Here is a 55,208-nt window from a genome sequence, read left to right on the forward strand (position 1 = left end):
CTCTCAGTTAATTCTTATCATAAACTTGCAGGACAGTATTTCTAATTTTGTTGGTAATGCTAAGACCAACACTTTGAATCATTTCTGCCAGGTAGCAGATTTTTCAGGAACCCACTTTATAAACTATAATTAGTCTTCTATAAGGGGAAAATTATTTCCTTTATTTCCTTTCTAAATGTTATAGCTTTCATCATATTTTTGTTATACATTACTATCTACATATTTCTATTTAAAGTTAGCCCAAGGAAATCCACATCTTTTCAGCCTATGAACTCTTCTATTTAAGATAAATAGAAGAAAATAAGAAATTTTCTAAAATGAAGGTAATAAGCATCAGGAAGAAGTAAGAAAGGTCCCTAGAAAGTAGAAATAATGCATAAAAGAGTTAAATTCCAAGTATTATCTCAGTAAGCAATACGAAGATATAAGTGGAAGTCTGGATATCGAAACACAGAATTACATAGAGAACTTATATAAAAATCAAATGGCCATCATTTCTATAATAGAGGCTCAAGGGAACAAGTAACACTTGAAATTTCAAAATCAGTGATGGCATAGACAGGAATGAGCAGTGCCTTATTAAAGATGGTCTTCTTATAATATACAAAGCATGTCCCCAACTGTTTCCTACCAGTGTCCTGAATATTGGTAAAAAAAAAAAAAAAAGGTAAAAAACAAAAACAAAAAAACCTTCACACCTAGATGAAAACAAATGATCTGAAACTGGTTGCTGATTTGTTACAAAAAAAATTCTAGTTACTGTTTTAATTATTCTCCTCTAAAAAGAGAACCAGAGGCAAAGAAAATCTGCTAGCACTGCAAAGAATCATGAATTTTAGTTAGATATGGAGATGAGTGCCTTGAGTGAGAAGGTTGCTCAATTTGGGATTACATATTGGGAAATCTTTTCTGCATGTTTCTAGACATAGGCGGGATTATAAATTGTATATGTTGCTGTGAGGAAGGGAACAGACAAGATTTCTCAAGACCCTGTCAAGCCTGGTGATCTTTGGAAATGAAAGCCTAATTAAGAGGCTCCCTAGGGACAGGTCAAAGGCGTTCTTTTATCTCTACTGCCCCTATTCCAGTTCCTTGATGCTTATTCTGCTCCTTTCATTCAGCCTACTCTAAAACTGAAGAATACATATTGTGCAAGTTTCCACCTTTGCTTCCTCTACTGTAAATGCATTAGACTATTAGGGTTAAGAATTTTAAATACCTCATCCCTTATCTATGAACTGATGGGTTTTGTTTTGGAATAGAGCTTAACATTTAAAATTCTTCTATTTTTTTTCAATTGGACAACAAAACTTTTTAGACTTGGACTATAAAAGTCCTTCAAATATCTTTTAATAAATCTGATGAATAATACGTTGTCAAATTTCACTTCGGATTTATGTCTTCTTCTAGTTTCAAATACTGTGTCGCATGCAATTACTTACTTGGGTTAAACGGTTAGAATCGTATTGACAGTGTCTGACTTCTTTGAAAGCTTTAGGGCGAGTGTCTCTACAGTATCACCCAGATACGAATAGCAACTGATGTACGTTTTAAAACTTAACATAATTATTTTGCAGATTTAAAGTAATTAATGTCATTCCCTTGATAGTACGCGAGGAAGAGTAGGGCATTTTATTGTTCTTTCATATCCTCCGCTCCTCACATGAAAAATTAGTGACGTTAATTTATGTAAGTTTTAAACAACCCTGTAAAGGTGAAAATGTTCTAAGTATGACAATTCTATGTGAAAGAGTCTTCCAAAGTTTACAAGCAGGTGTGGATACTGCTGCATCCCCGACCAGCAATCTTTCCTCAGACCACTCCACAGCGCCATGTTAAAAATTTTAATTTAAAAACTTAACTTCTAAAACTCTAACATTTAACTATAAGTTTCCTCTTACCAACACTCATAAGCAACATCTAAAAATCAAGATAGGCTTCGGATGCTAACCCTCAGTAGACCACCTCCCCAATCACCATCCCAAACGCTGTACACAGCCTCGCTCAGGTCAGCAATTACCGGCTCCTGGTCCTTGGCGTGACGATATAGCTGCACCTGATTGGTGCACCGTCTTGTCAGTCATAACGAGAGGTGGTCCTCAAAGGCCCGGTCTAAATGAGACGCTGTGTTTTTTACGTCATCTGCCAGCGACGAAAGCAGGAGGGGGCGTTGTGAGCACAACTTCGTGGTGGCGGGGGTAGCCTGCGAAGGTGTCATGGCTGCTGCCGTTGAGCTTAGTCGCTCGAGCAATGGTGACAGGAGTCTGGAGCGGAGCTGCAGCCCTAATCTCTCCCAAGAGGTGCTCTGCGAATTCTTTCGCTCTCTGCATAGCCTGGTGGGACAAGTGAGTGGTGATCTGTGGGAATACGGGTATGGGAACTATCCGGCCCCTCCCCCCTTTTTTCCTCTAGCGGAGGTGGGGGGCTGCGGAGGGCTGCCGGGGGGCTGCGGAGGGCTGATGGGGATAAGGACAGACTAGCTGAGGCGGGAGGAGGAGCCCGAGCCCAGCAGTCTAAGGTCGGAGTGAGGATGGCCGTACGGGCTTAGTTCAGGATGGGTTGCAGATCAGATTTCCTTGCAACTCTTCTCCCCAAGAGTGAGAGAGCGTAGTGTAAGTGAAAAACCCGCTCCGAGAAGAACACGCTTGGAGAGAATGACGTGTAAAAAGCTTTGTGGGTTTGGAAGGTGCCTGGCGCTCACGATCCCCTTTCCTTCAGTGAATTCATTATAGAAATTGATAGGTTTGTAACGGCCTGAGAATTTTGGAAAAGCTCTCCCCGCCTTTTTTGGGTGATTTGCTTTTAGGAGTCACTTGGTTTCTTTCTTTTTTTCCCTTCTGGTTGTTGTGTGCATCTCTTACCCTTTCATATGGGGAGGAAAATAAAAGGAATTAATGTAAATACTTCTTGCATAAAGTTGGATGAGTTATCCATGGTTGATACAGTTTGCATCAGAACTGTTGTTTAATCGTCATTTAATTATTAACTAATTTAACTGGCTGATAAACAGCTTCTGCAGAAATGTCATAATAAATTGGATTTAAATAAAAGTACTCCTAATACATTCTATTCCAATCAACTCACTACTTCGTTTCATGAAGTAAAATGCAAAGCATACTATAAATGAGAAACAACTTGAAAATAAGTTTGTTTGCTTTTAAAAAGGAAATCTTTTCTCTTGTATCTTGGAATATTTTCCAGCTCTAAAAGTTGGTTATGGGGTTGGTACTAGTGCATGTAGTAGGCACAGCAGACTTTTATGTCAAAGATAATGTTAACTTCCTTTATGAAAGCAGAACATTTGTCTGATTTGTAAAAAAAGTATTTTGAAAAGCCATGGGTGGATGGAGAATAAATTTTTTAAAAGGTTATTTCAGTATTTTTATTATTTTTTTTATTTTTTTTTATTTCAGTATTTTTAAAATCCTATATGTTTGTTGTGACTTAAAAAAAGCATTACTCTAAGTTAACATTTTGTTTGGTGTAACAGAACAATTATTAATAGAATCTGCTAAAAGTTGTAACTTTTGAACTCAGTTGTTTGCCATGGACTTACTAAAATTTTTTAAAGACCTGGGGACATTAATATTTTAGTCTTATCACCCAACAGCTGTAATGGTTTAACGGTTTAAGAACGTTTTATGTCCTGGACATTGGAGTTTTAAGGTTTATTTGTATTTTAATGTCAAGATGAAAAAAGTTTATGCTCACCTATAATTTACAGAAGTTTTATTTTCAGTGGTAAGATATTTTTTAAAGTAACATTAAATAATTTAAACATTTCTTTTGAAATATATTGCATACTGAATTTTTAAAACTCATTTACAAATTTTAATACATATTTTGTGATTATGTCACCTGTCAAAAATGTTTGGAGTAAATATTTGGAAAGATTACGTGACACAGTGAAGGAGCCATCTATATAAGTGTCAAAAAATTAAATCATTGTCTCATCGATTAAATACTAACCATTTTGATGTTACTCTTTATATTTTGAGATGTATTGTTAAAAGATAAGAATGAAAGCCGTAATACTTATAAAATTGCCCCTGGAGGAAAATCACTATTTACTTTTGCAACAAGTTTACAGGATGTTTTTTTAAATGTAAGTTTCAAAAAAAAAAAAAAAAGTTTCCATACCTTTAATTTCATTCTGCATAGTATCATTATATTGTTGGCTCTCCTCAATAGGAAACATAAAATTGAATGTTAAAAAGTATCCCAGATTTCAAATTTACTGGTTTTAACCTTATTGCTTGCCTCTGCATGGCTCATTTTACCAAGTTGAAGCATTATTTATTGTTAGCTTGGATTTTCATATTAAGTTTTTACTGAAAATGCATATTTAAATAGTCCTTATTAATGTCAGACTACTACATTTTTGAGTGAATGGTTTACAATTACAAGTATAAAGGGTAAAAATGCATAGAACTCATATTACTAATAGGGAATTTGTTGAATAAATAGTTGGATATATTGGGGTAATTTTAAAGTTCATTAATATCATTATTATGTGGTTTTCTTAAAAAAACCAAGTATCTTTAATTGTGCTTGAAAGTCTTACATAATTATGTTAAATTGAAAGAATATGATCCCAACATTAAGATTTATTTTCTGTAAGTTATTATTTTCTCAAAAAATTTGATGCTTTACTTTGGTTGAGGATTTGTCTGTGTTATCCCTAAACTCTATTCATAAATTTGTTATCAACTGATTTTAACAGTCTTAGAGGACTATAGAAGTACAGTAATAGTTTACTTCCATACATAAGTTGTTGTCTAATGAAATTTTTATGGGCATTAATATAAACTAAGATTAATGCAGTATTCTTAATGTAAAACCTTAGTGATTATAAACTAATCTTTGCCAGTGCAGCCTATCCAAGACTTCCTATTTCTTTATACTCATCGGATATAGATTTTTAATGTTTCTTGTTTCATGTAAAGGGTGGTAAATTTTTGTCATATAGTATTCAGTATAGTGCCTTTTTTGGTAACTTTGGATCTCTGGTTCTTTGTACAGTGATTCATCTTTTTGTTTTATTATAATCACAACTCATAACATCTGTATTTGAACTAATGTAATACTTGCCTTTATTTTGTAGAAAACATGACTTTTAATGAATGATTTCTGAAAAAAATAAACTTAATTCTACCATGCAGTATATCTTTATAGTATGCTATAAACACATATACCTAGAAAAGTTTATGGAGGTTCACTTTTATTCACTTGGAAGCCTAGAGACGGAGGCTTTCCCTCTAAAATTTTCACTGATTTTGATATTAATTTTATATTTGGGTTCTTGGTAGTTTTCTGTATATAATTTATTCTAATAGGTCACACATAGCCAACTTATAAGAAGTTTTATATGACAAGCCCTCACAAGTATTAGAAAATACTAGTTAGCAAAAGATCTAGCCATTCCATTCAGTCTCTGACCATTTATTTCACTATTGTGGAAGACTTTGTTTTTCACTTTCAGATTTCCACAGCTAGATTACAGTTTTTTATTTAAAGTATATAAACACGTTGCCATTTATCCCTAGGCTTTATAATATGTATGAATAATGTTGATTTTTAAATTATTTTAAAATTGGTTAAAGTTGAAAACGATAAAAATGTGATTCAGAAAACATCAGAATAGTGATATATATCAGTTATGTCTTTGTGTACATATTTAACAAAAAGAAATGTTTATATCAGAACTTTCATAAATGTGCCTGCCCCTTCTGTTTAGTGTTCTGAGCTAGAAATACTTGGCCCTCATCCAAAGGTTTTAGATAATGAAGTATCAAAAAAGCCTCATCTTTCCATCTTTCGTGGATGGTTTCACCTGTAAGATGGTCCCATTACACAGACCCAAGAATAGAATTAGAATGAGATATCATTGTTTTTTTTTCTATGAAAATTACATCTTTCTTGGCCTTTTAAAATGGTAACTAGGTAGAGCATTTTAATGTATCATTAAAAATCTGATAACTTTGAGCTAAATAGGCATGTTACTCTAAAGAAATATTATTTTTGTGACATCCCATATACACAGCTTAATCGTGTAATTTTTGTGATGTTGCTGGTTTGCCCCTTTGAAGCTTAACCTCAGAGATGATGTGGTGAAAATTACAATCGATTGGAACAAGCTCCAGAGCCTCTCGGCATTCCAGCCCGCTTTGCTCTTTAGTGCACTTGAGCATCATGTTTTATATTTACAGGTAAATTTCTTGTTAAAAATGTTAAGTCAGTATTGAGAATAGAAATTAATGATAGTTAAATTATAAGCTAGAGTATTTGTCAGTTCTTACCACTGTATTAATAGTGTTATCAATAAAAGGTTACTTCAGCCACTTTAGATCCAAATCTGTTAGTTTATATAGTGATCTGGACAGTCTCAGGAATATAGTTCAATAGGCTGATGTGGCTATGAAAACTGAATGAATGCAATTCTATTCCATTCTAGACTTGCACTGAAAATTCAATACAGTTGCATCTATGGTGGGTTATAATTAAGCAATAAGACACGGCAGGTGTGTGTCATGCTATGATAATGATTCCATGCCTTGGGTGAGTTTGGAGGCTCATGGAGTGCTTTCAGTGGTTCAAGAAGTGGCATTATCCCAGCATGACACATCCTGGAGTGTCTATTGCAATTAAACAGTTTCAGCATAGTTTTTAAAAAGAAAGTAATTTCTGTGACATTAATGTCTCATCTTAGTAAGTAGCCAGTCACTATTTTATCTTTTCTTTTTCTTAACACTTTGAAATAATTCATCCTCTATATTAGAAATCAACATTGAATTATTTATAATAGTACTGCTATATTTTTTTAATATTTCAGTTCAGTAATTGAACAGTATTATGACCTTGCTGGTTTCCAATTGAACATCTCTGCAATTATAATTGTAAGTTTGCAGTTTATCTCTAATCAAAGTATAAAATACAGAGTGTCAAAAGGTAAGTGGAAGAACTATTTGGATTGGTCATTTTACTGCTATTAAGATGTTACAAGGTTTCAGAAGAGTACCTGGTATAGTAAACAACGGAAGCAAAAGTACAGGTACGAAAAAATAACTGGAACATTGACAAGTATGGGTGTGCTTTGATTAATGGAATAAACATTAATTTTCAGCCCTCTGTTCAGTGACTTTACGGGAAATTTTAATTCTGTTTCATGTTGAAATAGTTAACCCTAATATTAAAGGACAGAAATAATGAGCGACAGAACTCAGTTGAGGCCTGATTAATGGGGGAGGGAGGTGAGTAGTATAATTTACATTATACAATAGGGTTGTTTTTTGTTGTTGTTTTTTTAACCCCCTCTAGTATAGTGATAGGCATATATCTCTTTTCAGCTGTGGATCTTGGTAGTTTTTTTTTTTTAATTGTTCACTTTCTTTTTAAAAATTTAATTTCATGACCTAAGAAGATATCTTGCCATGTCAGGAAAAGCCTGAGTGTTCACTCAGCATAACACCTATATATTTCATGTCTATGCTCTCTCATTCACTTTGGCCAACTGCAGTTTCAAGTGGAGAATCTCCAGTGATACAGTGATAATGCAGGGCTTTGCTGAGTGAGAGCACTGGCTCTCATGTTAAGGAGGAAAAATACTAAGCCTTAGTGTTCTGAGGAGGCATTTGAATGACATGTTAATTAAGTGGCATTGGTGCCAGAGGCTGAGGCTTTGATTTGGCACAAAATAGAAGATGAGTGACAGAATGATTCCCTCAAAGAAAATTTTAAATTTCCTCAGGTTTTCTTTCTTTTTTTTTTAACAGATTTATACCAAATGATAATGTCACAATAGCAGAGAACAGCAAACACTTACATGTGATCAGATCTATGTATCCTGATATGCCAACATTTTATATGTAGTTAATTGATATTAAATAATATGTTTACTTAGCAGAAATTTATATAAATGTTAAATGTGTAATTAATTTTGATTAGTTTGAACCTCTGCAGATGGAATTGTGTTCTTCTCAGCCTTTTTTAGCAAAACTTCAGCCTCTGATTAAAGAGGAGAATACAACTGTTGTTGGAGAGATAGAAAAAACAGAAACGGGGAACAAGAATGAAGTAAATGCCAAATTTCCCATTAGTGACCTACAAGAGGAAGAAAAGCACAAAGATTGTGATTTAGGAGATGTGAAAAAGACACAGATCCATTTTGATCCAGAAGTAGTTCAAATAAAGGCTGGAAAAGCAGAAGTAAGAAGGTTTTATTGGGGGCGGGGGGGAAGAGTATTATTTTAAATCTTATGCTCAAATTGTTAAAACATGCGTTATTGTTTATAGATTGACAGACGAATATCTGCATTTATTGAAAGAAAGCAAGCTGAAATCAATGAAAACAACGTCAGGGAATTTTGCAATGTTATTGATTGTAATCAAGGTAACTACCTGGAAGAAGTTAGTTTTCATAGGATTTTAAGCACAGTTTTTAGAGTTGCTCTGATTTTTCATTTGTTTTTAAAAATGAGTAACATTAAATCACAATTTATTTCACAGGTTTATTTAGAAACAGGCAGCAGAAATTCTATTTAATAAGACTACATTGCAAAAATGGGCTTCAGGGTGCCTGGGTGGCTCAGTTGGTTAGGCGGCTGCCTTCAGCTCAGGTCATGATCCCGGAGTCCCGGGAACGAGTCCCGCAACGGGCTCCCTTCTCGGCAGGGAGTCTGCTTCTCCCTCTGACTCTATCCCATCTTGTGCTCTCTCGCTCGCTCTCTCAAATAAAAAAATAATAAAATAAAAAATTTCAAAAAAAAGTTTTAAAAATGGGTTTCATTTTGGTTAGCAAAAATCTAATAAATGCAGACATAAAAGGGCTAATGTTTACCACAGGTGAAGATTCTTTTTTAAAGTTTCTTTGGGAAATGAAGATGAAGTATGGGTGGCAGCATTTTTCAGTCTCACTAATAAGAAGGAACTAAGTTATATAAATTTTGAGCCTGTAAGTGTACTTTTGAAATTGTATTAATATATAAGTAAACTTAGTAAAATTAATACTCCTCAAGAGGGAGCAGTTTTCTCACTACTCCTGAGCTTTTTGAAATGTTTTCTGTCACGATAAAAGCAATCTGTCATCAAGACTGTGGTGTCTTATGCTTTTTTCCTTTCTCTCATAATGTATACATTTGCTGTTTTTCATCAGATTCTCCTTTTCCTCTTTACTTGATGCTATAGTGTATTTACAGATCTGCAGGTATGCTGCAGAATACAGAATACTGCAAAACACTGGCATAGATCTTACTCAGGCATCATAGTAATAATCAGAACAAGCAGTTCTTAGAAAAAATTATGGAGAAGAGTTCCTAATTGGAATGAACATTTTTCTTGTTGCCTCTAACATCTCTTAGCTAATTATTATGAATACAGAATTGTCAGATGAACCTAGAATTGACTCTTATATTGGTACACTGATTCTCTTAATAATGAAATAATACAGGCTCAAGTGGGTCCTAAATTCAGCCTTTTTTGCTGTTAACATTATACATGCATCTCTCTAGACTTAGTATATTTTCCTGTTAGCTTTTTAGAACAGGTACAGTAGTGGCATAATCTCAGGTACTACAATCCATCCAACTGCAAGCAACCCGTGAGAAAGGGTTTGTTGAGGGAGCAAGCACATGTGTCACTAATGTTATTCCTCTGTTCTCCCTGCTAACTCTATTATTATAAACCACCAGGGGATAGAAATTGACAAGAATTGAAATGCTCAGCAGGATTCCTTGGCCCATTCAATCCCTTGCTGGCTCAAAACAGTGCTAGCAAGAATTGCTGTGGACAGGGACTAGCACTCATACATTCACTATCTTCACACCATGCTGAATTTCTCACTGATGGGTCAGTTAATCTATATACTTGGAATATAACTCTGGAATGGATGATAGCTTCTTTTTTTAACCCTTAGCCCCATGAGATGGTAAAAAGAGAATGGAGAAGTGATGGCCCTTTAAACGTATATTGATGTGTCTCAAAAGAAAAAGGAAAGAAAAAGAAAATGATTCTGTTTAGTATCTATATATAAAAGATGAATTTGGAATTATATTCACATAATTTGATTTGCCAGCAGAACTATTAAGGAAACTTAGACTGAAAAAAATATGCATGTATTGTAATGTGTTATTGTATTCTTTTGATACCTGTCAGTCTGACTTAAGTATAAACAATAGATTTTTTTTAAAATTCCATAGGGAAAAAAAATTTTCTTTCAGTATCTCTTTTACCATCTATTTTTTATTATAAATCGGGAATTTTTCAAGAAATTTACTGCAATACATAGTTTTACTTAATGTCATTTTAAATATTTTATAATATTTGAAACTTTTATATTATGTTAGCATTATTCCAGTTTTCCCCCTGGGTTTGTAATTTATTTGTTGATACCTAATTTGGAAAAAAAAAAAAAATTATACCTTTCAACTTAGAAAAAAATTGGAACAAATTTTTACAACTTATTTTTCCTAAAATTGCATTTTTTTGAAAAGAGTGGTCTGGAAAGGGATAGATAGCTTTTGTTAGAGATTTTTTAAAATGAGCACTGGAAACCTAAATAAAGTGGAAAAGTATGTGTTATTCTTGAGGTTTCAAGATCTCTTTTGTGTGGAGTTCTGAAATAAAAATGTGTTAAATGTATAATTAATCCTTTTTATTAGATGATCCTTAGTTTGATCAATAAATAATACTAAAATGCTGAATTTTTTAAAAAAGGTTTTTCAGTAAAAGTAATGAGTTCTATTTATTTCTATGATGAAATAAAGGGAATAATGTCTCTTTGGCTTAGGATTAAAATGCTCTCTATAAACTATAAAGTATTTTCTCCAAAGACTCAGATGGTTTGGGGGGGATATTAGAATTTATTAAAAATTAAATTATGCCATTTAATGCTAAGGACTTTTCTATATACAAATCTGAAAATTAGATAAGATTAAAGATTATAAATTTTAGAGGGGAAAGTTCGCTATATTTTATCCTGTATGAGATGGTGATTTAATTACTATTATTTAAAATAATTCTCTTAGTAGTATGTTAATATGAATTATTGGAAATTTATCAAAATCTCATACATTTAAAGTTAAGAATATACTTAAACTTACACTCATCTAAATTCTCCTTAGAAAACAGTTGTGCAAGAACTGATGCCGTTTTTACTCCTTACCCGGGATTTAAAAGTCATGTAAAAGGTAAGTATCCACTACATATCTTCATCATTGTCAGAAGCTTATTCTAGATTATAAGCAAAATGAAGTAGAAATCACTTCCTATCTAAATTTTGTTTATTTTAAAACAAAATAAAAAGTCTTGCCTTCGTACTTGGCTTGATGGTCAGATGGATTTTATAAAAAGAATATGAAGTACTGTTAGGGAGATAGAATTTCTGACTTTTAAGCCTATTAAATTTATATTTCAGAAGTTTCTTAATTTAGTTTCTAGAGTTGTGAATACATATGGACCACAGACTAGACCTGAAGGAATTCAAGGGTCAGGTCATAAACCTAACAGCTTGCTCCGAGATTGTGGTAATCAGGCTGTCGAAGAACGACTACAAAATATTGAGGCTCACTTGAGATTGCAGACAGGTAAGCGGAATGCTGGGCGGTGCCCCATAAATGTACCTTTGTCAGTAGTTAAACTCCAATTTATTTAGTTACAAAATTTTCATTGAGCATCTGCCATGTACAAAACATTGTTCTGGTTGGTACAAAAATGAATAAGCATAGTCCCTACTCTCAAAGAATCCACAGTTCATGTGTTTATGCTCTTCTTCCTCCTCTTACACTTCTCACCAGCTTGAGACTGTTAGTAGAATGGGAATAGATTCCAAATAGGTCCTGACATTCTCAGTTTATTAAGTCACAGCTGAAAATTAATGTAATCTTTTTCCTGCCACCAATTTCATAACTTAACCACGACTGTGTCTCATTCTTCTCACCCACTGTGCTAGGTACAAAGTATTGCTAAGTGTGATCTTAGTCCTCAAGGATCTTTCAGTCAGAATAAGCATATAAATCCGTAAATGCCACAGGGGAAGTGAACTAACATTTATCGAATAATACTAAGTGCCAGTCACTCTCAAAGTATTGATACATGTCAACTAACTTAATACTTAACAGTACCCTCAGTACCCTTGTGAGTTGTTGGTGCTGTTACTGTCAGATACAGAAACTGAGTTCAGAGAGCTCAAGCAACATGCCCAAGGTAGTAATGACAAGTAGAAATCAAACCTCAGTCTTAACTGGCTGCAAAGCCTGAGTCTCCCTCCCCATTTAGTCACCAGATCCTGTTGATTCTGTCTTCTAAATATCTCCCAGATCTACCTATTTCTTTCTACTTCCACAGCTACTACTCCAGTTGAAGTCACTGTGTTCACTGCCTTGGACTGATGGAAGGATATCAGCTGGTTGCTTTGCCCCTAGATTTCTTCCTCGAGACCAATTCTGTACCAGTGGCCAAATTGCTTTTCCTGAAGTTCTGATCTTACTGATCTTGCTATTCCCCAGCTAAAAATTCTTTCATGGTTTCCTGTTACCCTTATGTGCATACCAAACTTAGTATTTATTCATTTATTCCACAAATAGGTATTAAGTTCCTACTATAAGCCAGGTGCTATTCTAGGCACTGAGAATGCACGTGAACAAAAATTCTAGTATATAAATTATATGCTACACAAGAAGAACTACGGATAAAAAGCAGCTTGACCAAGAGAAGAGAAAGGAGCTTGGGATGGGAGGGGATTTTAATTTTAAGTAGCATGATCTACATCTATAGTTCCAGCCCCATCTCTGGGCTTCCCAACTCCCACTCATTTTGCTGTCCTAGGGCCTTCACCAAGGCTTTCTCTCCTGCCCACACTTTCCCCTCCTGATCCCAGACTGGTATGGTATGGACTCCCCTTTCATGTAGTCTCAGTAGTACCTGGTACTCCCTGCCCTCCTTTATAGCAGTTATCACAGTTGTGTGTGTTTAATGTCTGTTCCCCTTGATAGGTAGTAACGTCTGCGAGAGCAAACTCATGTTCATTAACTTTGTGCTTAGTGCAGTGTCTGGCACAAAACAGGTATTCAGGAGTTTTTAAATGAGCTCATTTCACCTTTTCAGATCATATGCAAAGTACAGTGGGTACACAAAGTTAGCGTTCAGCTCTTTCAGGGGAAGTCAAGAGATGGTATCCCTGGTGAAGTGACATTTGCATCCTTGAAAGATTAGTAGGAATTTGTCAGCAGGCAGGAGCAAATTATTCCAAAAAGAGGGAATACCATCTGCAAAAAGCACTAAGGCACACAAATCTGGTTGGGGAATTTCTGAGTCCAGTCTAGCTGGAGTATTTGCTGAGTGGAAGTAAAAGAAGATGAGACTGAGTAAAACTTCAAGGGTAATAAGAGATTAGCATTAAAAATTAATCCCCTCCCCCATAACTAAATGGATTAAAAAAAAAAAAACACTGAAAAAAGGATGGATTGGCTTATTAAGTCTAATAGTATCAGGGTGCCTGGGTGACTCAGTCAGTTAAGCGTCCGACTCTTGATTTTTGGCTTAGGTCATGATCTCAGGGTCGTGAGATTGAGCCCCGTCAGGTTCTGCACACCGGGCGTGGAACCTGCTTGGGATCCCCCCTCCCCAGCCACATCTCTCTCTTTCTGCCTCTCCCCTCCCCTGGCTTGCACGGGCTCTCTCTCTCTGTATATAAAAAAGTCTAATAATATCAGGTGGTTAATTATGAAAAATATCTTTTGAATGCCTGCTATGTGCCAAGTGCTATTTTAGACACAAGGGATACTAAAATGATACAGTTGCGGTCCCTAGCTTCAAGACCTTTATAATCTGGAAGAAAGAATAATACTGAAGTGGAATCTTACACTATGAAGGAAGCGTATGGTGGGGCACAAGGAGCCTCCATGTGAAGAGATTTCAGGCAGTGCTTCACTGAATCAGTGAAGCTTGAACTGGCTCTTGAAAGATACAGAGGTGAGCCATAGGGCATTCTAGGTAAAGAGGGCAGCAAGATGAATAAGTTACTCATTTTACCTTACTCAAGAGCAAAAATGACCCAGACTCTAAGGTAAACATTCTCAAAAAAGAAACCTACTTCTAGATTTTTCGTATTTAACAAGTTGATACTTTTGATATGAAAATTTGCCCATATGCTTTAATTGAATAATGATTATCTAATTATGTATTCATTCAGTTAGTAAATATTGAGCACCTGTGTAGTTTGTGAACTGATGGTTCCTAGGTTTGTGCAGTGCACAAGCTGCACAGCCATATGCAATGAGCAAAACAAAATTATGCCCTCCTGGAGCTTACATTAAAGTGGAGAAATGGGCAATAAATAAACAAAATATAGGACTATCCAGTAGTAGTAATGGTTTGGAAAAAAATTAGAGAAAGGATAGGGATTGCAGGGGAGGGGGGTGGTTGTAACACTGGTATTTTTTAAAGGGTGGTCAGAAAAGGCCTTGCTGATAAGGTAACTTTTGAGCCCAGACCTAAAGGTGGTGAGACCAAGCCTTGTGAATATGGAGGCAGAGGAACCACAGGTGAGAGTACTTGGCCTACTTGAATAACAGAAAAAAGGAATCAAGTGGCTAGAATGATAAGGGTGTGGAGAGAATGTCCAAATTGTGTAGGACCTTGGATACTACTGTAAAAGCTCTGGTTTTTAATGTGAGTGAGATGCAAAGGTACTAGAAGGTTTTGAGCAGAGAAATGACACTATCTGACTTTTACATTTTAAAAGGGTCACTGCTGTGTTGAGAATAGACTCTGGGAGCAAGGCAGAAACAAGGAGACCAATTTGAAGGTTGTAGTATCCATACAGAGTTGGTGGGGGTCTAGACAGAATGGTCACATTGCGGTGCAAGAAATAAGAGGATTTGGAATATAATCATAACCTTGAAATTTGAATAACCTTAATTTACCTTCCCCCTCCACAGAAAGTTTGTTAATTAAGAATTATGATAAAGCTCCTCTTTACTATTCTTTTAGGTTAAAGGAGGAAATGTGGCATGTAAGGAGAAATATAAATTGAAGAAAGTGATAAAGACATACTGCAGTAACTGAATTGAACTGTTAGGTGTCCCTGTGCATTTTTCTCCTCCCAAGGAACTATCATATTCTATCAGAAGTACAAATTGTTCTGTACAGGAACTCTTCAGTAGCTTGTAATGAATTTAACGTAAAATAAAACTCCTGGCAAAACAGGAAGCATAAATGGGGCTTGAGGAGCGGTACAATAGAATAATATACCCCATAATGTGTAATATTGAAAATGTGAGCTAAGGATTTCATTTTATTTTACTCTTGTTCATTATCTTCTCAAGCTTAAATATTTCCCATTCCTCTGCGTATCTTCTTTGCATGTTTTTGTTTGTTTGTTTTTGTTTTTTTGAGAGAGAGCAGTGGGAGGGGCAGAAGGAGAGAGAGAATCCTGAAGCGGACTCCTGGCTGAGCAGGGAGCCTGACACGGGGCTTGATCCAAGGATCCTGAGATCATGACCTGAGCCAAAATCAAGAGTCATCTGCTTAACAGACTGAGCCATGCAGGTGCCCCTGCATGGTATTTTAAGAATAAAATTTGTAAGAAGAATTATTCAATAGTATCTCAGAATTTTTTCTTAATGTATTTAGGTGGTCCAGTGCCAAGAGACATTTATCAGAGAATTAAAAAACTTGAGGATAAAATCCTTGAACTGGAAGGAATCTCTCCTGAATATTTTCAATCTATAGTAAGTATAAGTGGCTTTAAAAATATAATAGTTTATTTTACGATGCTTCATCGTTATCACAGTTCACTCATTTATCTGCTACAGGCAAAACACCGTTTTAATAATTCAACGATGAACATAGTCCTATGTAGGGAGTTAACTAGTTTTTTTAAAAAATTGTGATTCTGAGTATTATATTTATAAGACTCATAATTATTTTAAAGGGGGTACTTTTATTATATATCACCCAAATTCTCGAACTTGAGCCATTTCCATGGCATAATAAATCAGCCTAGGTAGTTGTCAATCCTGTCACTATGACCATGCTATCTTGTAGAACAAAAGCTTCCTCTGGGACCCTGCTCTGTCAGTTATCCTTTCTGGTTCTTTAATCCCTCCCTGTCCACAGACTCCTTCCTTCAGCTCATACGTGTTTGTATTTCTCCTCCATACTAGACAAACAAACACCTCCATCTGCCACCCTTTTTCTTTACCTTAACCAACAAACTTTTTGAAAGACTAGTCAATATTTGTCTAATTCCTCAACTCTAGCACTTATTTATTCATTCATTCTTATCCCCTTTTCCAAGGACATTAAGAAACAATGTTGTGCTGATAAGTCTCTATTTTGTCATATCAGCAGGTTTTAGACAAGTGATCCTGAGGTCATTGTGTTATTTTCCTCAGTCTTTTGGGGTGATTGTACATAACACCTGCCTTTTCTGAGGTTTGGTTTTCTTTTTGGGGGGGCGTATTTTTAAATTTTTACTTATTTTTGGTTTTCTTTTTTTTTTTAAGCAGCGCCATAACTAAATAATGTAAAGTGAACAAAATTTTTTAATTCAGTAAATTAATTTTAAATTTTTTTTTTTAAGATTTTATTTATTTGACACAGAGAGAGCCAGAGAGCAAGCACAAGCAGGGGGAATGGCAGGCAGGGGAGAAGCAGGCTCCCAGCTGAGCAAGTAGCCTGACGTGGGGCTCTATCCCAGGACCCTGGGATCATGACCTGAGCTGAAGGCAGCTGCTTAACCAACTGAGCCACCCAGGCGCCCAGTTTACTAAATTTTTAGTGAAAATTTTACTAAAACTGCTATCTGAAAAACTATGTAAAATAACTCATGTTAGCATGAATCATTACAAGTCACTGGTAAAAATATAATTAAAATTATTTTAGGTATAGCACTTAGTTTTTCCCAAGTGGCAAATTGGGTATTAGAGTAAGGTACAGAAAAGAAGTATTTCCAGATGAAGAAGGCAGGTTACATAACAAATGTGAGCAGTGAAACCCAAAGATCAAAAATTTAGAGAAAGAGTTTTAGTGATTTATTCCCCTCAAATGTAAAATGAGGTTTACTAAAGTTCTAAGGGCTGAAGCAAGGATTAAGTGAGATAATACCAGTCAAGCACCTAACACACTGCCTAGCACATGGTAAAACCTCAGTAACTATTAGCATTTATTTAGTTTCAGAAACCATGTATGAAGTAGCTGTATAAATGTAGGTAAGTCATAAAGTTCCTTTGGCTTTCAGTTGTCTAATTTAGAAGATTTCTTGGTTGTACTAAATAATTACAAAGATCTTTCCAATTCTAGGATTATTCTTTGAATGTATCTTCCTAGAAAACTTGATAAAGATTTTATGCTTTTTCCTGTAACAGTGTACTGTATGTTGTTCCCATTCAAGCTGCCTTCATTAAGTAATCCCTAGCAGGTTATTTTTCTATTTCAATTTCATACTTTGTTAATATAGTCCTTGTTAACATAGAATTGATCTTACAAGAGAGTATCTTAGTATTAGATACCTCCAGAGAGATCTTGCTCCTTCATTAATCTCTTTGATTTTGACTTATAAAGCTTAACATCTACCTATTATTGAACTTGGTTAACAAAAGAACAGCCCTTCAAATCATAATCTTGTTTTGGGGGATCTCTTATAGATAGCATAGAATGTTTAGAGTGTTTGGTTAAAGAGATAGAATAGTCAGATTATAGAGGACCTTAAACACTATACCCGGAGGTATAAAGTATTTAAAGTTTAAATGCTGTTGAAAGCACTTTAGCAGGGAGGTAACTTGTGCAAATTATTTAGAAGATTTATCTAATACTGTTCTGGAAGGTAAATGAGAAGGGAGAGACTAAGATTAAGGAGACAGTATTATACTAGCTTAGAGTGAAGTGAGATCCTAAACAAAGGACAAGAGAGTGAGAATAGAAAAGATTAACACAAGATATGATAGGAAATAAAGTTGACAAATACTGATAATTGATTGGCTGTGGAAAGAGACATAGAGCAAGGGTGAGTCCACTTCCTGATTGGAAAAATTATATACCATCATTGACAGAAATAAGAAAATCTGAAGGGGGAGATACTTGGGGAGAAAATGAATTTAAAGTCCTGTCAGGATATGCAGATAGAACCGTCAGGTAAGCTTTTCAAGAGTAGGACTTGTATAACTGGGAGAGTCTGTGTAGAGGTGATAGTTAAAACACAGAATGGGGAAGAACACTAAGACTATCAGAGGCCTAAAGTCTACAACTTGGTAGACTGTTCAGCAGCAGGAAGCATTACAAATGTAAATAGAATTGGCCTGGATGTGTTAGGTTGCCATACCTGTGATAAAACTGGTACTTCAAAAAAGTATTTCTGATTCTATTAAACAATATATATTTGATTAGAAGGATCACTTCTGGATTAGTATTGTAAATGACATGTCCAAGTTAATAGTGAGCTACAAGGAAGCACAAAACACTGAAAAGGTTTAAACATTCAGATTAACTCTGCCCTCAAGGTCTATGAATAAATATGGCACAGGCCCAAAGGGAAAGAAGATCTCACACTCACGCACCCATCCATAATAGAATGAATGTGCCATCTTTAGGAGCTGCACTCCTTGCTTGCAATAGATCCAGAGCTAGGAATGTCTGTGCATATGAGAGGAGTTACACACACACCCTGCAGAGGACATAGCATGTTATTTATCACTCTCACCATCCTCGTGCTGGGAGGACACACATGGCAATTACATATCTTTACATATCTTTCAAAGGTGTACAGAAAAGACTACATATGCTGTATAGTCTTCTAGCTTCTAAAGTTCGTAAGGGAAATTTGAGCCCATTAAATTTCTTAAGGATTGAATTTTTGTAGAAACTGAATTCTGAACTCTGAAAAGATTTTAAATGAAATGTGTTTAATTCAGATTTACATGTAGGTGAATTCTAAACACAGGGAAGACTCGTAGTTGAATAGAGATTTGTTACCATGGGTAACACTGAAGCACAGCATATGAAAAGGGAAAAGCTAACAGAAAAATATGGAAATTGTATTTGGTTCATAGAACAAAAAAAGACTATGTGAAGTTCTTTTCAGTTATGAAACAGACATAAAACTCCAGAAAAATGTATATAAAGCAGGAATTATAACAAAGATACAAAAGTAGACTATGTGAAGTTCTTTTCAGTTATGAAACAGACCTAAAACTCCAAAAAAAATGTATATAAAGCAGGAATTATAACAAAGATTAGTATTTTGTTGCACCTTTTAATGTAATAGTTGGAAAGATCTTTACTGTTCACATTCAACATGGAAAGATTTGAATGTGGTCATGTTTTAAAATTTTTAAGGGCATCACTTAAAACTATTTAAGACATACAGTCTTTATGAGTATTTACAAAGAATTACTTACTGATTTTAAATTATGACCCTTGAAACAGTAAATATGCTTCACAAGTACATTTTTATAGCACCTTGTTCATTTTATAGCACTTATCACTTATAATCATACGTTTACACATCTGTTTTTCCACACATATAGAACCTCCGAAGGCACTGTGTCTTGTTCATCTTTGAACATATAGACCGTAGTAGGCACTCTAGTCTATAATGGTAACTCCTGGTTGTAAAGAATAGGGAGAGGGGAGTCAGCTGCATGTGCACAGGCCATGTACGTGTCCAAGTGCATGGTGGGTCTGACACATGAGGTGGCAGCTGGATCTGGCTGCAAAATTAAATTGCAAACGTATTTTGGAGGGCCTTGAAGGCCACACTAACCAGTTTGCAATGCTGGTATCACTAGTGCACAATTAAGAGAAACCTATAATTTAGGTTCCTGTCTGGTGGCATTATGAAGTCTGAGTTGGAGAGAGATTAGAATCAAGGAAGAGAGTTTAGGAAACATATCATTGTCCATACTGGGGAGAAATGAAGATCCGAATCAAGGTGGTGGGATGGGACTCAAAGGAGAAGAAATATTTAAGACACTACACCTCAAATAAGCCCCCAAAGATCCCATTTTGCTGTGTTCAAGTTCCTGAATCATTGATGTCCTTATTCTCCTCATTCTGATACTTTTTACTTTGGTTTTGTGATATAGTAATAATCTGATTGTTCAGTGACATGGAAACTATCAATATAGACTAAATTCTTAGGCAAACAAGGGGAAGTACATTTTATTTAATTAATTTTTTTACAGGGGGAAGTATCTTTTAATCAGGTACGTGTAAAAAGGCACCTCTGGAGAAGGTAGAAGACTGAGGAGTTTCTCACCAAAATTAAACATTAAGCCTTTACCTGCCTATGGGCCCCATCACAGCTGTCCAGCTCAGTTTGGCAAAGGAAGGAACCTGTTTATATAAGCACCCTTCCCCCCATATTTAATAATTCCAACACTTAATGATTTCCCACTTACAGTAACGACTGATAAGAGGCACACCTTGAAATTCTTTGAAACACCTTCTGACACAAAGGGAAATGTGAATTTTTACCTTCTCTTCTAAATCTCAGTGGTCAGAAATGTTCATGAGAACATTTTTGCCACCTACATTGACAGTTTCTTTGTCAAATGTACCAATATACTAATTTGCCATTCAGAAGTTTGGGGTTCTGTGAGACTAAGAACAAAATCTAAAAAAATTCATTTGGTCAGGGTTTAAAAGGCTCAGCAGCATGTCTGAGAATGTTGTCAGCTTAAGTTGTAGACATTTAAACTCAAACTGGCTTAAACAGTGCGCAAGTTATCTTATAAAGTCGCAAGTTCAGCATAGTACACCCTTCACAGTAATGGATTCATTGGCTAAATCATGGTTGTCAAAGAATTGGGACCTTTCCCCCTCAGTTCTGCTTGGTGTTGGCTTTTTCCCCAGGCAGATGGCAAGACAGCTACTTTCAGGGGTCCTATTTGGATACAGCAGTGTCCAGAGGAACTGCCTCCTTTGAGGGCTTTCTCTTAGAAGTGAGGAAGTTTTTTCCAGAAGCTCTCCCCCAATCCCCAGCAGACCTCTTACCCATTGGCCAGAACTGGGCCCATGCCCATTCCAGTCACTGACAAGACCAGTGGGGTACGATCAGCATTCCCGTGAGTCCCGTGGAGAGGCACACTTGCACAGATAGCAACAGTGATCATTAGTCAGTCAGCGGTCTGTGTGCATGTGTGTCTTTTCACCCCTTGGCCTGGCACTCTAAATTGTGTTTTCCTGTCTAATGCTGCTTCACTTCACTTGTTCAGTATTCTGGGATGAAAGGCTGTAAAAAAGGAAACTAAGTAAAAAACCCCCAGAGCATCTCCTTCCATAATTACCCTCATTAGAAGCTGGGAAGGAGCCAGGAGGAGCATGTTGCTTCGATGTTACTACTGTGTACTATTAATATCATTGTTTGGAAGGTACCCTCCAAGATACAAGAAGACAGATGTCAGTGGCAGCTAGTGTTTGGGGAGAGTTGTGGGCTGTGTTTCTGCCAGGGTTCTCCGTATTTTGTTTAATATTCTATAAAGGAAAATTGTTTCAATTTTCTAAGCATTGATTACTTTTTTTACTTTTAATCTAGAGCTTTTCTGGAAAAAGAAGAAAAGTTCAACCACCTCAAGTAAGTTACTGAATTTTCATTGCGGCTTCTGAAGTAGTTTAATTAGTTTTATACCTCTCTTATCAATAAAAGTTACTACTTCGGTTGCTTTTAGATCATACCCTGGCATTTAGGACTGAAAAAAAAGGGCAGTATAAATTTATGAATTTGAATTAAAGAAATAATTTTATTTCAAGGGCATGGAATCAGAGAGGTCAAATATAAAAGTGTCTAGCTGTTACTTGTAGCAAAATATATCAGTTACAAAATGCTGAAAAATAATAAATGCTCAGATAATTTACCCCCCCCTTTTTTAAAAGATTTATTTATTTATTTGAGAGAGAGCACACAAGGAGGGGCAGAAGGGGAGGGAGAGAGAATCTCAAGCAGACACCCCCTCCCCGCCCCCCCCACCGCTGAGCACAGAGCCCAGAGCCCTATGCCCCTGGGGTTTGATCTCACGACCCTGAAATCACAACCTTGAAATCACGACCTAAGCTGAAACCGAGTCTGACCTTTAACCGACTGAGCGACCGAGATGCCCCAGCCCACCCTCTCCACCTTTTAAGTAATCTCTACGCCCAACTGCGGGGTTGAGCTCAGGACCCTAAGATAAAAAGCTGCATTCTCTACCTACTGAGCCAGCCAGGCGCCCCACCCCCTCCCCACTTTGCTGACACTACTAATTAGCAGCATCTAAATCAAAAAAGGGTGTTTGGCAGAGGTTGACTTCAGCCCACCACTGTCCATAGTACTACTATATTAATTAGTTGAATCTTAATTAGTGAGGTTCTGGTAGCTGTTAATGGCAGTAATTTAAATTTAAGTTGGAGAAAACTTTAAAATTTTTTTTGATTTTTTTTTTTTTTTTCTTTAAAGATTTTACTTATTTATTTAACAGAGAGAGAGCACAAGCAGGGGGAGACTGAGAAGCAGGCTGCCCGGTGAGCAAGTCTTGCTTCATCAGGACTCCATCCTAGGACTCTGAGATCATGACCTGAGCCCGAAAGCAGACACTTAACTGACTGAGCCACCAAGGCGCCCCTTTGATTTATTTTTTAAGAGTAGCATACTACTTATTTTTTAATTGTAAAATTTTGAGTAAATTTTTGAGAGCATCCATTTTTTCCAGGAGAGGTAGTTGATTGCAGTTGACCCATCAAAAGAGAATTTCCAGCAGTTAAGCTAATCCTAAAGTTTAATTTTTTTACTATTATGAGAATAGTAGGTTAAAGAAAAAGTTTTTACAATCCTTTCAAAGTATAAGAGGTCCAGGAAAGCTTTGTCATTAGGAAAGAGAAAGAAAGTAAGAAATATTTAAGCCTTATTATTTTATGCCTTTTTTTTTTTTTAAAGATTTATTTATTTGAGAGAGCGAGAATGAGTGAGAGAGAGAGTACATGAGAGGGGGGAGGGTTAGAGGGAGAAGCAGGCTCCTCGCCGAGCAGGGAGCCCGATGCGGGACTCGATCCCAGGACTCCAGGATCATGACCTGAGCCGAAGGCAGTCGCTTAACCAACTGAGCCAGCCACCCAGGCGCCCCTATTTTATGCCTTTAAATTTATGATATAGTCAACATATATAGTTCAATTTAAAAATTATTCTCATGAAGGAAAAAAAGACATTTACCATATTTTAAATAGTTATAGTTCACTTAGCACTTTATCTGCATTAAGGTACTTCAGAGTCATATTCAGCAATCTGTATTCTTGTTGTTTACAGCAGAACTATTCACTGGCTGAACTTGATGAAAAAATTAGTGCCCTCAAACAAGCCCTGCTCAGAAAATCAAGAGAAGCAGAATCCCTGGCTACTCACCACCTTCCGTGAAAAACTCCTCTCATTCTTGTCATTTGACTTTTTTATATACATGTAACTTACACTGCAGTTAATTAAATGGATATGTATTCATCCGTGTAGACTTCCCTCTGAAGTCAAGGTTTCTTTTCACATGAGTCCAGCCTGCATAAAGTTATCTTCAGATATTCCAGTGAATTTTGAAATGATTAAGGCATTAAAAACAGCATTGTCAGAATGTATTCCCTTCTGTTTTAAAGGAGGTATTTTGGAAATTGAAAAACTTAATTTGAAAGCACATATTTGTGTGTGTGTGTATGTACCACAGAAAGGAAGATTTATTTTGAATAGTGATTATTTAAAAGGACTTTATATTTGTAACATCACCATTAACCAGTTTATTAGTTTAAATCCATACTTTGTACATAAGAGGCATTCAACAAAAATTTATCAACTGAAATGAATTTTAAATGAATGCATACACTTTTTTTTTTCCTAATGTCAATTTTAATGCAAATAAACAATAGATCCCACCTTTATTCCCTTACTGGCTGTGTGTCCTTAAGCAAGCTAATGTCTTTGTGCCTTAATTTCTATATCTGCAGAATGGCATTGATAGTAATAAAACCTAGAGTTGTCATGAATAGGTGAGATCATTCATGCACAGCTTTTGAAATTGGCCCAAGGGAAGTGCTCAGTAAATGTTAGCTATTATTACTGTATAAAACCAAGTCTGTTTTTGGAAGTCTTTAAATGTTACAAACAGTCCCTCTCCCGAAAGCCTCCCAGTTATGTTAGGCAGTATATGTATTTCCATAGTTGCAAATTAAACATTTAATAAGATGCAGCTACAATCAAGGAGCAGATATTTAGGTCAAGAATTGTTTGGCTGCAAGAATCAGAAATCTACCTAAAATAGCCTGTAAACAGGAAGTTGTTAAAAAAGAATCCAAAATCTGGAATTTAATTGCAAGAAGTATAGCTGGACATTGTGGTGTCTAGGAGGTCACCAACAGTTCATAACTTTCTCTGTGTCTGCAGTTGCCTCTGGCTGTTTCTATGTCTAGTTCTGTCTCTATCCCCTACCTTCCTTCTTTTCTGCTCACCCTCTTCCTCTGTGCCTCTTTCCCTGTCTCTCTCCCTTGTTCTTTTTCTCTTACACCTAAGCATCTGTGTGTCTGCTTTATTCTCTGTGAACTGATTTCTCTGAAGGCCTCTTCATTACTGCTCTTCCATACAGGGTAACATATTAGCCCTGTCTCCATAGTCTTGGCATTCATGCCTTTGAGTTGCCATGATGCAGACTCTGAACCCAATTCTGTAGAACCTCACAACTCCACTGACTGCTCCTTACCTCTTGGTATCTCTTAGTTCAGCTCCTGAGACTGAGGCTCACTCAGTGTGATCAGTGGTCTCAGTCAGCTGTGGCCAGGATGATGGGGCAGGACCGCCTCATAGAAATATGCAGTATGCACACATCCTTGCACAACTATTTGTGGAAGCCTTGAAAGTGGTGTCACCTGGTAAAAAATGGGGGCTTTGGAATCATTCCCAAGAAATGGATGTGGACTAACTAGGTCAGTTCCACTAACATCTTACTCTTTTCTGTAGAACAACTCATCCTTCAAGATATATAGTCTTGCCTAACGTGATCCAGTATTCTAGGTGCAGCTACAAGCGGCTGCTGCTCAGTCCCCATCTGGTTACATAATCACCACCCTGCCAGAATGACCTCCTCTGGGTTTACTGGCACATTTTACTACCACCACGCCAAAAATACAATAGGAAAAACGTCAATGAAAATGATCAATTAGAAAAAGAGGTTGACTTAGAGGTAGGGAAAAAACCTAGAAAAAAAGGATCAAATACTGGTCACTAGTCTGCCCCTAAATAATAAAGACCCTGAGTCTGTTTTTTGACCCTCTTGGCAGCAGAATAAGTTCCTAAATCATGCCTGACGGTCCCAGATCTGTCCATTAGAAGGATTTCCTTTTCCCCTTGTTCTTCAGGCGTGAAGGACATTCAAGTCGACCTCTCTCCACTTTAGTAAGTATTGTCTGGGGCCAGCATCCTTTTGAGTCAGAGCCTCCAGAAGAGACTAGGACTAAACACCATGTTGCTGTGAGTTGGTATAGGTACTTGTTCAAGACTAAGGTTCTTCTGATAACTACCCCAGAATTTTAGTGAGCTTTCAATCACTGTCTTTCTTGAGTACATCCTTGACTAAAAGGCAATGCCAGGAATTTCTGTGGGGGTAAGCTTGCTTCCTTAATTACCAGGCTACCTAATGACCATTCCCTCAGGATTTTTGTTAATTCAGCTCTTCCTAGACCCATTGTTCTTAATGGCCCTGTCCTCAAGAGAATAAAGGAGAAAAGTGGGAAAAGGCTGCAGAACAGAAAGCACTTCTTCCACAGTCTACCCCTAAAAATCCCTTCCCTCCACAGATTACATTCCAGTCTAAGGAAGTGATTTACTAGGGGTGATAGTAATCAACATGTTTATCCTGCAGAAAAGGGCTAGGTTTCCCAGACTATTCTAGCTACTGCTAGATACCTTCAGTTGTTAGGCTCCTGAGCCCTGAGCTTTTCCAAATTCCTAGGGAGTATCTGAACCTCATCTTCAACAGTCTCAGTAGAAGACTTCCCTTTAAGAAACATACATAATTCCTGCCTTTCCCTGTCTGCTTTTAGCCAGACAACCTGGTATAGAAAACTTTTCACCACCGCATTTTAATCATGTCCACAAGGAATTAACCCACTCCTACATTTCAACATTTGACAACTTTTAAATCTGAAGCTTTGCCTTTCTTGACATGTGGTTTGGGTGCCAAGAGATTTTAGACAATTGTTTAGTTATTTTGCCATCTCTTACCTCCATTCTACCAGTTTTCCATGGAATAGGGAATCCTTTCTGTCACTCCTGCCTTTACCCCATCCCTCTGCCTTGACTCCACAGCTAGTTCTTCATTTGCACTCAGAGTCTATTACTTGCAATCGCACTGCTGGCACTAATTTCTGTTTTAGGGATCTGTCATTTTCAAGAAAGAGAAACCCAACTCTAACTTACACAAAGGGGTATTATAAAGAATTATAAAAATTCAAATTGCAGGAAGTTCAGCCAGGTTTTGTCACCATCTCCCCCTCACTGGGTCACGTTGTCTGGATTCTGAATATCTACTTCATTCTGCTTGTAGCTTGATTTCTCTGAAAATGTCTTCTTTTCTGCTGCTTTGCAATCTAGTCTTGCTTAAGACTTTGGGGTCTGTGGTACTGCTATCTCTGACCTCTCTCTTTAGCTCCAGTGCCCCATGTTTGTTTATTATGATTCAAAATCTGAAAAAAGAGGAATCTGTATTCAAAACTGTCAACCCCTGGACCAATTACCTGTGGCCTGAGTGTTAGGATATTCTAGAACAAAGAGCGCCACATGCACCCAGTCCTTTGAGGAATGAGGAGCACTTTCAGCAAAGAAAGCATGGGCTGAAACTCTGCCCCTGCTGATCTCTGATCTCTGATCTAGGCCTTTATAAAGTTTTTAGTTCTCTAAGAAATACTTTTTTTTCCCCCCCATGACTTTATCTCAGATACTACATGGGCCCATTGAACAAAATTTTAGCTCTGGGTTTCTTTTTCTGAGCAGTCCTAACTTTATAAAGATTGATTATTTCATGACTTTTAGTCTTAATATTCTCCAAGGGATAAAGAGAAAATGTGCTTTTTAAAAACAGAATAAAACTTTTATCTTTCAATTCCCATATAGGTCCACTGGACCCTTTTATAACTCTAAGATACATGATGGGATCTCAGTGATTTAATTCTTCCTACATCTTTTGAAATATGTTATTTCATCATCCCAGGAATTATTTAATCATTACTAATCAATTATTTCCAACTAGGCTTTAAAAGACTAAAATAGTAAGGAAATGGAAAAATGATGGAATCCCCTAGAAGAATGTAATAGTATGTAATAGTAAAATAAATGATCATCCTTTAGTTTTCATATAGCATTGCCCAAAGTACTGCATTATCTTTCAAGAAGATATAAAAGTTTGGAGAGACAGCATTTTTAGAATTTGTTGTTTTGGGTTTTTTTTTTTTTAAAGGCTTTTGGTGATTATGGTTAATAGTTTAGAATTCTTTGTTTTGACTACAATGGTAAGTAGAAGGAAATTAACAGAAGAATTTCTACAATTATTAGAGGAATCAGAAGGTAAATGCAAAGAGACAGAGGGCAGTACTCTGGACCCTAATGATGCTGATGGGATTGACCATGCAAGCAAAATCTCAGACCATGATTCTAAATCAGTTCTCTGAAACTTAAGAATGGAGGAGTAAACCATATATTTCTAAGGACAATTAGAAAATCTGGTATTCTCATCCACTTATTCAACAGGATGGGCTTCATCATGCAAATTTTACAAGGACCTGCACCATTTAATTTTGCTAAATGGGTGCTGTGGCTGTATTCTTTCACTTTTTATGATGTTTATGCACCAAAATTTACTTTATAGTTCCTAAGTTGAAAAACGCTGAAGCAACTATGTATACAAAGGTGACTGAAAAGAAGTAAGTGATGTGGAAATGAAAAAATTACTGGATTAGTCATTGTCACTGCTTATAAATCTAAAAATTAAAATGTTTTCCAATAATTGCCATCCTTCTTCAACAAAATCGTGTCATCAGTTTTGCATTTTCAGGATGCAAGTGCAAGAAGAACCAGAAGTAAAGATAAGCTTGAACCTAATAGAAATGTATTTGGAATCTAGAGTTACTATTTATAAGATGGATATGTTCCAGGTTCACACACAGCAAGTGATGAGCAGTTGGTCACATTCAACTGACATTGCCTGTTTCATATTTATGTAACTCTAAAATATGTGTGTGCATATATATATATATCTTCAAAGCCAAAATATATGAAATAAAAATTGTGTTTACAATGCTTAAATTTTTATTAAGTTTCTAACTGAACTTCCCCTTTATACTTGGTAAATTACTCATAAAATGAATTAAATATACATATTTTTATTTTAATTTTAAGATTCACTGGACCCAGATGGTGAATGGCAATGACTATTTTTCCTGGTATATTGAAAGTTAAGGTGCATTTTTAAAATCTGAAGATCTTTATAAAATTCATATATGCCTAACATTAATTTTTTATAATAGTACCAAAGTAAAAAAAAAATCATATACATAGGCAAGCTAAAATTACTTTCAAAGATTTCATTTTTAAAAATGGTTCCAAGAAATTTAAGACCTATGAGATCACTTTCTCACACACTTCTAGGAAACTTTAGTCAAAAGGAATGAATAAAACAGAAAATCCCTAAATTGCAAAATGTTCGCATGCTTCTGCTTTTTAAAAAAGTAATTTAAGTAGCTGGCACACTGCTTTCCCCGTGTAAAAAGTTGGGATCATTTCAAAAACAACCCATTCCTTATAGGACAAAATGCTTCAAATGTAGCTCTTAGAACTTGCAGCTCTTGGTAAGCACAGAGCTGTCAGAGGAATTTATTACTATGAGTACTATTTTCGTGTCTTTAAATGGCCTTTCTAGGATGACCTTTACACTGCTATAAATCACTAGGAAACAGTTTTTTTCCAAGTTTTCTCAAAATTAAAAGCAATGAATATTGATATAAGTTTATATTATCGAACAGAAGGGGTTATTAATAGATTTTGCCACTCTAGAATTGTGGAATTAGCTCTTTCTTTTAAAGTATGAACTATTTCAAACATATAGAAGAGTATAGGCAATAATAAATATCAGACAACCACCCAGTTTTAAGAGATGCTAACACTTGCCATATATATTTCAAGTTTTTATTTTTAAAGGAACAGACCCAAGTACAGTTATAAAAACCCAACTGCCCCTCCCTCCCTCCCCTCTCTCTGTCTCTTTTTATCAGAGGGAACCATAATCCTGAAGTTCCTGTGCATCATTCTTAAGCATTTTTTACTGTTGTTCTGTTTTTAACATATTACATTAATTGTATCATGCTTGGTACTTAACTACTTTTCACTGAACATTGTTTTTGAGTTTTAACCACATTGATTTTTGTAACTATACTTTGCCTATTTTTTTTTTTTTTACTTTGCCTATTTTAACTACAATTTAACATTTCAAATGTATAAATATACTAGATTGTGTCCTTCATTTGGGGGACTTGATGAGGGACATCTAAATTGTTTCTTCCGTTTTTATTTCTTGGATGATACCCTGAGCTTTGCAATGCAGCCTCTGGAGTGGTAGCTCTTCGTGTGCATAGCTTCCAACCTTGGAAAACAAACTACCCCAGAGATTTACTAGAATCTTGTTTTTTTAAAGGGATGCAGACTATTTATAAATAAAAATATTACAGATAGAACTAGACATATCTAGAGGCTGACAGAAAAGTATAACCAAGCATAAAACATATGTTCATGTTTGTGACAATTCTGTTTCTTTCCTGTACCATCTCAGTTGATTTTAACATTTAGGGCTTAATAGCATGGGAAGTACACTTTGAAATTCACTGTTGCTAAAGAACTTCAGCCTTCATGTGGCAGCCTATTAAATAGCTGCTATTCACTGCCTTTTTTTTTCTTCTTCTTGCTCTTGGAATCCTGATCTCAATAGAAAGACAAGCATAGATGAACTCTCATGCCAATTAACAAATCTGGAGAAAAAAATATGACTGATGCTTGAAAAGTCCTGACCTTTGACCTTTATTTGCCTTTATAAGGTAAAGTTGGAACAAGGGAATTGAAAGGGCATCCTGTTAACCTTAGTCTGTTGCCTGAAGCTATCAGTCCAGTGTACCAGGATAGAAAAACAACAAAAAAGGAATTATGGAAAATTTATTCACTTAACATTTATTGAATAAGAAGCACTACAATGGGGCTGGGTACACACAGATACATAAAACAGATGCAATCTCTGCCCTTATCCACAGCACTGACAACAGCCCTAGTTGCTCCTTTTCAAGAAAACTAAGGGTACCTGGAAATGCTCAAGAAGCATAACTAACATAATCAAGAGTTTTGTACACAAATTACAGAAAACTTCTACTCAACTGGCTTAAACAATGAAAGGGTTTACTATTACACATAAAGAAAAAAAAAATCAAGGTTGGTTAATTCACTAGTTCAGTAACTGTCACTGAAGACCTAGATTCTTCCCATCTTTCTGCTGTCACCTCCAAGTCTTCATGGTGACAACATGGCTGCCATACTCCCAGGTGTCACATCTTCTGCAGCACCACAGCAAAAGAAGCATTGTGGGACAATGTCGGCACTTCTTCTCAGGTATCTCTTTTCTTATGAGACCCCCTCTTACATCTCATTGGCCAGAACCGTATCACCTGTGCCTTCCTAAACCAATCACTGGCAAGGGGAATTACATTTCCATACCTGGCCTAGACTACTTAAGCTCAATTAAAACTATTGAGCACCCACATGCCAAATATTCTCTACTTTTAACTGAAAAGACAAATACAAACAAACCAAAGGACAAGTATTATGTAAAGCTCAGGAATACGCAGATAATGATATATATGCAAAATTTAAATCTCTGTGTTAATAAATTGATCGACTAATTTGTTTTTAGTGTTCCCAACAGACTACACTAGCTATCTGCTACTGGGAGACAAGATCAACGTTGGGAGGTGCCTATTCCCCCAATAGAGTCTTCCTGATAATTTCTTGCTCTCAGCAAAATAACTACAAATCTAAAATTTCAAATGGGAAATGTAACAGAAATTAGCCATCACTCAATATTTAAACTCTTGCTCATTTCATCAATGAAACACCATTACTGAAAGAACACTATCTTCTTTCAAGAAATACAAGTACATCCCTGTTTTATGTTTTGCCAATAGCCAAATTTTATGTTTTATGTCGATGATTAGAAGGAATTCTTCTTGGATTAAATAATACTGCTGACAATAGGGAAATAATCCCTTGAATTTGTAGAGTACTTTATGCTTTCAAAGTGCTTTCTCATATGTTAATCTGAATTATATCTCATTCTTACTCTAGGAAGGGATAAACAGCTGCAAAATTAATTCCTCATTTTTTAAACGTGAGAACTGGGATGTGTCAAAAGTTAAAGACTTGCCCAAAGACTTCACAGCTAACTAGTAAAATAATCAGGATTAAAACCAAATTACTTCATTCCTAATCCAATGCTTTTGGAGCTATTTAACAAACTTTCATGTAACTTAAAATTATTTGATACTGTAAAAACCCATTTAAAAAACTGTAAAAAAAAAAAAAAAGTTGGATCTCTCTTGTGAATAAATTAAAATATAACATCTTCTTTTAGATCTTATCTTCTCCAAGCTAGACCCAGTTGTTAGGTCCTTGAAATCTCAGGACCTTAGATATATTAGGTTCAAAATGTTCCTTTTTTCAAATGGTCCTATCACCTCTCCTATTAGAAATTGCTATATATTTCATATAAACTCAGAATCCAGTAGGCCTTGGCCTAGACACTTATGTGATTTTAAATTCTATTTATATCCTGATTCTGAAAGAGCCAAAGTCAAATTTAAAAAGAACAAGATTACAAAAAAAAAAAGAAAGAAAAGAAGAGAAAAAGAAAAAAAAAAAACAGGATTATCTAGAATGAGATCCTCAATGACAAATTTGAGAAAAATCTCACTAGAAGGGACCTTGTGTAGGGAAAACAACTCTTCCCACTTCCCTGGATTTCAGAAGGATTAAAAAATGAAGAAATGTTTTAAATCTATCACCCTTACCTCAATATTTGAAAAGTGATGGATAGGTGACAGGAAATGACCTTTTCCTAACAACAGCTAGCCCCCTCAAGGTCCTAGAAACCTTGCTTCCAAAATTCCTTAGAGACTTACGCTATCCCAAACCCCCTCCCAATTTGAAAGTATATAATCAGTCACCTGTTGTCACCACCACGCCCCCCCACCCACCCATGCTCATGGGTCCTGTCCCCGTGCTTTAATAAAACCACCTTTTGCACGGAAAGACGCTTCAAGAATTCTTTCTTGACTGTTTGCTTGGAACCCCAACATTTCCACATCACTATCATGTCGGTTTGAGCCACAATCACACTATTCTTCTAGATTACACCAAAATCCTCCTGGGGTCTCCTTGCTTCTGGCCCTTGCCCCTCTGTTCTCCATTTACAGCAGCCAGAGTGATCCTTTAAAATAAGTCAGTTCAAGGGTGCCTGGGTGGCTCAGTTGGTTAAGCAACTGCCTTCGGCTCAGGTCATGATCCCGGAGTCCCGGGATCGAGTCCCGCATCGGGCTCCCTGCTCAGCAGGGAGCCTGCTTCTCCCTCTGACCCTCCCCCCTCTCATGTGCTCTCTGTCTCTCTCATTCTCTCTGTCTCAAATAAATAAATAAAAAAAAATCTTTAAAAAAAAAAAAAAAGTCAGTTCACATCACGTCTTTGCTAAAAACCCTACAATGGATTTTTACTTAGTTCACTCAAGAGAGACAGCAAAATCTTTCCAAAGGCCTGTAAGGTCCCATGATCTGCCCACTCCCTTCTTTCTCATCTCGTTATTACTCCTCAGCTCCTTGCTGCCGGGAATGCACCTGCCATACTCCCACCTATCTTGCCCTAGACTGCTGCCCCATATCCCCTTCATATCTTTGCTCAAATCTCACTCTTAATAATGGGGGGGAGGGGGGCACCTGGGTGGCTCAGTTGGTTAAGCGTCTGCCTTCAGCTCAGGTCATGATCCCAGGGTCCTGGGATCGAGCCCCACATCGGGCTCCCTGTTCAGTGGGGAGTCTGCTTCTCCCTCTCCCTCTGCTTCTCTCCCCAGCTTATACTTTCTCTCTCAAATAAATAAATAAAATCTTAAAAAAAAAAAGAACCAAACAATATTCTTAAAAAAAATAAAATAAAAAAATAATGGGGGGGAGGCAGTTGTGCCAGCAAACCTACAAGGCACCAGTTACATTTGAATTTCAGAATTTCAGATAAGCAATGAATAGCATCTCAGTGTAAGTACGTCCCAAATACTGCATGGGACAACTGTATATTTAAAAAATTATTGTTTATCTGAAATTTACATTTAACTGGAAATCCTGTTTTTTTTTTATTCTAAATCTAGCAACCCCACAATGGGTTCTACCCCGACCCAAGTATATCATGTCTTCCCTCTCCCCGCAGACTCCAGATTCCTCTCACCTGCTCTATTTTTTTTTCTTTCCTCATAACACTCAGTTTCTTCTAACCAACTACATAATTTACTTAAATATCACATTTACTGTCTGTCTCCCTCCTCTGGAAAATCATCTCCATGTAAGCAGTTCGGAGATAAAAGGAAGATTTAATTTGTGGTCAAAGAATTTTATTTTTCAGCACATTTCTTTTCCATTGATTTGAAGAGTTCAAAGCTTTCCATGAAAACACTTGGGGAAACTAGGCGCTTCTCTCTCTCCACTCTTAACTATTCTTACACATCCAATGCATATACACATATGTTAATGTCATTGATTTCCATTTAAAGCTAACTCTTTGCTATAAATGTAGAAGTTTCTCCTCCAGAAAATACACCAGACACATAACTGACAAGATAGAAAATTCCCATGGGGGGAAAATTACCTTTAAAAAAAAATTCAAACACGGTGGTACTTCCCAATTAGATCCTTTCTTTGAAAGCAGTCAAATATATATTTTTTTAACAAATAAACCTTTCTTCTGCAGCAGCAAGAAGGCCATCTGTTGAATTCTATAGTTCAATAAGAGCTCTAGAATATGTAACCACCTTGGTTCTTTGTTGATTCATTCGTTTACTTACTCATTCAACACACTGTCCTTGTTTAGCCACCTTGTGCAGAGCACTGCGTCATGCACTGGGGAGGGGAGAGTGGGAGAGAGATCCGTGAGAGGGAAGAGCCCACGTACAAAGGGCCTGGTAAATCAGTTTAAAGAGCCAGTGGGAGGAGCAGGCGGATGGCCCCATCAGACTTGCATGTTAGAAAAAATTACCCTAGCTTTTGGCTACAGTGTGGAGAAGAGATTACTATGCTTAGGTACATTACACTTCATTAAGAAGTTATTATTATAAACAGGGTCATAACCTTAACCTGTGGGCCTCAAAGTAAAAATGTCAGAAAAGGACCCCTTTGAAGAAACCATAGTAGATCTGTTTTAAATATTTTATCATGGTGTGTTTAAATGTACTTTTTAATGTTAGCATATGCAGAGCAAACATCTGCAATTGCATTCAGTCCTGTGAATTTCCACTACTGAACAGAGAAAAAGAGCTGGCGTGAACTAACAATTCTGAGTGCTTCCTCAAACCACACAAAGGATAAAGGCCTTCTCATGCATTATTTCATTTAATCTTTACAATAAGCTGAGAGGTTATTGTACTATTATCCCTATTTGCAGATCAGGGATTTGAGACTCAGAAAGGTGAGTCCTGCCCTCCATAAAAGACAGAGTTGGTTAACCTGCCCTCATGCTCTCTCAAGCCCATGTTCTTGCCTCTACAAAAAGCTGCCAATATATTTACAGGACAGCCATGTTAGACAGCAACTAGGTAGGGGAAAGGCCGAGGTAACCTTGAATAAAAATAGAATAAAGAAAGAAAACGGTCAGCTAGAGCAAAGGCAAAAAATTAACTGGAAAAATAAAATTGAGGAATTACGCTTTTGAGAAGAGCAAAAAAAGGCAATTTGCTTCCCAAATGGAGAGATATAAAGCTCTGAAGATTATCAACTTTGCAATTTTTGGACTACCACAAGTACAACCACAAACATACTTTCTACTGGACTACAGAATTCAAGAGATGGCCTTCCTGCTGAGGTACTAATATTAAAGATGAAATGCTACAGAAAAGAAATCCACTTATTAACTTATTTAATACAACCCCTCTCATCTAGCCTGGTATTTGCTTTTGGCCAAGAAAGCTTGATCAGCATGCAGACCCCTGAAAGCCAGCTACTTTTAGTAGAAGGGAACAGAGGGGTCTCCTGTCACCAAAAAAAAAAACTTTCATCCAGGTTTGTGTCAAAAATTCTAGAAGAGCAACTGTTTTTGGAGAGAGATCCAGTCACTCTGAAGCACTGCTTCATGCCCTTTCAAAGACACGGGGTAATGTGGGGCCAGTTAAGTAGCCAATGGTCACCCACATCCTGAGATTTGAGGAACACAGGCAATGTCTCCTTCGTCAAATTATCTTCCCTATTACTTGGTAGAGATCCTGGATTAATGTGCATGGTTGTGTCATTACCCACTTACCTCATTAATTGGCCAATCACCTACCAAAAACTACAGGGAATGGAACACAGATGTGGTACACTTTGACAGGGGGATGCAAGGGGAGAATGCTGGCCCAGGGTAAATATATCTCAAAGAGAAGGCTAGCTAGCCAGGAGGCGGGTGAATCTGTTGAAGTAAAGAGGACAGGGTCTGTATATTCAACATACCATGGAATGTTCTGTCCACAGTCACTACTCAATGTTTCTTGAATAATTGTTGAAGTGTTATGAGAAGTAGGGATGAGGGGAGAGCCTATTTAACAAGTTTTCTACTGCCTATATCTGAACAGGCAGAAAACTGCTTAGTCAAACAAAGTGATGATGCAGTGAAAGTTTTACATATATAACTGAATACAAACCCCCTCTCCATGGGGCATGGTGTGAGTTATGTGGGAGCTCTTTTCTTGTTAAAAAGAAACAACAGGTCCAAGATGAAATGGAGTCACTTGTGCTGAGCTCCACATCAGCAAACCAAGACTTAACACCTAACCTAATTACAATATCAGTCCCTCCCAGGAATGTAACCTTAACTGGTCAGTGTGGAATTTCCTGGTCAGCGCTAGTGAGGTAATCTGCCTGATAGATCCTTTTCATCCCCTAAAAGAAAATGACCTTGCCTGAGACAATCCACTCTTTCCCCCCTTCTGCCTATAAAAGCCTTCCATTTTGTACAGCTCCTCAGAGCTCCTTTCTCCTTGCCAGATGAGATGCTGCCCGATTCATGAATCATTGAATAAAGCCAATTAGATTTCAAATTTACTCATTTGAACTTTTTAATACTCTTCTAAATATGGGTAGATGTTTTTGTGTCCTTCTATTATTATTAACAAAGAAGCAAAGAAAAAAGATGGACGAGAAGGAGGGGGAGAGAGGCAAGACCAAATTTAGTAATTCTCTTAACCCCATCTGGCCTCTTCTTTGGGCTTGTGGATAGAACCACTTAGGCAGGCAGGTCAAGGGCAAATCAGTACACCTTTGTCCCCGGGGTGGACTTTATTGAGGAATATATTTTTTTCTGAGAAACTCAGAGTCAAACTGGGATTAGCTACCTGGAAATGGAAGTGGAAAGTCTTTGAAAATTCTGATTCAATAAACCAATAGCCAGGACCCTGGATAAGAACAGGAGGGAAGAGAAACGTTCCCACTGCCAGAGCATTTGGCAGATAATTAAAGCCAAGACTGACTCGCAGCAGGATGATTTTAACATACCTGACACAGGGCTTGACTAGAGCTCTCTCAATGTCTCTTCCAGTGCAGTTATGCTATTAGCTTTCAGAATATACTATGTAGGGAAAAACACTTTTCCTTGAGCTATTTCATTTTTCAATTACTAAAGAGCTTTGAGTTTAAAAGTTCACAAAAAAACCCATCATGTTCCCATCTCGGACATACCCCTTGTCTAATGGGTAGTAACGAGATCACCCTTTCAGATACTATCGTCCACATTACTTAAACATCAGGCTGCCCTACTTCACACTTGGAATAGGCTATGCAATAAATCTATTTGATCTTTTCTTTATTGTCTGTCTCAGGAATGGATGCAGGTTTTTCTTCTTTGCTATAGGAACAGATTTCTCCTTTGCTGTGTAGGAAGTGATTCACCTCTAGGAGGCTAATTTCTTATAGTTGAGTGCAGGATCTTAATAAATAAACCAAAAAGTGAAGTGCTATTTTGAACAGCCCTCACACCAGCAGGAAGAATCAGTGAATGAGGAACCATGGAAGACTGTTCACTACATACCCATTTACTCCAAAATATTATTTGGATCAGCATTGGATATTTTTTAATAAATTATAAGTGATTCTTCTTTCTGTATTAATTAAGAACATACACTACTCCTCAAGTGTTTTAACTCCCCCAGTGCCAGGTTTAAGTCCTCTGGATTATTCCTGATGCATGAAGAGCTCTGAAAACATAACAATGGTAAGCAATAACCCAGGGTGATTAAGAAATCAAGATGTGTGCAGATGCTGGTAAAAAAAAAAAATGCAGAAAGATGGCAAATGGAAATTAGAAAGACTGCCCAGACATATTGTCAGAACACACTAAAAGTTTAAGGCTTTGAGTATGCTAGATTTGTATCACATCTCACTTTAGAAGAAAGTGTGGGAGGGAGTAGGGTATGAAGCATATGAAAGAGGCAAAGCTTTTAGGATAGAGTAAATACTCAAAACAAGTTAGCATGAAACAAATGAAAAACAGTGACAAAAGATAGACATGGAAAGAGAATAGTTTTTCTGTGGTCATTATTAAGTAGAAGTGCAGCACAGAAAAGCATTTCTTGTCCAAGCCGGTAACATCTGATGAGGTATCTTAGGCATGTGTATTAGTCAGGGTTCTCCAGAGAAACAGAGCCAATAGGAGAAATAGACAGGTAGGGACTTATTCAGAGGGACTGGCTCACATGATTATGGAGATTGAGGTCCAATGATCTGACCTCTGCAAGCTAGAGGCTAGGAAAGTCAGTGGTATAGTCCTTCTCCAAACCCAAAAGACTGAGAACCAGGAGCAATTATGTCCAAGGGCAGGAGAAGATGGATTTCCCAGCTCAACAGAAAATAAATTTGCCCTTCCTCTATCTTTTAATTCCTCAAGAGAATGGATGATGCCACCGAACAATGGTGAAGATGATCTTTACTGTCTACCAATTTAAATGCTAATCTCTTTCAGAAATACCCTCAGAGATAGACCTAGAAATGTTTTACCAGCTACCTGGGTATGCCTTAGTCCAGCCAAGTTGACACAGAACTAACCATCATAGTATTACTATCAACTTACAGTCTATTTCAGTTTAATCAGTCAAGCGATCAAATCATTCTTCCTATGCCAACATAATACTCTCTTTCTGTAATACAACCCTGTTTTTTAATGCATAGGCCTCTCTCAGTTGGGAGAACTTGTAGCCAATGGCTTCCTACCAAAGCATTCTGAGAAGATGGCCACTGGAATTTTCAGTCCAGATCTTGTGAACGGGAGGCTTCCCTGACAGGGGAGGGGGCAACCAACATGTAGTGATACTGAAGTGTTTCATATTACAGAGAAGAGAGAATCAGGACCCAAATCTGTCCCTCAGGGCTCCCTAATAATGATCTCTGCAATAGTCTCATGGCTAGAAAAGTAATCTTAGTAAAGTTTACTTTTATGGAAGAACAGTCTCAGAAAAGTTAAATGTTTCAGATTTTGCCTAACTTCATACCAACATGCAAGTTTTCTTCATTGATAGGTTTTTCATAGCAGTGATAAATACTTTAAGACTTTCTTGACAATATCTAATTGAAAGCTTAAACAGTGTTTCCTTTGGCCTCTTTCAAGGTAAGCCCCTGCCCACAAGTTCAGTGCTGAATTCTTTTTTTCCCTTCCCTTCTCTCCCTCCCTTCCTTCCTCTTTCACCTTTTTATAGAGAGAGGGGTGGAAGTACAGTGCGAGAGGGAGAGAGAATCTCAAGCAGGCTCCACACTCAGCGGGGAACCTGATGTGGGGCTTCATCTCATGACCCGAGCCGAAATCAAGTCAGACGCTTAACCGACTGAGCCACCCAGGTACCCCAGTGCTGATTTCTTTACATGAAATACATACTTTACTCCTTAGATAGCCAATGTTCACTTTTACCTAGGCAACTGGATTTTTAGCTTGACTTATAAAATGAAAAACAAATACAAGCTAATTTTATGGAGCAACCACTCTGGGAAGGAACAAACCATATCAGAACAATCCTCTTTGTAGACCTCCTATTAAACTATGCTGTGTCACAGACAAAATACTCATCATAACCGGGAATAGAAGGGTATTGTTTCAAACCTATTATGTACAAATCACCTAATTTTTCAAGGTTAATGAGTATAATTTACCCATCTTTGGTTACTAAAGGGGTTATATATGATGAACAAAACTTAAGAGTTCATTTTATTTTGTTGTTGATTCACCTACAGTTGTTTGGCTTTTATGTCCACGTAATTGATTTTGTATAATTCTGTCCAAAGCAGATGGGCAACCGCTCATGACCACTTGCAAACCATTTAGATTAATTTTGTACTGATGTTTATTCAAGGCCAAATGGAGAGAACATAAAAGGTGTGATGTTCAACTTAGCATAACAATATCATGAAAAATCTATTTGGTCTCAGCAGTAAAATAGATTCTCTCTACCAATCAGTTTCATAAGTGCAAGTGAATTACTTCTGTCTATGCGCCTGGACTAGCTACCCAAATTAATTATGGCACAGTGTTCTAGTTCTACAATATACTGTAAACTTTCCAAGAACATAATAAAAGGTCATCTCCAATGCTACATGATATTAAATTTCACACTGAAGACTTATACTTCTCATACTTTCAAACCAGAGGATAAAAAATTATAATCACCTGTTAAAAATAAGTAAAGAGACATACACTTGATAATCCAGAGAGCCAGTCTACTGGAATAGTTCACAGATAGTAGTGATTCTAACTTTTTTCAGTTAATAGATTTTTACCTACTTTAGTAATGTTGAACCTCACACCTTTATAGTCTTGCTTTGACTTATAATTAGTACCACTGAAATGCCACAATGTCTATTCAGAACATTTCACTATTTTTTTTTAGAAATGGACTTATACAGATTTATATATATATATACATATATATATATAGTTTTTTTTTCTGTGTTTAGACTTGACGTTTGGATAAATCTAAGTTTAAGAGTCAGTGTTTATTAGGTAAATAGCAGGACACTTTTTTCTTTATGCCACTAAGATGCTAATTAAAGGTGTTTCCCTAAAATCCAGATCACTTAAAAATGCTTTGGAAGAACTGAGTGTTTTAATTTTTTCTCCTCAAGTGATAATAATCAACTCAGTCTACGAGACAGACCAGAGATGTCAAGACACTTAAGATGTATGCACAAAAAGGCTAAGCTTGGAAATGTGAAATGCGTATCCCCAAGTGATTGGGAGAAAAAGCAAATGACCTCTAATCTTTTGCTAAAGATCACAGTGGCTGAGATCTGTTAGAGATTTACCAATATCATTTTATTCCTCTGGGCATAAGGGAAGACGACATTTTTCAGACTCCTTGCAGTTAGGTAGGGACCATGCAACTGAGTTCTGGGTAAAGGAATGTGGGTAGAAGTGATATAAGCCATGGACACGATACAAGCCATTTTCCGTCCGGGCATAACCCTCTTCTCACCAGATTTTCTCTGAGATCAGTCCAAACATACATGGGGAAACTTAGGTCTACTTTAAAAATCAGATAGAATTTTAGGCTGACATTCTCTAAACCAGAAAGCCTTGGAATCCTTAAAGAATTAAAGTTGTTTAGGTCAGTCTAATAAAAGCTATGAGCAACACAACAAACTCCCATTTTTTAAAGCCTGTGTACCTTGAAAATTGAAAGTTCTACTTATAATGCATTACTGAGTGTCAAGGATTAAGATACAATAACGTAAAGAGGTTTTTAAAAACTCTACCAGATGTAATGCAATTTTTGATGACTATGCAGACAAGTCAGAATTCTAAATGCTGTTCACCATTCTGCACATCAGTGTTCTTTAAATAGTACAACTGATGCAGAAGGTAAGGGTGACTTGGCTCAATCCAGAGCAGCCCATGACATTTTCTAGGTTGTATTTTTAAACAAAACCCTGAAACGCAAGGTTTTTTTTTTTTATTGCTTCTTTCTTTCTGTGACACTACCCAGACAAAAGCACTTTGGTTATTTTAACTTTCCTATGTATTTATTGCAGATGAATGGAAATTTATTAAATATATATTAAGTCAATTTATTCATAAGATCTATATTTATGTCCTTCTCGTGAACACCTGTAACTAGCCTCTTTCTCTAAGTGAAGGATTATTTAGCTTTTTGGCAATATGAACAATGCCATGTTCTGTACATATTAATATTTAAAACTTCAATTTGAAAGGCTACAGGTTTTACAGGGAAAGATAAGATGTTCAACAACTTCCTCTAAGGTGTACTTTAAGTCTCACATTTAAGTATAAAAATTATTTTCTTTTATTCACTTGAGTATTTATAAATGCAAATCCTTTGAAATGTTTTTCTTCTTGTATTTAATATAGCTTCATCTTTTGCTTAGAAAAATAAATTGCAATATTTATCCATCTTCTGTGAAGTTCCAATAACTTTACCTTATAAAATGCTAAAACCACAGTGTAATGCTAACTCCACAATGAAATTATGTATTTTTGTAATCCTTTTCCCTTACATGAATAATTATTGGTTAAAGAATAGTTTCTTCCTAAGAAGGTTTTTGAATGGTATGGTCCATAATGCCACAGGATAACCTCAGAGGGTGAATGAGCTTGTCACTAAGGCATATAATCCTCCAGGCAAAGAAGAAGAAAATGTGTTAGGACATAATTAAATACTTACTTCTGGGGAAATATAGGAAAAGAAACTTTATCTTTTGTCAAACACACTTTTGTTAACCCAGGTTTTGCCAGATTTGCAGCATGTCAAAACTGGTCCTTTCCTTAGCCATTTAAGTACCAAGAATGCACACTCATTGTTCACGACTAGTTTCCGCTTGCTTGTGACAAAACAGCTAGCTGGAGAGTCAGCCTCGGTCAGTGTCTATTTAGGGCAAAATGTCAAAAAAGAATGTCCTGCATTTGGGGCTCAACAATAATGAACATGGCTAAATCTGAAAATTAACAAAAGAAAGTGAACAGCTTTTTAAATTCTGAAGAACATTAGATTCTGGTGTCCTTTTTGTTCTGATTGTTGTGGCTTAACATTCTGAAAAGACCACCTGTTGGGCAGCCATTTTGTGACTGTATTAAATGCAGCGACTGCATAAAAGAACACTTTCCAAAATAACCTGGCATTATTATTCACTTATTTTATAGTAAATCTGCATTTAAAACCTGCATTAAAATATGAGGCTTTTCTCCTCAGTGAAATTTAAGCTATAAGTTTGATATAAATGCATACTCAACTGCAAATGCATGATTTTATGGTCAAATGCATTATACTTAAAAATGAGTTCAAGTAAACCTTTGATATGGCAATTAGAGAGTACACTGAATGAAGTGAAACAGTCAAAAGTGGTGCACAGTAGACAGGGAATCCCGGAGGAAATGACATAAAACAGATAGCATATAATTATTAGACTGACACAGAGAGACATAATGTAGATGGAGAAAATTACTGTTGCCTATTAAGAGAATATGATACCCTCAGCAATCCTGAAAGCATATTTTACTGGAACAATACCTCCGAATTCATGAATAAAAGAAAAGCCATGTTCCAAACTCACAGGCTCTGCAATTCATTTCTGCTAAAAATCCCTCCCGGAATGTGGTGGAAATAAAAATATTATTTTTTAAGTCCAACTGATGAAAATGAAAGTTGATGCTTTAAGTGACAACTAAGAAAATACAGGAATACTAAAATGAAAAAAGAAACTGTTCCTAAGACAAAAAGATAATTTGCCATAACTTTCTAATAAGTTTTTAAAAATACATACTTTGATGTTAAATATGACATTTGGATCAAAAAAACCATATGAGATGCATGAAAAATATTCTGGATGCATGACTATTTTTGGCTTTGTGAGTACTTTAGAATTGTGTGGTGGAGATCAGTTCTGAAATCCATGATTTTTAGGGGTACATGAGCCTGCTGAATTAATGCATTTTCTGAATTTGGAAAATGTAACTTTCAAAATGTTTTTTAAAATCCTACATTAAGTAGTTTCTAGGATTTCCTAAATATTTCACATTTCAATTTAATTCTGATTATAGTCTTTTGCTTAAGATGAATTATTTCATTTATGTTAAATTTGCTCTACTTAATGACCTAAAGTAAGTTGGGTGGAATTAATGACTGTATTGTCACAAAAATAACCTTCCTTTGTCACTGAGATACATCCAGAAAGTTTTTCCCTAAGTTTTTCAAAGTTTCCATTCACTGACGGCTTTACCTCTATAAATGTTTTAAAAAATAAAGATTCACTTCTATGTTGTATTAAAAACAAATTTTGCCTTGGAAGAGAAAAAAATAAAAGTGCTCTCCTTAAGCCTTACTTCCAAGTGGAAAAGACCACCAAAAAAGAAATTTCCAAGTTAAATGTGTAAAAAATTTCATTGTTGATTCATACAAAATATACTGCCACATTCATCAATGCTTCAATAAGCTCCTCAACTCGCAGACTCTTGTGTTATACAAACTGAATATTTAGTCAAAGTTTAAAAAAAAAACCTCTCTGGGTAGATGTAAAGGAAAACTTCTTTTCTGATAAATAATCACACTGGGATTTTACATCTCTGACTTTATTTTTATTTTTTTCTGACTTTATATTATTTAAAAAACGTACAACTTCCATATCCACAAGCAAACTCCCTGGTTTTTAAGAACATTTTTTTTCCTTATGTTTCAGAGTGTTGTATAGAAAAATAAACATCAAAATATAAACTTGTGGAAGAATACAACAAAAAAGCAAATATTCACAAACAGGGAAGGTACTGTAAATGAGATAACTCTCCTTCATAAATTTGGGATTTTAATGGTGAGAAATTATAAATGTACCCAAATATCATAGCCATTTATGTGTCTGGAAGAAAAGCTTAAGATATTAAAATTATCTGGCAATTTAAAATTTTAGTTCATCTCTCATAAGGTTAGCTTCCTAAAGATCTGTTTTCCTGACATAAGTGACACTCAATGGGATACTCATCATCTTCGCATAAGAAAAACCGTATGAAAAAAATGACAGAGGACATCATGTCAATTTCAAATCATATCACAATCCAGTATTATTAGAAGTCAGTGACTTAGCAAGGTTATACAATATTTTATGGAGCTGTTCTATGCCCAGACTACAATATGCTCTATTCTTCTAAGGAAAAAAAGTATCTTACAAACACCCTCATAACAAAATCAAAACTATGTAATATATGATAAATTAATAGAGGAATTCCCTGTTTGCTAAAAAGACCAAATCCATAAATCTAGTTAATTAGAATCATGGATAGAAATTTGGGTGTATGTAGAAAAATAGGTTAGGCTTGCAAAAAAAAAAAAAGAGAGAGAGAGAGAGAAGTGTATCTTTACTAGAGTCACACTATACCTGGAACTGCAAGAGTTAATAAGAGGTAAGGAGGAGGTGAAGGGAAAGGAGAGATGAGGAAAATAAGAAAAACTGAGCAGGTGAAAGAAAAGATTCAATGGAAGGTATTGTTGGTCACAGCTAGGTGTCAGAAACAAAACTAGAAAAATGGGAACTGCTTCAACACTGGAAGGGAGATAAAAAAAAAATGAATGTATACCACATAGTAAAAGAAAAAAGAAAATAAGAAATAATAAAAAGGCTTTCAGGCGTTCCACAGAGCATATCTGTGAAAAAAATAAAGCAAGCAAGCAAGAAAAGAAAACAGTGAAATTGAAATTTTCTCCAAAGGTAGCTCATCTAGAAGGCTTCATTGTGCCTTCCCTTTCACATCAAGAATTTAATTTTGCATTCCCTTTGTCTGTCTAGAGGCACATTTCTAGTTTATTCCATGGATTTCTTTTTCTTTAAAAAAAATTCTCCTTATTGGCTAAAAGAAAGGAATAAAAATCAGATCCTTGCCTAATTTCTTTTGACCCAAGTTTTGGAAAGATCGGAATATCTTAGTCATCAACTTTCATATTTGCTCATTTTCTCTGCTGCACAGATAACAAGCACCATTTTCATTGTCTTTAAGACACTCTCCTTATGATGCTAATACTAACAGACTCTCTCTTATGAATTTACCATTAATCAAGAAAGCTCCTTCTATATGTTCATGTAATCGAATATAGTAAGTTAAACTGCTCTTTTCAATGCCAGGATTGTGGTTCTAATCTGAGCACACATTATATTTCTGGCCATCTGGGGTCGACCAAGGCTGCTGTGGGAAGTCCCAACCATCAGGAGGGGTGATTTATTCGGGCCACCCTAAGCCTCTTCTTGAATAAACTCAAATTTCAGATTTGACTCTGGAGCAATCCAAATCCTTCCCTGACTCTTTTGCTGGTTTTGGCACAGGGCGCGTAAGCTTATCGATTCTGTCCATATTTACAGCCTGGGGCTAATTCTGACCTGAGCTAACCTGCAATCAGGAAGGACACTTGGCCAGTCACTTCCCTAAGCTACAGCACTTGGGAGCGGAACTAAGACCTGGGCAACTGAATCCAATCACCAAGTGATTCTCACATTACCTGGGCAAGGAACCTCAGTTTCTCTCTTTGTAACTTCAAGGGCATCAATTATTTCTCACTTTACAAGCATATTACAAGCATAGTGAGCCGAGCCATTCTCTTCCCCTGACCAACAGTACACAGCATTTGTAGAGGCTCATGGAATGAACAAACTACCGTTCAGCTGATGATGCCAGACCCCATATATTGTGCCTCCTGCTTATGCCCATCCCCCACAAGTAACCTCAGGGAGTAGTCCGGATCCTGAGCTGCTCTCTGGTGCCCATGGCAACCCCATCTATTAATGCTGAAATGTTACTGCAGGTTTTTTTTTTTTCTAGAACAGTTCTGAAATGAACTGTTGATGCTGCAGTTTTTGCACATCCTTCAACTTATGTAGAATTCACAGCCGGAACTTACCAGCCTGAATCCAATCAAGTTCTCTAAGACACACCATCTAAAAGCTGACTTATGCATTCTTACTGATTAAACCTGCCATTTAACAAAAGCGTTTTTGTATTTCAAAATTCACTTTCCTCCTTTCACTATTTTTTCTTAATTGCCATAGTAGAAAACTACTTTTGGGAGCAAACTTTCTTGCAAACTCTTACCTTAGATTTATGTGAACACACACACTATGTAAGCACACGCATACATGCAATACTTGGAAGGAATAAGCATTTTAAAACTCAGACATATTCTGTATCTAGAAAGTTCTATGTAGTTTCTTTTCAATTTACCATTTCTTTGGGTTATCATATTAACCAACTGATATTGGTTAAGGACAGAACCTTATAAACGCCCTCTGCAAAATATTTTATAAATCACTTATTTGCAAATTCTTTATCAGTTTCTAAAAAAAATAACACAAACATCAGTTTCTGTGAAGAAATTTGCTAGTGCCCAAGTAACATTTGATATATTTGATAACATTTCCTGCTTTAACTTCTTCCCTGTAGCATCCTTCTTTAGGGTACTCTCACTTTCACTGGAAATTATATATTTACTCATTTTCCCATTCTTGCTTCTCTAATAATTATTCTTTTAGCTTTATTTTTTTATTTTTTTAAAGATTTTATTTATTTGACAGAGAGAGAGAGAGCACAAGCAGGGGGAGTGTCAGGCAGAGGGAGAAGCAGGCTCCTCGCTGAGCAAGGAACCCGATGCGGGACTCGATCCCAGGACCCCGGGATCATGACCTGAGCCGAAGGCAGTGGCTTAACCAACTGAGCCCCCCGGGCGCTCCTCTATTAGCTTTTTTAAACCTTGTTTTAAGGGCTCCCGGGGAACTCAGTCGGTTAAGCATCTGCCTTGGGCTCAGGTCGTGATCCTGGGATCGAGCCCCGCATAGAGCTTCCTTCTCAGTGGGGAGCCTGCTTCTCCCTCTGCCTCCCTCCTACCCTGCTTGTGCTCATTCTCTCTCTCAAATAAATGAAATCTTAAAAAAAAAAAAAAACCTTGTTTTAGAATTATATTCATTTAATGTGTCTGTCTTTAAGAGTTTAAAAACCCTAAAGCTCTTTTATTTGTATGTCACCTGTTAAGGGAATATCTTTTATAAACTGCAATAGAATGCCAAGTTAGTTGGAAGAGCCAGAACTCTGTCCTGGAATCACCCACCTGAAATTCAGCCACTCCTTGGATAAATAGCAGCAGCTGTGAGAAAGCACAGTGCGGCTAACACTGCACACCTGGGGAAGGCAGGAAATAAATGGAAATTCTCTACCTGAATTTGCAGGGTAGGATGGGCGGAAGGGGATGTTTAAGAGCTGGACTGCAATGTCCTACGTGGGAATTTGAACCAAAAACTCAGGGTTAAATCTTGCCTTATAATAAAAGATGGATGAAGCCATTATCAGAGAGAGGGTCTGGCAAGCAGCAGGCGAGGGCATGTCCTTCGGGTGGAGAGAAGGCGGCCTCCTACAGCATTACTGAGGGTACCAGCGGCAAGGTAATTACATTCTCTCTGTGCAGACCCAAGCAGAACCTACCAGGAATATACCCAAGAGCTGGTGGGCTGCTGCAGCAGTTGTAGGGAATCGGTTAGTCATTCCGAATGAAGAGGAGCTTTCCGGCTGCTTTTAGGAAGGACTGGCATAGGCAGGAAGAAGTGAAACCTGACAGATTTGCTAAGCAAGGGCCAGGTAGTTTCAGTAAGAGATGGTCTTTTCTTGTGAAGTGCTCTATTAATTATCCATGTGGGCAGGAATTGTTTCTCTTGAGCAGTTACTGATACAGATATTCAAACAGTTAATGAAACTCCATCTGTATAGAGCTTTTAAGTGAGAGTGCCGGCTGAATTCATTAATTTCAGATGTGAGGCTTTTTTCTTTTTTTTTTAAAGCAAGGAGAAAACCCAGTTTGAACAAACAGTATTTGTAAAGTTCTGAAAAGACAGTGTTACTGGAAATGGGGAGAAAAAAATGCTTTCGAGCAAACCCTACTGTGTTTAAAATGAAAAACAATGGTAAAGGTTTCCATATGTAATTAAAATCTCATTCTGAAGTTAGCACTGTCACTGGCTTCCAAAGGACTCAATTAACAGGAAACTGCAAAGAATATGACATCTTCTTTGAGTTGCTTTAAGAAATGCTTCTAAGTAGACAAGAGGTTGGATAGTAGCTTTTACTCCCAAATGACAAGCAATTGTGGTTCATTCCAGGGTAGAAGAAAAGGCTAAGAAAAGTAGGTTTATAATATGCCAATAACATTTTCAAGTGTGCATATTTATCATTAGACCTATGCTAAAATTCAGACTGAAAATGGTATCTTTTACTTAGCTATGAAAATTAACATTTCTTTAAAAATAAATACAACCACCCCCACTTCATCTGAGAAAGGAAAGGTGCTCACTCCACACACACTTGACCAATGTCTCCTTTTCAGACAGAGGCTTTCTTACAATTGAAAACTAAATGCAGTCCTGGGGCTCATCTAACCTTCCGAGAGGTGGGTTTCCCAGGTGCCTGGGGCACTATCAGAGTTTCATCTCAAAGTCCTGAATGAGGTCTCCACTGGTTTGTGGAAATGGTAGCAAGACGGGACAACTTCAGTCACTCTACATGCTAGTGATGTTGACAACCAAGCCAGTCAGCCATGGGTGATTTGCTTAAGCACTGTTTCAGGTGTCTGCCTCTTCTAGTTGCTGAAGATTGGGTCTGAGGAATTCAGCATCTGAAACAACCCACCGCATACCCAGGCACTGAGAGACTAGGGCTCCCCCGACGAAGAAAGTAGACCATGTGGACACTTGAGAAAAGGCAACAGCACTGCACACTCTTAGGGCGAATGTGCCAAAGCAGAGGCACCTGGGATGTCAAAATAATTAAATTATAAATACCAGCAAGCTATCTGTTAGCCTTTACCTGTGAGGACTAGGAAAGCTAAACACCTTAATTTCTGGACTTTCCCTTAGATCACAGAAGCAGACCCTGGGAATTTTTCGATTCCTTCTTTTCTTACAGGCCTTTTTTTTTTTGGTCCTTAATGGAGATCTTGAACTGCAGAGCTGCCGTGTCAGAACTCAGATGGTTAACATTCACTTCTTGCTGTTTTATTGCATATTACTGTGCGCGCCTGAGCAGCGGGAGCAGATTCGGGCAATTACAATCAAGTCAGGGCACACGCCGCGGCGGAGCAACACGGGCATGATGAGGATACTGATGAGGCACTTATCAAAAACCCCACATCATCCACACTCATCAGCCACAACATGTCACCCCAAATGAGGCATCAGCTGCCTTCAAAAGGCTCATTGCACAGTGTTTACCGCTTCCCTCGGACCCACTTTTGATTTTACGGTCAGAGCTGGGTTCAAACAGCAGCTGTCTGGCAAAGACAGGTCTGTGGCTTCTAGCAGCTTCCCCCAGAATTCTGGGGCTTTGTCTGGGGAGCTTTGGGGAGCAGGGCCTGGTAAGGCGAGAGGACGCAGGAAGGCAGAGAAGTGTCCAGTTCCGTTTCTCTCAAAGAGGAATCTCTTTCCCAGAAGGGGCCCTTGATTAATTTCAAGCACTAGCACACAGTGGTGGCATAATGGGGGTGGGGGTAGGGAAGCAAAAGAAGGAGTCTTTCACAGATCTCCTTAAAATAGTAACAAGGTAGGTGGGACCTCTCAGGAAGACAGTAGTCCTAGAAAGGTCAATCCCTTTGGAAAAGACAGATCCAACCAGGAGAGCCATTCAAGTGGTAATTTTTAATTCATCATCAACTCATTCTTGGGTGGTTGGGGGTAGCACTCATTAGCAATTTAAAGGAAGATTTTATTTCAAAACCCCTCTTTTTCTGCTATAGAAGGAAGTAGATATATTCCTAGGAATACTCCTTCAACCTATGTTGCTTTGGGTTAGTGCAACTTGCAGCTAAACACCTGGGGGAATCTATTTGTTTACTTTGAAAAAAAGGAGTATGAAAAGCCACTGCCATCTATTTTTGTCATTTCTGGCTGGGAGAGGGAATTAGACTAATACTTCTTTGCACAGTTTTTTAAATAGTTGGATTGTCAATGCCATTTATTTTAAAGCTAAATGCTCTTAATTGTGTAAAAACATCCTACAGTAAAACACTTTCTCGTTAGATCTAGATTACTGATCCAATACCAATAAAAGCCACACAGACTTTAAATTTTTCACTCTTTTTGGCTGCACCACCCCCTCCAACCAAGCCCAGAGAGTGCCATCTCAACCATACAAAGTGGTCAGAATGAATGGTAGCATGTGACATCAAGCTTCACGTGAGGCAAGCACGGAATAAAGGTGGGCTTCCTCTCCCCAAACAAATTATCTGTCTTGGAGATAGTGCCACGTCCAGATCATCATTCAGCAAGGGGCTAGGGGAGATTAGATGGGTTCAGAGTGACAGTGTGGGCATGGGCCAGGCCACCAGGCAGAGCCATAGACCCTGATAAAGGTCCAGGATCCTGGGACTTAGGAATAATCCCAAGTACCTGTCAGCCTGAGGTGTTCCTTTCCATACCAGGTAATGGGGGTCATGAACTCTCTTTTCAGTTTAAGCACAATCATTTCTAGTTTTATTTGCACGATTTTTTTTAAAGTAAACTCTATGCCCAATGTGGGACTCAAACTCACGACCCTGAGATCAGGAATTGCATGCTGACTCAAGAGTTACATTGACCGAGGCAGCCAGGCACTTCTATTTGCACTATTTTTATATGTGATTCTAAAGCAGTTGGCATTAGGCTTTTAATGGTATTTTAACATCTTTACAAAAAGTGTGGAGCCAAACTCAATACTTTGGAGACTTCTGAGTTTGAATAACTGTGATAATTATGATAAATTAATCTACTTTTTCTGGTAAGTCATTTTCCTCACTCTTCAAAGTTAAATTAAACCAGAAGTTGCCAGAAATTTCAGGAAAGGGGCTCCTCACCTCCATTCTGTCTTAGACGTTGTGTTGGTTTTCTTTCTAGGTCCCTTTCTCTTCTAAACCTTCTTAAACTCCTTTCATGTCTCTTACCTGATAATATTCCAGATTGGTCTTTTCCTAAATTTAAGTCCACAGGTTTGTATCACATGCCCGGATTCAAGGGAAAACACCATGACACGGTCTCGGATGGTGGCCACAAAGCTCAGAGTGGCACTAGGCTTTGTTAGCTCCAAAGGAGCTGAGGCAAGCATGTTCTTACATTTCCCTTTGTCAACTTAGACATCTCAGTGCCTCCAGTAAGAAAGAGGAGATTTGATGTCTGAAGAACCTGTTTATCAGACTATGGTAAGTGAGTACTAAAAGCAATATGAAATGTAAATGCAGAAAAGAAAATGGGTGGGTACTATGGAATGGTGAATAATTTTGGAAGCTGAGGTTAAAATTAGCTCAAGAATCTCAAATCCATCTTGGTCCTTCCAAGTTTTGCTTATGACTAATTTTCACTAAGTCATGTCTTATCATTTGGAGCTCTTCAAGTAGGTGGCATCTATCGATGATACATAGAGAGAAAATTGGGTATTAGAGTTCAGCAGCGGTTATAGAGAGGACTCATTAAGCAATCAGGTACATTTGCATGGACATTAGCAACCTTCTAACCAGCAACAGCACCTGCCTTGGTTACTGGTTCTAGGGGTTGCCAACATTCCTTAGAATTCTTTATGAAATTTTAATATCATTGGTTGTGTGTGTGTGTGTGTGTTTAAAATTTCTACATATTGGATACCCTTCTATGTCTTGCTACTGATAGAAGGGGTGGGGGGAAGGCAGGAGAAGGACTGCAAATTAAAATGCAGCATAATAAATTCTAGGCAGTTATCCAAACAAATGAAAAGGAATTATTCCTGTAGAGTATTCACAGGAACTCACTGGTCAGATGGCTACTGAGTCTTCTAGTTTTCAACCTCTGGTTTAGGAATAGACAGAAAATCCTGCAGGATCCTTGCTGGGAGCTTCAGAGAAGATCCAGGCAAGAAAGAGGCGGTTTGCATGTGTGTATTCACATGAGGCATGCACGTCTGAAGAGTGTGTGTGTGTGTGTGTGTGTGTATCTCTTTGTGGGGTCATCATCTAACGCTCTTTGTGATGCACATTCTAAATTAGGCAAAAGGGATGAATCTTTCAAATGCAGATCATGTTTGCATTAGAAGAGCAATGAGAACACTTGTCAGTTTCAGAACATTTATGTGCTAGAAGTACTGTTAGCAGAAGAGCAGTTTAGATAAATTCAAGACTTTTTTTGCTGATCACAAACATTAAGCTTCACACCTGAAGCCCTCAGCCCCCCGCTGTGCTCTAATCCTGGCACCATTCACCCTTAGAGACTCAGAGTGCTGTGCCTCAGCTCTCAAACCTTTGATTGCCCTTACTTTGAATGCCACCACCTGCAAAAATGCCTTTTTATTCCCTTTGAGCCTCTTGAGAAGGAAGTAAAAATGATAATTCATGACAAACATTAATTAATTGTTTACAAGATGATCTTTTCTTTTTCCAACTTCTGTTCAGCAGACATGTTGAACTGCAAGATTCCACTCGCAACGCCAGCATTCGTCAAGAGGCCTGCATTGTTGTTTCTCACTGAGGCATAGGACCGACTGCAGACCATTGTTTCTAAAGCTCAAGTGGGCCTGTCTGGTTCGTGTTGGAAGAATAGGGGTGACATGCGTGAGTTCCCCAGTATAAAAGAACTACCAGTTCTAGAAGGGAATGGGAGTTTAGGCACTAATGCAGAGTAAATAAACATTTTTCACCACCTCTTGCTCCATGTGATTTTTTTTAAAGGTCAAGAGCTGCCATTACAGTATTTTAAAAGCTTCAAATTATGCTTAAAGAACGTATCACTAAACTCACAGAAACCTTATCAGAATTGAGGAGCCTACTGTGATTGGTCCTTGAGTTTATCATCACTGGGAGGTGGATTGTAAAAGGAATGCTGATGCCCCATTGTTTCTGATCTCCTGCAATTTGCTCAAAGTGGATGTTGCCCAACTTCTTCCAAATTTTCTTCAAACTATGGAGAGTGCTGAGACACTTCAGTTTCAAAATTTTATACGGTCCACACTGCAGGTCACACATTCTGGACAGGCAAGAATAAAGTGCAGGGACCTTTCACCACAAACATGTTCAAAATGCAGAGAATGGGTCATGTCCCTGTGAAGCCTCCAAATGTGTGTGAAAGAAAGAGAGAGGAGTAAAAGGCAGAGGGAGATTTCTTTTTTAAATTAAAGAATAAAAAGCTTACTTCAAGGAAGTGTAGAGTAACAGCAGAAAGACTTCCTCGGCAACTGAGGTTTTCAGATTTCAAATTAGGAGCCCTTAGATCACAGCTGCTAGGCTAAAAATCAATTCTGTATTTTCTGAGTTAATACTACGGATTGCACTTAACAGACATGGAGACTAATAAGGTATGCAGAAGGAGTAAAAGCAGCGCACACACACAAATTCAGGCCTTAGTTTTGGCCATGATCCAGCACAATGATGTTTCAACCAGATTTGGAAAAAAAAAAATCAATAACATCTGTGGTATAATGGTTAATTAAAGCAGCTCTTCAGCAGAGCTCAGGAGGAGAGGCTCGGCCTGAAATTCAGACAGCTGAAGCTTGATTATCAGGAAAGAATGCTTTTTTAGCTACGAGTGGATAGGCCAAAAGCTGCAATGTGCCGAAATGGGGAGAAAAATTGCTTTTATTTTAACTTTCTTCTGTAATCAATACATGCTTTTCACCTGTATTAGGACACTGCTCCTTTCAAAGCCTGTTACTCCACTTCAGCATAAATTCTAGCTACTGTCTTTTGAAACTTCGGTTTGAAAAGGAGCCCCCATCCCCTGCAAAGAAACAAATATGCAGGTGTGGGTGCCTGTCCTTAAGACCAGTTAAAGATCAGGCTGATGGTCTGAAGGCTTTAATCAATAAGCTATGAGCAAAGCTGACCTGACCTTGAGGTATACAAAGGTCAAAGCCAAAGTACTTAAGGTGACACAATAAAACTACTAAAAATTCTCAAGGAAACTGTGAAGAGCAGGGTCAAATTTCCTCCCTTTTCCTATTGTTCTGAGTACTGTGCTAGGGACGTTTTCCTCACCTTTTTAAGGTCAAAGGTAAAAAAATCAACACTGATGTCTCCTGGCTAGACAGCAAGGTCAGTAGGTGACTTCTCTAAAGAAAAAACTATTGGTAACAACCCATCTGACTATTGGCACCTTGCTTTGGCTTCTATCTTGACTAGAAGTGTCAACGAGGGCTACAAATTTCAAAACTCCCTCTAGTCAACTGCGCTCAGAAAAGGGGCAGAGTGAGGGTTCAGGAGCTTCATGGCAGAGTGACACTGGAGTGGAATCTTAGAGGATGAGAAAGAATTTCCATAGAGACAAGGTTGAGAAAAAGGTAGAGAAGGCATTCAGAATTTATGACACTTGTGTAAATTATAAAAACTGTTCAGATAGCAATACAAGCCTTTCTCAAGAAACAAGAAAGGTCTCAAATACACAACCTAACCCTACACCTAAAGGAACTGGAGAAAGAACAGCAAATAAAGCCTAAACCCAGCAGGAGAAGAGAAATAATAAAGATCAAAGCAGAAATAAATGAAATAGAAACCAAAAGAAAAGTAGAACAGATCAACGAAACTAGGGGCTGGTTCTTTGAAAGAATTAACAAGATTGATAAACCCCTGGCCAGACTTACCAAAAAGAAAAGAGAAATGACCCAAATAAATAAAATCATGAATGAAAGAGGAGAGATCACAACCAACACCAAAGAAATACAAACAATTATAAGAACATATTATGATCAACTATATGCCAGCAAATTAGATAATCTGGAAGAAATGGACACATTCCTAGAGATGTATCAACTACCAAAACTGAACCAGGAAGAAATAGAACACCTGAACAGACCTATAACCACTAAGGAAATTGAAGCAGTCATCAAAAATCTCCCAACAAACAAAAGCCAAGGCCAGATGGCTTCCCAGGGGAATTCTACCAAACATTTAAAGAAGAATTAATACCTA

At 37.1% G+C, this 55,208-nt stretch overlaps 1 protein-coding gene across 20 annotated transcripts; it reads left to right on the top strand.

Annotated features, from left to right (window-relative positions):
- Positions 1–2,135: 2,135 nt before the first annotated feature.
- MBIP (MAP3K12 binding inhibitory protein 1) lies at positions 2,136–25,106 on the top strand. 20 transcript variants are annotated; one of them, XM_081830615.1, is made up of 11 exons: positions 2,219–2,345; positions 3,999–4,105; positions 6,090–6,209; positions 6,833–6,896; positions 7,981–8,205; positions 8,293–8,389; positions 11,118–11,183; positions 11,427–11,579; positions 15,628–15,725; positions 21,530–21,568; positions 23,270–25,106. In XM_081830615.1, the coding sequence occupies exons 3-11, from the start codon at positions 6,193–6,195 to the stop codon at positions 23,375–23,377; spliced, it is 867 nt and encodes a 288-aa protein (XP_081686741.1). In that variant the 5' UTR covers positions 2,219–2,345; positions 3,999–4,105; positions 6,090–6,192; the 3' UTR covers positions 23,378–25,106. The 20 variants fall into 20 exon arrangements, 19 of the variants coding, with proteins under 19 accessions (XP_081686730.1, XP_081686731.1, XP_081686739.1 ...); XM_081830608.1 differs by lacking the exons at positions 3,999–4,105; positions 6,833–6,896 and adding an exon at positions 22,449–22,491 and having other exon boundaries at positions 2,137–2,345; positions 7,960–8,205; positions 23,270–23,468; XM_081830609.1 differs by lacking the exons at positions 3,999–4,105; positions 6,833–6,896 and adding an exon at positions 22,449–22,491 and having other exon boundaries at positions 2,137–2,345; positions 7,960–8,205; positions 23,273–23,468.
- Positions 25,107–55,208: the final 30,102 nt, after the last annotated feature.

Source organism: Leptonychotes weddellii, chromosome 9 (assembly GCF_054177405.1).
Source record: "Leptonychotes weddellii isolate Sample4059 chromosome 9, ASM5417740v2, whole genome shotgun sequence".
In the NCBI taxonomy this organism is placed as follows: domain Eukaryota; kingdom Metazoa; phylum Chordata; class Mammalia; order Carnivora; family Phocidae; genus Leptonychotes; species Leptonychotes weddellii.

Bases quoted from the DNA above. Each gene is read 5' to 3' on its own strand.
- MBIP (XM_081830601.1), top strand. From the start codon at position 2,217: ATGGCTGCTGCCGTTGAGCTTAGTCGCTCGAGCAATGGTGACAGGAGT. The intron at 8,206-8,292 runs GTAAGAAGGTTT...TATTGTTTATAG, and splicing joins TAAAGGCTGGAAAAGCAGAA to ATTGACAGACGAATATCTGC. The intron at 21,569-23,269 runs GTAAGTTACTGA...TGTTGTTTACAG, and splicing joins GAAAAGTTCAACCACCTCAA to CAGAACTATTCACTGGCTGA.